The following is a 71,241-nucleotide window of genomic DNA, read 5'->3' as shown; positions in this document are numbered from 1 at the left end:
TCTTCATCAAGCAAGATGTTACCAAAACAGGAAGTGGGAAAACAAAGGCTGGCATGATATTGAAGTCCGCATGAACAGAATCTTAAGATTAAATGTGGGGAGGAATTAGGCAATTAGTTTCCGGGCAAAGTACAAAGTGTTGGTCATTACCTCTAAAGCCCTAAATGGTTTGGGTCCAGGTTACCTGCGGGATCGCCTTCTCCCATACAGTCCGCCCTGCACACTCAGGTCCTCTGGGGTGAACTTACTTCAGTCAGCTAAAACTAGGCTGTCATCAGTTTCCCAGAGGACCTTTCCTTCTGTCGCCCCCAGATTGTGGAACGGCCTGCCGGAGGAGATTCGTAAAATTAACTCTCTGTGTGATTTTAAGGCAGCTTTAAAGACTAGCCTTTTCTGGCAGGCCTATCCAGATCAATGTTAAATCATGAATTTTTAAGACGTATTGATTCCTGTTCTAATGTTGTTCCCCGCCTCGATCCAAAGGGAGAGGCGGGTAAGAAATAAATTTATTATTATTATTATTATTATTATTATTATTATTATTATTATGTGAGCCAGAAGTAAAGGAGGAGGAGACAGACGAGAGTTGGGAGGAGAGGGAGAGAGGAAAGAGCTGAGGGAAATGTAATGGGTGAGTTCGCACCTCAAGCTAAGCCACCCTGAAGATAAGCGACTGTGGTTGGTTGTTCACTCGGTAATCCATGTTACTCTTGACAGACGATCAGGAGCACTCCAGTTTATTATTTATTTCTTGCATTTATATCCCACCTTTTTTCCTCCAGGGAACCCAAGGCAGTGTACATAAACCTCCTCTCCTCTCCATTTTATCCCCACGACAACATAGCTTCAGCTATGGGGCGATATATAAATTTAATAAATAAATAAAAATAAAATAAACTCTTGTGAGGTGGGTTGGGCTGAGAGTTTGTGACTGGCCCAAAGTCACCCAGTGGGTTTCATGGCTGAGCGGGGACTAGAACCCAGATCTCCCGACTCCCAGTCCAACACTTTAGCCACTACGCCACACTGGCTTTGCCAGTATTTGATTTCCCCCTTCAGTCCTCCCACTCACTCCTGGCATGTATCCCAGGTGCCTTTGCAGCAGAAATCCTTGTTTCTTCATTCCCTATGTCAGCACCCATTCTACAGTTGGTTTGCTGGGGTTGCCAGCTCATAAAGGAACCCAACACACACAAACCCATCAGATTGCCAAATCCATATAATATTATGAGTCCTTACGAACATAGTAACACATTCACAATCATAGATATAGATGGGATCTCATGCAAGAGCACAAGGCCACCTGTCCACTATTTAGCTGAGCTGGTCAATTTCATTGTCCACTTCCATGCCTGCCTTGCTAGTGAATGGCTTTTGATTTTTTTAAAAAAGACTGCTTCATGTACTACCAAAATAATTAAACCACCCGAAAAGCTCCTTCTGCCATTGCCGCAGATTTCATGGCAGAGCCGTTAAGAGGAAGGGGAAATTACGCACGTTTAGATTCTGAAAGCATATCTTAGACAGCTTATTATTTGACTGATAATTGCCTGCACCTCCTCATTGCGGTTGATTTGTTGAGTTGTGGCTGCAGTTTTTGCTGAGACAAATGTTTTTGTATTTTATTGTAAATTGGTTTTACTGTAGTAAGTTGAGTTGAAGAGTCTTCGTGGAAAGGCGGGATATAAATGTTTTGAATAAGTAAAATGAACTAAACTAAATAAGTAAAATAAACGAAATAAATAAGCCGAAAGCTGCAGTGACCACCAGGAATGCAAATATGAACATGGAACAAGCTATTCAAAACCATGGGGAAAACATGTTTTGGGGAAAGTGTTATATATATCAAGACTAATTTTCTTAACAAACCTAAATTTACTTTTATTGTTTTAAATTAATAAATGCATCCTAGAACTTAGTCCCAGGTAAGCATGCATAGGAATGCAGTCTCTAATGTAGTAACACTTTGCGGTGCAATCCTGTACATATTTAGTCTGAAGTAAGCCTCATTGAGTACTCATGGAAGTGGGTACAGGATTGCAGCCTTAGTTTTGTTCAAACAAAATAGTTAATACACCCAGTACTAGAGAGAGAGAGAGAGCTGCAGATTCCTGTGCCCTATACTACCTAAGCTCATGCATCTTAGTGTTTGCCATCTAAGATGCTGGTAAAAATAAAAATTGAAAACAGAAACCACAAACTTTGTAGCGACGGAAATAGTGTGTTATTTAGACAGAAATTGTTTCATAGAATTACAGTATTAATAACCAACAGCGTGTATTTTATACCGCCCAATAGCTGAAGCTCTCTGGGCGGTTCACAAAAATTAAAACCACAATAAAACAACCAACAGGTTAAAAGCACAATTACAAAATACAGTATAAAAAGCACAACCAGGATAAAACCACACAGCAAAATTGATATAAGATTAAAATACAGAGTTAAAACAGTAAGATTTAAATTTAAGTTAAAATTAAGTGTTAAAATATTGAGAGAATAAAAAGGTCTTCAGCTGGCAACGAAAGGAGTACAGTGTAGGCGCCAGGCGGACCTCTCTGGGGAGCTCAATATTGTGTTGATATTGTGTTGATATCAAGTTAAAACTTTATAACAACGTTGAAAAATATTGAACTGTGTAATACACACAGCAACTATGATTTTCTAAGGTTGTAAATTATATTACCTAAAAATCTTCATCGTAGGTGTTTTGAATTGGTAAAATATTGTTAAAACATTTGAGTCATTCCAAAGAGAAATTTCATAGGAGTTCTTTCCCCAGTGTTTGCTAAAATTTCCAATTTCTCCAATAGAAAAATAGGGGTTGAGAGGGGGGGTGGGGAGAAGCATGTTTTCTCCCTCAGTTTTCTGAGTTGTTTCCAGGCCTTCACATTTCTAGGAATGCTATGCATGTGACGGTTCTGAGGGGAATTCTCAGTTTGCACAGTTAAGCAATCCTTGGATGGAGGGAGAGCTATGCTTGTGCGTGCATTATTTTTATCCCCATGGTTTTAAAAAGCCAATTTCTTGAGCTGTGTCCTGTGGTTCTGATGCTGGTTTCTTTTAATAAGCCACACCAGTTTCAGTTCATTCTGCAAAACGCTGTCTTACAAGGTGCTGCTGTTTGCTGGCTTCCAGCAGTAAGCTCCTTCTTATTAGCCAAAAATACCTTTTCTGTAAACTCATATAGGTTAATTTCCTGGCATATCAGCTTTGGATCTATGTGTGTGTAAAAACATTAGACCTGTACAGAGAAAATGTCATTTGCACAGGAAGTATTCACAATTCTGAAGCATATGTTACATTAAAGGTGTGCAGAAAGCAGACTTGAGATCTACTGGGAGATCTCTGGGAGATTGCATGAAATTGGCAAAGGTTTCTAATTCTCAGCAGTTGAGCAACAACACATTTGCTCTAAATTAGGCTGCTGAAATGAAGGGAGTTGGAGTGGCACAGTGGGAATTTAGGGGTAGATTTTTGTGACAGCATTTTGGGCTTAGTTCTGGTACTGAAGACAAATTTCTGGGTTGAGCATGGGCTCAAGAGACTTTCTGTACTTTGCATTGTACGTGTATGTCCACCAACTCTTCTCCCAAGTTGCTACAAGATCTTGGGATTCTAGTACTAAAACAAACAAAAAACACACAATGTAGATTCTATATGCTGAAGTCTGCTCACCTTTGCCATAGATGGTCTCTGAATTCTACCTGTCCCAGTGTCGGGCCATTTTTAATACCTTACCTTCTCATTGCAGGACAATCCTCCGTACGACAAGGGTGCATTCAGAATCGAAATCAACTTTCCAGCAGAGTACCCATTCAAACCTCCTAAGATTACATTTAAAACAAAGATCTATCACCCTAACATCGATGAAAAAGGGCAGGTTTGTCTGCCAGTAATTAGTGCTGAAAACTGGAAGCCAGCCACCAAAACTGATCAAGGTAAGACTTTTCAACAGAAAATCACAGGGACCCGGTCCGCATGATCAAAACAAGCCACCGTGGGTTATTTGATGGTTGTTTCCCCCTCAAACAAGCCATCTGTTCTGTTTCGGAAGACAGAATAAGCACGTGCCCAAGTGGGTAATTAGGCAAATGGCTTCTGGCACGGGCTGTGGATTAAAACAAGACATGGTGACTTATTTGAACATGCAAACCAGCCCAGTTTCTCCCAAACTACATTTTATTTTTAGAGGGAATTTAAGTCAGCTTAATTGTCTTTGAAGGTCATAGCCATGTGCACTGGGCTGTTTGGATCTTTAATAAAAGGGAGTCACAAGACTGAAAGGTTGGTTTCTTTGGTGCAATGAGCCTGCCTTTCCCAGTTTCTGCTTATTTCGTTCTCTCTCTCTCTCTCTCTTTCTGACATGCCTTTCCAGTTCCCTGTGCAAAATTTGCCAAGAAAGAGCATTTCTAACAAGCTCTAAGAACTGGACAGCGTATATTAGAACTATCAACCTATACTAGAATTTTAAACAGTCATCTGCATTTTAGCAGATTAAATTTAAATAAATGTGGATGTTGCCAAATCACAAACAGCCCACTATGCAGTACATCGTGAATGTTTCAACATTGAACACGTGACTTCCTGCAGAAAGCGCTATCCTTTGGGATGGCTTTCTGGACTGGTTGCTTACGGTGTGGTGTGGGCATTTCCATTTGTGTAGGCGCATGCAACTGGGTTGGTGGAAGCAGTCTTCCCTGCCCTCTTCTCCCTATGGCAGCCCCTTCAGCCCACTGAAAATGTTACACAGAGGGTAAGGGGACCCTGCTGAATGAGGTGAACTATGGTAGAGAGGCAGGAAAGGGTCCTATCCCTGAAAACCATGTAGAAGTGTGTTTAAATACTAAGGTATTTAAATGAGCTACAGTGGTGTATTCCTTGGAATATGCAGATTGGTTCCTTCATTTGAAATGAATGCACAGGCAGATCGGAATATGCGCCCATCTCCAAATTGTGATGACTGACGTGGAAGTAAGGCCCAGAATGGATGCATTTATTTCATTTTTATCCTACCTTTCTCCAAGGAGTTCATACCTCCTTCTCCCCTCCACCTTAAACTCACAACAACCTTGTAAGGGAGACCAAGCTGTGAGAGCTGTGATTGGCTCAAGATCACGATTGGCATGATCTTCACAGCTGATGGGTTTTTTTGAACCTGAGTCTACCCTGTCCACTTTCATATCCTGTCATGCAACATAATTAGGATTGCAGCTTATAAGTAATAATAATAATTAATAAATAATATTTTATATAGGGCTTTGTTACAACACGCTGTACATGAAATAAAATAGGTCAGCAGTTTATTGTATTTCATAGTTCTTAACTGGATTTGAAAGAATATAACAATAAAACAATTAAAAACCATATAAAGTGTGTAGTGGCCACCATAGGGACCACCATCATGCTCTACCTCAGGAACAACCAGCCAACCCCCTCTATTCAAAGAGGAAGGTTTTCAAACCTTTCTTGAACATCTCCAAACTCTCGGTTAACCGCAGTGGCCAGGGGAGTGAATTCCACAGCTGAAGGACAAGGTCTTGGAATGCACAACACCGGGGTCCGTGAGGTAGAACGGATCAGGAGAGCCTGGCCCATGGATCTGGCGGCCCGGCCCGGAACATACCAGGACAGAAGTGAGGAAAGGTCAACTGGGTGGCACAACCGTAGGGTGTTAAATGCCATGACCAAAATCTTGTTAGACATGATAGCACTCTTCAAATACTTAAAAGGTTGTCACACAGAGGAGGGCCAGGGTCTCTTCTTGATCATCTCAGAGTGCAGGTCACAGAATAACGGGCTCAAGTTACAGGAAGCCAGATTCCGGCTGGACATCAGGAAAAACTTCCTGACTGTTAGAGCAGTACGACAATGGAACCAATGACCTAGGGAGGTTGTGGGCTCTCCCACCCTAGAGGCATTCAAGAGGCAGCTGGACAACCATCTGTCAGGGATTCTTTAGGGTGGATTCCTGCATTGAGCAGGGGGTTGGAGTCGATGGCCTTATAGGCCCCTTCCAACTCTACTATTCTATGATTCTATGATTTTAAATTGGGTCCTGGCCTCCAGTGCTCATGGGCTTTTTGGTTTGGTTTGTGCAATATGGTAGCACCCCTAATTGTAGGGAATAAATGCATACGGGCCAGATTAAATTCTGCTATCGGTATTAAAAGCAAAACCTGAGGACTTTGTAGTCGGCCGAAAGGTCCTTCCCCACCCCATCCCATGTAAACACATGCGCACTGACACCTCTTTTGCTTTCTTTTGGCAGTAATCCAGTCCCTCATAGCACTGGTGAACGATCCTCAGCCTGAACACCCGCTTCGGGCTGACCTAGCCGAAGAATACTCTAAGGACCGTAAAAAATTCTGTAAGAACGCTGAAGAGTTTACAAAGAAATATGGTGAAAAGCGACCAGTGGACTAAAAAAATAAATAATAATAATAAAAAAAATCTGACAGAATTGATGTCAGCAATGTGTGATAGAAGACCTGGAGCAGTGCATTTCAGACACACCACAAAGCAGGACTCTATGGGAAATTGGCAAGTGCCACCTCTTGGTGTTAACTTGTGGCTGTTACTAACTTTCTACAGTTTCTTAATCAAAAGTGGTCTAGGTAACCTGTAAAGAAAGGATTAAAAATTTAAGCTGTTCTAGTTCTGCTTTCTTTGTTTAAAATCACTGCTTCAATATACTTTAAAGGATGCTGTTTCTTTTCTTCTTCTTTTTTTCCTTGTCAGAATTTATCAAAAATATCTTAGGCTTATAATCTGCCCTTAAAAGTTCGAAAGGTTGTGGCTGTCATTTCTTATTTTCCCCTGCCGTCCTTCCCCCCCTCCCAATTTTTCTCTTTTCTCCTGCACCTTCTCCCCCTCCCCCCAAACCCAAAACCACCCACCCACACTGATGTCTTAGCAAAATTATATTGTTGTCCTGGCAAAAGAAGAAAAAAGAAAGAGTTGAATGTTCGGCCGTTTGCCTCCAATTCCCCTCTCTTAAATGTTGCACTGCTCTTTGTGGAACTTGGTCCCAAGTTTCTCTTCAGTTTGTAACATAATAAATCCACCACATGTACTCCATAAAAATAATCAGAACCGAGCCCAGATTTTATGTGTATCTGGCTGATGTTACTACAATAATGTTTATTAAATGGGGAACTCCAAGCTTTGTGTACATGAGTGAATTACAATATGGCTTAATGTCCTCTTCTGGGAAATTTTTTGACACAGGATGTTCTGTAGCAAAGGAATAGTGGGATGTGATTTTTTTTAAAAAAAATTCGCTTTTATTCTTAGTATCTATGCAGACTACCTAGAATAAATAATTACTCGAAATAGCATTGCAAACCAGTTCAGGAGAATTTCAAATTCGGGACCAAGAGGTACCAAAGTGGGGGGAAATAAAGCTCCCCCATCCCACCCACCCCTTTTTGTGGGGAGGATTATAGAAGAAATACTTCCTGAAATCTTTTGAATGCATTTATCCATCACATTACTTCTCTCATGTGGAAAGACAAACTTACCTTCCCCTAATAATGAATTTTCTGATTGTTTTGAAAACATGAGACATTTCCATTAAGCAATAAATGGCCAGTAGTCTGATACATATGCTACTGCCGTTCATAAAATACTGGTATGAAATATGGTATTCTACAATTAGGTGAGTTAATATTGTTTCCTTTATTCCCAGCCCTTCCTGCTCAAGCCCTTCCTCCCGTTTAGAACTGAACACACTTTCAATTTATTTTTTTAATCTTTTTAAGTTTACGATGCTGTAAAAAAGTGATCTAGCCACACGACCAAAGGTGGCTTCCCAGCCACTAAGTTTTAAATGCCCGGTTCAAGCAAGCATTTGGCCCCCAACCCTGTGAAATGTTAGTAGAGAGCAAAGAAGTACATATCGTTCTATTTTGCAAGAGCTTTCATTAGTAAATCCCTCCGCATCCAAGATGGGCGATTATAAGAAACCTGGAAATAGGTTTTGCCTTTGCCATGTTTCAGGGCTATTGTATGTCAAGGGGAGCAAGAGAGTAATATTTTGGGTTTTAACGTTTTGTATATACCCTTTCTTCCTCCTCTTCCCTACTCCGACTTTTGATTTAAAACCGTAAAAGATTGACAGCCGAGTACCTCTGTTCAAAAGTGAAAAGTTTTTTTTTTTCTTTCTAAGTTGGGGGAGGGGTGGGGGGAATATGAAGCATCTCTGTTTTAAGTGTTCTTAGACAAATTCTTTGGTAGGCAATTAAAAGTAAAAAAAAACTACCTTTACTTAATGGACACTTGCATTTCCTAAGTGTGTGTGTCTTCGGGCTTGGTGACCAGCACTGTCTTATTACCAAAATGTCCACAATTTTTTGTGTCTTCATTTGCAGAAAGTTGGTACTGACTTTGTTTCATTCACGCTCACGCAGATTCAAAATAAACAAAAAATGCCAAATTTTATCTGTCAATCTGAAGTGTATGTAAAGCCTGCATCTCATTGCATCGAAATTGAACCCCTGTTTGTTTTTTACCTGTTGGTTGCATCTTGTTTTGCGTGATAGCCTCCTGTTCCGTACGCCGCTCTAAACTCATTTATCTGTCACTCTTGTTACTTTGATAGTGAGAAATATATATATATAGCTCTATATCTATATCTTTTCAATTGTAAACCTCTCAGGTCAAACTGCATATATGTGAACTGGTGCTCTCTGGAAAGGGAACTGAAGATCTTGGGTAATTCAAGGAACTGCCGTTCAGAATTCAGACCTGTCTGTTCTGGGACTTCCCTTACACTTGGGAATGAAGTGTGCATGTAGGGTGGTGATGGGAATGTAGTCTTTCTCGCCTGTAATCTGAAAATCACACGGTGTGTAAACAAAAATACTTGTTTTTGCTTCTAGGAACTGGTTGGCATGTTTTTGAGCTTCTTCTGTGCAATACATCCAGACTGCTGGGGGCGGTTTTGCCAGAGAATGTTATTCATGACCCAGAATTTCCAAAGATACAGCCATTGTCTTCTCAAAGCAAATTCTGTAATTGTGGGAGTGCAGTTTTTAAAAAAGAAGCTTTCCTGGTTATGGAAATTGCTTGTGTTAGGCCACGGCTGTATCAGTTCCCAGGCAAGGTTTTCTATCAGCCATAGGGCAATCGAATTGCATCTGATGAAGAAAATATTGAAAGTTTTGAACCTGAAGGCTTGAAATCCTGCTGTTTCGCCCTATATCGCATATCCCCCTTTCCCTTAAACCCTGACCCTCAAAAGATCCCTACAAACTCTCGCCGGTCATCTAGAGGCGAGATTTTCAGTGGCGCACGAAGCACGTGATGTGTAGGCAAGCCTTTACAAAGGCAGAAATCAAAGGTGATGCAATGTACAAATGAATCTCGACCAATGGTGAGGTGCCCATTTTAATCAGCACTCCCGAGAGGTGGGCCTTTGCCGCTGCAGCAAATGTTTCTTGACACTTGTACCCAAGCCAACGTTCCAGCTGTTCAGAGTTTCCTTCCCTCCTCTTCCTCCTACTCAACAGTTACACTGCATGAAGCCCTGAGGGGCTTCCGTCGCGCCTGTAGAAATGAACGCCTGATTCCTGAAAGCCGTGAGGTGGCCTTGCTCCTGGATGTTGAATCCTCTTAGCGGTTCAGATGTTCACTTCTACACATGGTGTGAGGAGCTAGAGAAGGAAATGGAAGCCTCCAAATCCCAAGGTCCTTTGTGTTTTGCGCACTGGACGGGGGCTGGGAAAGCCCTGGCCAAACAGACCCTCCCCCCTTAGTACAGCATAATTGAGGCGTGCACGAATGCAGAGTAACACGGCGATGCAATGTCAACTCAGGCATTCACACTTCTTCCTCCCCCCCCCCCCCCACCACCTCTTCTTTTGGCTATGTCTGATTCCCAAAACCAAGCTGAATTCTAAACTTGTAGTTTTTGAGATCTCCAAGTCTACACCACCTTTCTTGTATTGGTATAGGCTTTCTTGCAATTCCATTCTGCTACCCTGAATAAAAAATGCTCTCAAAGGCTTTGTGGCATGGCGTACTTCCCTTGCGTGTTCATGTAGGTTTGTTAAACCGGTTCTGCTGAGCAAATACGAAGGTGAAGTAACCCTAAAGACCGAGTCTCTCTTTTTCTCCCCTATGCAACTAAATAATTTTGAAATCCTTCCAAGGAAATATTTTGGTGGGAGCGAAGGAACAATGTTACTTTTTCTCTTTTTTCCACGACCTTAGAAACTGTTTGTTCGGCTGGTTTGGGGAGGAAGGGATATAGCTATGTACTTTGCACGGATGCGTTTCCAGGTTCAGTTTGCCTCCACAAGATGTAGTGAGGGCCACTAATTTGGAAGGCTTTAAAATGGGGTTACACACATTCCTGGAAGAGAAGGCTATCAATGGCTACTAGTCCTGGTGGCTCCATGCTACCCCCAGTATCGGAGACAGTATGCCTATGTTCAGTTGCTGGGGAAGATGGGTGGGAGAGTTCTGTTGCACTTATCTGCCTGTGGGCTTCCTGTCAACAGCTGGTTGGCCACTGTGTGAACAGAGTGCTGGACTAGATGGACCCTTGATCTGATCCAGCAGGGCTCCTCTCATGTTCTTAGAATCCTTGGTATCTCCAACTATAAAAGAGGTTGGTGAAATCTGTTTCATATGTTGCATTATCCTGACCTATCCCTCCGAAAGCATCTACTTCAGTTCTCACACTTTACGGAAGGCTGTTCCTGAGTTACATTCTCATGCATTCAACTCCACTCTTGTGCAAAGGTGTGTCTGGTAACGCTATGGAGCCCTGTAGTATCTTAAAAGGCTAATTTATTATGGCAAATGTTCTCATGGACTAGTGTCCATTTCCATCAAATGCATCTTTAATTGGCAGGTTTATTTATACGCATGGATTGATGAAGGGGGGAAATGTAGAGAGTTGGCCATGTTAGTATAATTTTAGAGTAGTGTCGGCTGGCTTTCTGGTGACTGTATCATGCTTTAAAAAATACTACTGTTGCTCAATTGCACTGTAACATGGCTTTTGTTATTTATTTATCTCCCCCACTTTTCTCCAAGGAGCTCAAAGCAGCGTACGTGATCCTTCCCCTTATCTTCAGAGCAGTACTGTGATGTAAGTTAGGTTCTCAAGGTGGCTTGTTTTGAGAAAAATAAGCCACACTGCATGGTTAACAAGCCACCCTGGCTGCGTTCAGACAGCACAACAACCCACGGTTCAACAAACAACCCACACTCAACCACTGAGTATGGGTTAGCGTATTGTGTGAACAACTCCATAGAGATGGAAGAGGCCTTGGAGGTCCTCTGGTTCAACCCCTTGGTCAATGCAAAGCATGAGTACAGCTGCAGCATCCCTGAAAGATGGCCATCCAGTCTCTGCTTAAATTCCCCCAGCCAAGAAGAACCTGCCAGTCTGTTCCCCTGACAAACAGCCCCCATTATTGGGAAATTTCAACCTGGCTGGGCTTTCATGTCCTTGCCTCTCCATCTGAAGCTGTATAAATGATGCAAACAAAGAACAGATATGCAAAAGTCCATATTTTATACAAGTGGGAGTATTCAGCTTTTATTGGCATGGAACCTGGGTGAACTTAGTGAGGAATTTGAATTAATTTTAATGCCGGGCTTACACGGATCTCTCGACACGTTCCCTAGCAGCACAATGGACCAGACCAGTCCTTTCCCGGCTCCTGGAATCCTCTGCTCTACGGCCTCTTCTCCCCTGCCTTATGAAGAGGGAGAAACCTCTGACTTCAGAGACCCAAGGAGAAGAATGGGAGCTCCGATCCGCAAGAGGACTCTCCGGACCAAGACGCTTCTGGGCTCCGGGCTCCATGACTTTCTTGGCTTCAGTCCGAATCCAGACCTGCCCACATGGTAACTACTAAAGCAACAGTCTCAAGTCGGTCACATCTCAAGATCTTTAAATGCACATAGCTGAATGTTCCTCGTTTTGTAATGGCTCTGCAGCTCGGCGTCCGTCAAGGTCTCGAGTTCGTGCAAGCGTTCCCAGGACTGGGAGAACTCATCCGGCCCCTCACCACAGCCCCCGACTGGTGGAAGGCTGGGGTAACCTGGATGTGTCATCAACTCAATGGTTACAGCCCTGGCTTCTTGCTCTGGGCACAGGAACAAACTTGAAGGAACAGAGGTGGCGTCCTCTTTAGCTAAGTACGGCACAGTAGCGTTATCAATGGCGCTAAGGATATTGCCGACAGACATATTTTTCCCCATGGTGCTCAGCCCTATATATATATCTGGCCACCTGTAAAGGGGAGAAAGAGGGATGTTAAATCACATGAATAACTCTGATGGCAGGTGCAATGGAGAAAGAGGTTCTTTTTTTCTTACTTTTTTTTTTTGCACAATCATGGCATATATCTATTTATAAAGGCATGTCTATAGTGCCTTTTGGGTCTAACAAGGGTCTCCAAGATGGTTCACAAAACAAAATATGTCAACTGATCCAGACCCGAGACCCGCCTTGGACTCCTGACCTGCAACGTGGGACCCACTTTCACAATGATCTCCATGCCCAACATGGTGGCAACAGCTTTGCTGCGATCCATCTGGACTGATCCCACGACCCACTTTTGAGTCGCGACCCACCAGTTGAAGACGACTGATCTAGAGGGCCACAAGTTGCCCATTCCTGCTGTAAAAGAAAAGGATCCCTCTGCACCATCTTACATTTTTATGTTTTTTTCCCATGGGCCTTCACAATTCCCAGCACCCTCCAGCCAATAGTGAAGAAATTCAGTTGTTTCTCTTCACTGAGTAGCAATGTACAAGTTCCTGCATACTACTGCTTATGGCAAATGGCCAGAGCCAAATTAAATTACAGCCCCTGGGGCAGTGGGAATCAAAACCAAACCAATTAACTACTAATTCAACCGGAAACAATGGGCCGTTGGAAAATCCTGCAGGACCCAATGGCCTTTGGCGGAGTGCTTTTGCAGACCATGTTTCTTCTCTGAAAACACACACGCCCCAAGTAGGGTGACGTACATTGATGAAAACAGTGGACAGCGGGGGGGAAAGTAAAGAACTAGGGGAAAGCCAAGAGAATGGATCCAAGATCTAGTTTCCATGACAGGAAGGGATCGTCCACAAGAAGAAGAGCTCTACCAGTGGAAGGGACCTTCCATCGGCAGACGATCCCTTCCTCTCACTGAAAGCAAAAGGTCCCTCCACCAGTGGAAGGGACCTCCGCCCAATTATTATTTATTTAATTTTTTTATTTAATTACATTTATATACTGCCCCACAGCCGAAGCTCTCTGGGCGGTTTACAACAAATATCCAATAGTACATTGATGGTGCTATATAAATAAATAATAATAATACTGCAAGGAGCAACATACACCCAAGTCAATTAAACTCCCTACTATTTTGATTTATTTCACTTTCAGATAGCATTCAGCACTATGAGTTTGATCGACTTGCTACTATTTATTATATATTACATTTCTGTATATGTAATAATTATGGAGCATCCTTGCAACGCACACGCCACAGCTCACTCCATTCAGCAGGATCGTCTGACTCTCTAGCATTTACAGGGGGATGGAGAGACTGCCACGGGAAGGAAGGGATAGGAACATCCACTTAGGTTGTACCAAGAGCAAGAAAAGGTGAAATCTTTAACAAACAACCATTAACACTCAACAAAAAGTTAAGAATATATATATACAGTGAAACCATAATATTTAATATACAATAATATTTCCAATTCCTTTTATTACAGTCAAAAGACCAATAAAACATATAAAAACACATAATAAATATTTAAAATACATGAAATTAAAACAGAGTATGATTACATGAGCCTCCTTAAAGTTCTGTGCTAGAAGCAAAGGAAAATCCTGCCACCATAACTGATCTGGTAAGGATTGCGTGATTAAGAAATTTAGCAACTTGTTGAGTGGTATGCTTATCTTGACCCTGTAAAAGGACCAACATAAGGGTCACAGACGATCGTCCAGGTAATCGTTGCGTGAAAGGATGGATAAGGGCTTTTCTTGCCTCCTGATAGAAGCTGCAGTTGAATAATACATGGGAGATAGATTCCACTTCCTCATTACAGGGGCAGCATCTATCTGATAGTGGGACTTTCCCAAATCTGCCCTCTATTACCCTAGAATAAAATAAAGATTAACACTAATATTGCATTAAAAGTGCAATAATATATTGCACAGACCAGTGTATAGCTAAAACAACATAAAGACCATGACCTAAGCGGTTTGAAAAGGCTTAGGCCTGGCATATTTTCAAAGGGGAGTGACACCCTATACCACATAATTGTGGGAATTGTAAAGTTAGCCCCAATAAACCTTCAGGGAGTACACAGCAGCCCATATCGGCCACTGACGAAGACCTTTTGTCAAAACACGTTTGGCCGTTTTCTATGTTGTTTTAGCTTCACACTGGTCTGTGCAATATGTTATTGCACTTTTTAATGAAATAAATATTACTGTTAGTCTTTATTTTTGTATATTAAATATTTTGGTTTCACTGTATATATATCTTTAACTTTTTGTTGAGTGACATCCACCTAGGAAACTGCCTTATCTCGAGTCAGACCCTTGGTCCAGCTATCCCAGTATTGTCAACACTGACTGGCAGCAATGGTTCCCCATGTTTTCAGGCAGCAGTTTTTCCAGCCCTACCTGGAGCTGCCGGGGATCGAACCGAGGACCTCCTGCTTGCAAAACAGAGGCTCTTCCGCTTCCCCTTCCAGCAGCGCAGCTGATCCGGCTTAAATCTGGATCCAACCTCAAGAAGCAAGTCAACAGCTGGTAAGCCAGAAACTATTTCCAAAGTTACCTTATGCCGTGCTTCCTAAACACGTCCACTGTGTTAAGCGAGTCCTTCTCCACGCCCAGGTAAAAGGCCATTAACGTCGGGTCGATCCAATCGCAACGGGGAAGGTCAGGTTCTATGGGGACCCGTGTATATGTGATCCCATAATCCTCCAGCACTTGTGCAAAGACTTGCCTGATCTCTGGAAGAGGAAAACAGGGAGGAGAAACTCACCAGCAAGTCCAACTCCAGTAGACGACGGTCATCCAAAGGTGCGCTTGTTTTCCGGTTCAAGGAGTGGGTTTTTCTCTCCCGCTCAGGGCCATTTTACACATTACAGCCAAAGTGGGGTTTCATTCGAGACTCAGCAGGTACCCACACACACCCCAAAATGTGTGACAAGGCTACAAGTTACAGGCAAGGGCATGCTCGATGGATGCCATCTGGATTAGTGCAGAAAAAGGGCAACTCAAAGGATCAAGGGTCTGGAGCATCTCCCCTATGAGGGAAGGTTGCAGCAGTTGGGATGGTTTAGCTTGGAAATAAGGAGGCTAAGGGGAGACCTGATGGAGGTGTACAGAATTATGCCTGGTGTGGAGAATGTGGACAGGGAGACATTTTTCTCCCTGTCCTATAATACTAGAACCCAATGGGGTCATCCCATGAAGCTGATGGGTGGGAGATTCAGGTTGGATGAAAGGACTTCGTCGCACAGCGCAGAGTTAAACTATGGAATTTGCTACCACTAGATGTAGTGATGGCCACCCATTTGGATGGCTTTAAGAGGGGGTTGGATAAATTCCTGGAGGAGAGAAGGCTATCAGCGTCTAGTAGTCCTGATGACTAAGCACAACCTCCAGTATCAGAGGCAGTAAGCCTGTGTGCACCAGTTGCTGGGGAACATGGGCAGGAGGGTGCTGTTGCACTCATGTCCTGCTTGTGGATTCCTGATCAATAGCTGGTTGGCCACTGTGTGAACAGAGTGCTGAACTAGATGGACCCCTGGTCTGATTCAGCAGGGCTCTTTTATGTTCTTATATTACAACAAGCATCCTTCTGTCTGTATATAAATATTATTATTATTATTATTATTTATTTATTTATATAGCACCATCAGTGTACATGGTGCCGGGGGTTCAGAACCTCACACCTGGGGGCCAAAACCAGTGCTCTGGGGTTCCCCAGAAGGCCCCACCCCTTCCTCTGACTCCACCCCCTTCCCACAACCACCAGTCCTTTGGTGGTTTGACAACCTTTATGCAGTTTTCCCCCTTGTTCTAAAATGTTGGAATGCCTTTACTGAGGCTTAGTTACCGGCAATCAGAGCTTTAAGATACCATATGGCTGGCATTTCTGGTCCCACCCACTGCTGCAATGCGGCCCCCAAAAGCTTCCCCAAAATGGAATGCTGCCCTCGAGCTAAAAGACACATGCACACACACACACAATCCACTCCATGTGAACTCTTGTAGAAACGGCACCGGGGGGAAAACCCACAAGTTAAATATTGTCATTCTGCAACTCCGTATCCTGGTAACTCCCTCCTCTTCCATCCCTTAAGCCTCGGGTACGAAAGCAAAGCGTTCACGGAAGCGACCCTTTGCTCCTCCCACCCCCGCGAGCGAGACGGACAGCGTTGCAGAAGGATGTTTGGGGCAGGCCAACGGGGAGGAGGCGCCCCCTACCTGGGAGGACGTGGACGTGCTGGTGTCCATCCATGTGATGAGGTAGGTGGCCTGTCAGCTCACAGAACAAGTCAACCTGCGCTTTTAGCTCCTGTTTCACCTAAGAATACAAAGTAATCACAGAAGGAACATCTTGGAGAGTTGGCACTTGTGTGTGTTTCATTGGCTGAGTTGGCTGGGAATTCTGGGAGTTGCAGCACCTCTGGAGGGCAAGACGTTGGGGAAGAGCATCTTAGCATGACTTCCTGACAAATGCTTTGGACTCTTCCTTTCCCACTCAACCAAAAGAGCACCTCAACACAGGATTCCTATCAACCCCAAAGAGCCCACCAGGACCGGCAGAAATGTGAAGCTCTAAATTACCCGGAGACCCATATTTAACCACAGTATCTCTTAGCGGCTGAGGTACCCAAAGCAGCAAACCCGTTGTTGAATGAGCACAGTGCCTGAATGTACATTGAAACCAGAGCATTCCACTTCCCCGGTTCCATTTTTCCCCCCAACCCGCGGCTACTGTCTTCATCAGGCCCTTTTGGAGTGGGGGGAGGGGGTTGCACTTCGGGATTCCCCCAAGATTCCAATCCTTTCCTCTTATTTTTCAGGGATCCCATTTTGACCACTACCATCCAGGTGGCACTCACCGCTTGAGTTCGCTGTTAGAAGGCAGGATTTGGGTTTTAACCAATCATAAGTACAGTTCCGGGGGCACTCAGATAAATTCTGCCCCCCCGCCCCGCATCACTGAAAAACATGTCTCCCGATGGACACGGTTTGTGGAGATGGAGCCAGAGATCCAACTAACAGCAGGTTCGTGGCAACGTTGATCCACTTCTCACAGTATCTCCTCTACGCAAAAAGCGAGTTAGAGTTATCTTTGTTCCTCTCACCTCAGACAGGTTAAGGAGACCTTCTGCTAATGCTGTCCGGATTCCCATCTTTCCATGAAAGAACCCATCTTCGTTGAGTAGTGAGGACTTCTCTTTCAGCGCCAGGCAAACAGGAGAACCCTCAGAAAGGTTAGCATGGAGTCCTATTGGAATGCGATGCCTGGAGAAGGAATATTTTAAAACGTTAACGTCTGAATTTTTCAGCGGAGAGACGGGGGGGGGGGGTGTCACGTTGATTTTCATCATGGATGTTCATTAGTTCCTAATGAAGAACCCCTTAGGAAGGGGATGAGCAACGTGGCACTCCAGATGTTTTGGCCTACAGCTCCGATCAGCTCTAGACAGCATGGCCAGTGGTGAGGGATTATGGGAGTTGTAGGTCAAAACATCTAGAGGGCCACAAGTTGCCCAACCCTGCAATAGGATGTAGCAGCAAGAGGGACATCGCAAACCATGGAAGTGGATGGACCACTATCTACAAATGGTGTGCTCTTCAGAGGTGTCCTTATTCAGGCCCGGTGTCAGCACCCAGGAACCTTGGGCAGGAAGCTGCTTGGCCCATCCCCTTGGCCAGTGCTACCACTTCTGTTGGCCTCCCACCTTCTTGTTTTCCCAACCACAGCCTTTTCTGGGGCAGCAGCTGGGTCTGGGAAGCCACCCACCATTTTTACATTCCCTATAGTGCCCGACATGGCGTAGCTCCAGGGCATTGTGGGAAATCAAAATGGCAGCTGGCTTCCTGGATGCCATCGCTGCCGCCAGGTAAGCCTGCTGCAACTGAGGGACGCCAACCAGGAGGACCCATTCACAGGCTTCTTGCCAGCGGAGTGAGGGCCTCGAATCAGGAGCCAGCCCTGAACTTACTAACTGGATAGTTCAAGGCAGTTATCAACAACAGAACCGCTACGGAACCCATCTGCTCCTGAGCCATAACATTGATTTAAAATCCACCTGTGTTTCCAACTCAGCCTACCCCAACGTGGTGCTCCCATCATCCCCACCTAGCTTGGAGTTGTAGTCCCACTCATCTGGAGGTCAGCAGGTTTGGGGATAGCTCTTCTCGTGTATGTGGTTTAGAATCATAGAATAGCAGAGTTGGAAGGGGCCTACAAGGCCATCGAGTCCAACCCCCTGCTCAATGCAGGAATCCACCCTAAAGCATCCCTGACAGATGGTTGTCCAGCTGCCTTTTGAAGGCCTCTAGTGTGGGAGAGCCCACAACCTCCCTAGTTAACTGATTCCATTGTCAAAGACAATGGAATCAGTTAGACAAAGGAAAACCCTGAGTAAATCAGGGAACCTGGGAGTATTTATAACATTTGTGTTTCTGAAGGAACGCCCACGTAAGGATAACCCTTTTAGTCCACAGAGGCAGCTAGATAGGATTAAAGTGTTGGTTATCAACGTCTATATTTATCACGGCAGTCAGCAAAAAAGACTGACCCACATCCGAGCTCTGCTCTTAAGACGTTTTACATCTTCTAATCAGTGATGTAACTAACGTGCGTGCATAAGCGTTAGCAGAAACTGTAATCACCCAGGTATAATACAAGTTAAAATGCACCTATATTCAGCATTTTTAAACAAAACAAAAATCTCCTTTGTCTTCAATTTCCTGATGCTGGAACTGAAAGAGGTACTGTTCAGAGAATTAGAAAACACTCCAAAATAATGTCCTCTATTTCGGATAGTCAGGTGGTGAGTGCCGTTGCTTAGACAGCCAAAATAGTACCACCCACACGCAAGAGGAAGGCATCAGCAGGCTCAAGGGGGGGGTGGGGGAACCCCTGATCATTTTGGTTGTGCTCCGAAAGTTATATTCGGTCAGCTTTCTGAAACAGGACACCGAGGCGAGCGGAGAGACAACGGTGGCGATCCTCTCACCTCCTCGCCAGTTGGACTGCGTTGGTCACAGCGCTGCCATTGACCAGAAGAGAAACATTGGACACGGCTCCAGCAAGGAAGCAGTCTACGATGCCTTGATTTCTTCTTGGGCAATAGCCAAAGTCATCTCCGGTTATGATCAGCTTCACGGCAGCCTTGGGCATCCTTAGGAGTCAGCCCTAAGAGGAATATTCAAAAGGAAGACCCCAGAAATCAAACCCACATGCAAACCGGAGCGCTCATGTTCCGGGAGTTCCAGGAAATGAATGAACGAGCGAGACCAGGAGTGAATCAAAATCGTGAGTCAGCCGTTACTATGGCTGCTGCCCTGCGTGACACCCTGAATATCTGTTTCCGTGCATTCGGTAATTGCTAGCCTCACCTAGGCTGTTTTGCCCATCCTCTTGGGGTGGAGTTCAAAACAGAGTTGACTTTTGCTATTCAAGAAGGAAGGAAGGAAAGTGTGACAGCGTGTAAAGTTGCTCAACTAGATTAGCCTACAGCATTTTTCCTCTCTCTCTCCGTATCTTCCCACTTGTCAATTAAAAGGTCAATGGGTTTTAAATTTCCTACAATGGGCAAAAAGCTAACCAAGAATGGATTCTGTACCGCCCTAAAAGCAAACACTGATTGTGGAATGAATCTTCTTTTCGTGGGCTGAGAGACTGACTCATCAGACACACACAGGAAACAGCCAAGTTGTTGGAAATTACATAGCAAGGGTGGAGGAACCTATTGGCCATCCAGTGTTGTTGGGACTATGACTCCCATTGGCCAGGCTGGCTGGGGCTGATGGGACTTGCAATCCAATAGCATCTGAAATGCCACAGGTTATCCACCCTTGTTATAAAGACAGCGTTGTGAGATGGTTAGAGCAGCCTACCTCAGTCTGTTCCCTACAGATGTTTTGTTAGCCCGGCAGCATTACCAATCTGCCCGATCACTGAGGACATGCTCCCGATGGTTCCACATGGGCCTATGGCCCAACTGGAGTCCACTTGGAGAAGAGCCTTCAATGTGGTGGCCCCTTTCTACAGAACTCCGTTCTTCTGGAAGTCAGGCAGGCATCAACACTGTGTTGTCTCCGGCATCTCCTGAAAACATCTTTATTTCTTTGACTGACTAGCCACAGTTTTTATCGGTACTCTGTTAAAATAACAATGTTTAACAGGATCTTTTATTTCTTTTGACTTTTTACCATTTTAACTTTTACTGTAATCTGTTTAGATGTGGAGCGGTATATAAATGCTGTAAATAAACAAACGTCTGGGGCCTGTGTGTCTACCCCCACTGACGCTGTTGCTGAAATTTTGGGGTGTGACAGCAGCAAAAAAAGCGACGGACATTTCCCCCGAAAATGAACCCACGTCACTGTACTCAAACTATGGGGAACTCTATACTCCTCTAATGAACCAGGCTCTGATTTCTACTGTATTAAAATTGGTCAGTCTTCAAGGCGTCATAAACTTCTCTTTTTTGCTCTTGCTGTAGAAACAGACTAACATCCTGGAATTTTGGGGTGTGTTTCCAGACGGACCTCTGATTCCTTAACTGCCCTCCCCTGTTTCTTTATCATTCGACTTGGCAAAGCAGCTCCTCCCATTAGATAGAGAGGGGCAGCTAGAGCTATAGGGCAACTCAACAATCAAATATATTTTAAAAAATGGCTATAGAGCAACGCATGCTTTGAATAAATATATAAATATACTGGATGATGTGTGACTCATGAATCAAATACATAAATAAATAGGCTATAGGGCAACTCATAAATGAAATAAATTAACTATAGGGTGACTCATACATTGAATAAATAAATATATTGTATAATACGTGGCTCATAAATGAAATAAAGAAATTGGCTATGGGACATCTCCTAAATCAAATCAATCAATCAACTATAGGGCGACCCATGCATTAAATAAATAGATTGGCTATAGTGTGACTCATATATTGAATATAGATCGACTATAGGGCAACTCATGCATCAAATAAATAAATAAACCAACTATAGGACAACTTATGCATCAAAGTAATAAACCAACTATATGGTGACTCATGCATCAAAGAAATAAATCGTCTATAGCGTGACTCATACATACATTGAATAATAAATAAATCGACTATAGAGCAACTCATGCATCAAATAAATAAATAAATCGACTGCAGGGCGCCTCTTACATCAACTATTCATTCAATCTATCCATTTGCACCTCGCCTTTCTATCAAGAAAAACGGCTCTCTCGAGGCAGCAAACAATCACAAATTAAAATTTTATTTCGTGATATTTCTATCTTGCTAAATAGAACAAGAATCCCTAAAAACCCGATACAAGCACAAATAAGACAAAGGCATCAAAAATAAACCAACCGTGGTTTACTCGGAAGTAAGGCCCACTGTGTTCAGGGAGGGGGCTGGTTCCCAGGGGGACGTGCTTAGGAATTATTATTATTATTATTATTATTATTATTATTATTATTATTATTATTATTTTATTTGTTACCCGCCTCTCCCTCTGGATCGAGGCGGGGTACAACATAAATGCAAACACCATAAGATACAAATACCTAATTAAAACATTTAAAACTAATACATTTATATTAAAAGCAGCGCATTATTAAAAAGGCATCTTTAAAAAGGGACCCGCGGGCAGGATTTCCAGGGGAGCTTCTGATGGGAGAGCCTCCCTGCAGAGGCCGGCCCGGAAAGGGCCGAGCAGAGAGAGATCCGTGGCTTGGGATCCGGATCAGCCACGCATGTTGCGACCCTCTGGCCAGACCCCCATCGCGCCCGGCCCCCCATCGGCCAGGGAAGGCGCCTCTTGCACTCACCATCGCGGAAGAGCGGCGGCATCCATGACCCGCATCCAGCGGCGAGCGACACCCTGGCAAGCCGGGAGGCGGAGCGCGGCATCATGCGTCATGTGTGAACCCGGCGGACCGAGGTAGGGCGCGGGCGCCCTCCGGTGGCGCAAAGAGGAACGCGTTGGGATTGAAGGAGAGTTTATTATGGTCTGTTTTTTACCACTGAATTTCAGTTTCTTTAGGGCTGTCTCTTTCTCATCATCTCCATTGGGGCGTCCCAACACGCCTTATGAAGTGGGTTAGGCTGAAATACATCACCATCATCATCAGCCTTCCTCAACCTGGGGCGCTCCAGATGTGTTGGACTACAACTCCCAGAATGCCCCAGCCATCTCTGGGAGATGCAGTCCAACACATCTGGAGCACCCCAGATTGAGGAAGGCTCATCATCATCATCATCAATTTCTTACCCGCCTCTCCGATTGGATCGAGAAAAGGAACAACAGCAAGCATAAAATACTGATTAAAAACATAGTATTCACTGGTGTGTGTTTTTTAATTATAATTTTTATTATTTAACAACAACACATAATAAATCATATACAAACATAACATTCCTCTTATTTCTTAGCTATACATTCTACTTCTTAACTAACTCACATTAATAAGTGCCCCCCACTCTCGGGATCTTATTCTAGTTTCCAAAATTGCATTGAATCTTTTGGCGGTGTTCCTCTCCCTTTTAACAATACATGTTCTAGGAACAATTTCCATATCTCTTCAAAATCATTGTTTTTTTATTATTCCCCTTCTAAATCTAATATTACATGTTAATTTATCATTTATAGCAATATCACATATTTCTTTATACCAATCTTCTATATCATAATCTCCTTGAACCTTCCAATTTCTGGATATCATTAACCTTGCAGCTGTTAACAGGTTTGTTGTTAATTCTTTTTCCATCTGATTACATTTAAGATTTCCATACATTGATAGTAATGCTACACTTGGTGTTTCTTCTAAATCCATTCCATTTATTTCATTTATTTCTCTATACACCATTTTCCATAATTTTTGTTTGTTTGTTTATTCGTTCAGTCGTTTCTGACTCTTCGTGACTTCATGGACCAGCCCACACCAGAGCTTTCTGTTGGCCGTTGCCACCCCTAGCTCCCCCAAGGTCAAGTCTGTCACCTCCAGAATATCATCCATCCATCTTGCCCTTGGTCGGCCCCTCTTCCTTTTGCCTTCCACTTTCCCTAGCATCAGCCTCTTCTCCAGGGTGTCCTGTCTTCTCATTATGTGGCCAAAGTACTTCAGTTTTGCCTTTAATACCATTCCCTCAAGTGAGCAGTCTGGCTTTATTTCCTGGAGTATGGACTGGTTGGATCTTCTTGCAGTCCAAGGCACTCTCAGAATTTTCCTCCAACACCACAGTTCAAAAGCATCTATCTTCCTTCGCTCAGCTTTCCTTATGGTCCAGCTCTTGCAGCCATAGGTTACTACGGGGAAGACCATTCCTTTAACTATGCGGACCTTTGTTGTCAGTGTGGTGTCTCTGCTCTTAACTATTTTATCAAGATTTGTCATTGCTCTCCTCCCAAGAAGTAAACGTCTTCTGATTTCCTGGCTGCAGTCAGCGTCTGCAGTAATCTTTGCGCCCAGAAATACAAAGTCTGTCACTGCCTCCACGTTTTCTCCCTCTATTTGCCAGTTATCAATCAAGCTGGTTGCCATAATCTTGGTTTTTTTGAGATTTAACTGCAACCCAGCTTTTGCACTTTCTTCACATCTTCACGTTCCTTTCTCCTGACATCCTCTCCAACAAAGTAACGAGTTCTCTTTATTTATTAAGTTTAATTTTATTGGAGTTAAATACCACCTCCAAATTATCTTATAATAATTTTCTTTTATCCTTACAGACATATTTTTCAACACTTTTTGTTTCAGTATCCTCCCCCAGTCCTGTTGCTCTGTTTTCTCATTCAAATCTGCTTCTCCTACCATCCTAACAGAATCTTCTTGAGTTTCCATTTCCAATAATATCTTATATATTTCACTCATTAATCCTTTTATCGACTTTTTTTCTTTTTTTCTTTCTCTTTTTGTAAGATCAAATCCTCAAATTTAGTATTCTTTCTGCAATCTCTATTATCCTTTAGCCATTTTTTGGTCCATTGTTCCATTTGGATACAATTGAACCATGATATATTTCCCCCTTTTAATTTTTCTTTTATTTCTTCCTTAGTTCCCATCTTCTCCATCCAATCTCTTACTTTAAGTACTTTCTCATCTTTTAATTTCTTTACCAATCCGTCTTTTAAATTTTCAAGAAACTCCCTCATTACCAACACCGGTGTTATTGGGGAAACCAATTTCCTTTCATAGTTTGTTGTTTATTCGTTCAGTCGTTTCCGACTCTTCGTGACTTCATGGACCAGCCCACACCAGAGCTTTCTGTCGGCCGTCGCAACCCCCAGCTTCCCCAAGGTCAAGTCTGTCACCTCCAGAATATCATCCATCCATCTTGCCCTTGGTCGGCCCCTCTTCCTTTTGCCTTCCACTTTCCCTAGCATCAGCCTCTTCTCCAGGGTATCCTGTCTTCTCATTATGTGGCCAAAGCACTTCAGTTTTGTATTCACTGTTAAAAAACATCCTAAAAGCATACTAAAAGTATCCTAAAATTCTACTGGATAGGCCTGCCGGAAGAGATCAGTCTTGATTTGCTCTTTCTTAAGAACAAAAGAAAGTAAAAAGAGCCACCCTGGATCCATCTAGTCCAGCATTCTGTTCACACCGGGCCTGTTCAGACACGCTAAGCCATGGTTAGGCCACTAAGCCTTTTGCAGCTTAAGTCACGGCTCACATGACGTGCTAAGCCATAATGTTTAGCTCAAAATGCTTAACCATCGTGGCTTAGCATGTCGTCTGAACAGGGTTATAATGGCCAACCAAGATGCTCACGGGAAGTCCACAATCAAGACATGGGCGCAACAGCACCCTTCCACCCATGTTCCCCAGCAACTGGTATACATAGGCAGACTGCCTCTGATACTGGAGGTACCATATGGCCATAAGGACTAGTAGCCATTAATGGCCTTCTCCTCCAGAAAGTTGTCCGATCCCGTTTTAATGCCATCCAAACTGGTGGCCATCACTACATCTTATGGAAGTGGATTCCGTAGTTCAATTACGTGCTGTGTGAAGAAGTCCTTCCTTTTATCCTGAATCTCCCACCAATCAGGTACCCAGAACCCTGGATGTCATTATACCTAACCTTTAGTCTCTTTTTGTTCCTTGCTTGCTTCATCCAACCAGCATTTTCCATTGATTGGATGCAACAGCACCCTCCCACCCATGTCCCCCAGCAACTGGTGTATATAGGCATACTGCCTCTGTTACTATTGGTAGCATAGAGCCTTCAGGCCTTCTCCTCCATAAATTTGTCCAATCCCCCTTTAAAGCCATCAAATTGGTGGCCCTATCCTCTGATCTCACACAGTGATCCCACGCAGCAACTGATCTCGCACGGTGTTATTATGAGGACAAGCACTGTACCCATCCCTTTCTGAAACATCAGCCTATATGCCCTAAGAATGGCATGGGCCCATTGCATTTAATGAGGCTCACCTCCTCATAGGTATGTTTACGTCGGCAGCCAAGAACACACGTGATCCGGAGCACGCGTGCTGCCTTCCCTTGCTCCTCATCTGGACACCCAGCTGTGTAATTCTCACTTTTTCCTCAAGATGGAAGCATCGTACATCAGGCGAGATGGAGTTTGCAGGTTCCATCCATCCTCCAAAGGACTAAGGATCTCTGGGAGGTTTAACAGTAGCAGCAAAAAAAATGACTCTACTTCCACCCAAAATTATACTGCAGAAATTTTTAAAAAGCATTGGGGTGAGGGGATGGGTGGGGTGGGGACTGTGTGTGGGCTGTTGTTGTTTCCCTGTGGAAGAATTCGATTCAGTTCTGGGACTTAGAACAAATTCCTGAGCTCGGAAATCTTTAATTCTAGGTATATGTCTTTTGCACCAGGCTCCAGCAGATGGATCTTGGGTTTCAGTATAAGACAAAGTAGATCCCCCAAACCTGTCATTTACTCAGCCAGTAGATGAATCTGAAAAACAGCCTAATTTGGGCCTGCTAAACCTGTGCAACAAGAACCCCCTCTTGATTCTGAGTCCTGGGTGGACGTGGATGTGATTGGACGTGGATGTGAAGGCTATCGTGGCCGCTAGTCCTGATGGCTCTGTGCTACCTCCAGTATCTGAGGCAGAAGCCTATATATACCAGTTGCTGGGGAACATGGGTGGGAGGGTGCTGTTGCCCTCGTGTCCTCCTTGGGGGTTTCCCATGGGCAGTTGTATGGCTTATGCAAAATGCAGCGGCCAGATTGATAACTGGAACCAGAAGGTTCGAGTACATAAGATCGACTCTGGCCCACTTGCATTGTCTGTCTGTATGTTTCCAAGCCCAAGTCAAGGTGCTGGTTTTAACCTATAAAGCCTTACACGGCTTGGGACCACAATACCTGACGGAACGCCTCTCCCAACGTGAGCCTACCTGTACACTACACTACACTCAACATCTAAGGTCCTCCTCCAGGTCCCTACCCTGAGGGAAGCTCAAAGAATGGCAACAAGGGAGAGGGGCCTTTTCAGTGGTGGCCCCTCAATTCTAGAATGATCTCCCCAACGAGGCTCGCCTGGCGCCAACATTGTTATCTTTTCGGTGCCAGGTCAAGATTTTTCTCTTCTCGCAGGCATTTAACAGCATAGGCTGAGTTTTTTAACTAACCCCAGAATAGTTGTTTTAAACAGATATTGTCTATATTTGTTTGTATTTTATGCTTTTTGTGGTTTTAAATTTTGTGTATTTGTTTTTAATGTTCACTGTTTTTAACTTTTGTAAACCACCCAGAGAGCTTCGGCTATGGGGTGGTATATAAATGATAATGATGATGATGATGATGACGATGATGATGATTGAAGCTATGATGTTGTAAATCCCCAAATCCAGTTTTTCCAATTCCTCTGAATGTGCTCCTTCCCTCTAATTCTATCCCATCCTTTTCTGAACCTCCTAGTTATCCTCCTTCACCTGAGCAAAACGGAAAGAGCACATCCATAAACGAGCAGAGGGGTGGTGGTTCTACCTTCCCACCGCCATAGTCACCAGCTTCCTCATCAGTGCTACCATTTGCTTGCCTGAGAAGCAGAGAGCCACGGAGCTGGTCAGCCATGGCGCCTCCGGTTCCTCCTTCTCACCACCAACATTACCTGGGCCAGAGCGAGAGGTGGGTGGACAAGCAAAGGGGAAGAAGAGAAGCAGGTCAGTGGGGTCCCTGATAGAGTGTGGGCCCTCTCAGCAGGTGCCTGACCAATCCCTGCTTACTAAGCTCTGCTAACTCACTCCTTTTTCCTGCCCCACCTGTCCAGCAGAAGAACCAGCCATTCTTCTCTCAGGGTGGAATGTTGTCTACAAGGTGTTGAAATGCAATAAACAAGGTTTCTTTTGTAAAAGAGAGAGAGAGAGAATGAGAATCTATCGGGTGTTTGGTTTGTTTTTTTTAAAAAGGGGGGGAATACAAACCATTCACCACATAGCATGCAGCCAAGTGGCATTCTTCCAATGGTTTTGTTTTTACAAGTAGCAGAGGTGTATTGGCACGAGCAAGAAATTCAGGTTCCTCTACTCACCGAGTGCTCTGAAAGCTGCAGAAACTGCCTTCCCCCCATCTCTCTTTGTGTGTGTATGTGTGAACATGTATGCATCAGAACAATGCCACTACAAAAAGGTCACTATTTGTGAAGGAATGGAGCAATACTAAATTCAGTAGCGGCTCACTGAAGAGCTGGGCTTGTTGAATCAGGATGATCAGGGGTCTGGAAACAAAGCCCTATGAAGAGAGACTGGAAGAACTGGGCATGTTTAGCCTGGAGAAGGAAGATTGAGGGGAGACATGATAGCACTCTTCAAATACTTAAAAGCTTGTCACACAGAGGAGGGCCAGGATCTCTTCTCGATCCTCCCAGAGTGCAGGACACGGAATAACGGGCTCAAGTTACAGGAAGCCAGATTCCGGCTGGACATCAGGAAAAACTTCCTGACTGTTAGAGCAGTACGACAATGGAATCAGTTACCTAGGGAGGTTGTGGGCTCTCCCACACTAGAGGCCTTCAAGAGGCAGCTGGACAACCATCTGCCAGGGATGCTTTAGGGTGGATTGCTGCATTGAGCAGGGGGTTGGACTCGATGGCCTTGTAGGCCCCTTCCAACTCTGCTATTCTATGATTCTATGTACATCTAAGGTGGCCACTTCTGAAACGAGAGAGAATGCATCACCCCAAAAGTGGGCTGCGAGTTTATATCAATTTTGCCTAGGCTAATTTGTATGTATAGATGCAATTTTTTAGAAAGAGTTCTGATCATTTAAATGGAATGCGTTTATTGGTGAGCATTGATACTTTTTTTTTTTAAAGCAACCGTCAAGTCGGTGTAAAATTGTTTAAAATGGTGAAACAATGAAGACAACAACATTAAAAATGGCCAAACGTTAAAACATAAGAAGATCCATGTTGGATCAGACCAGCCTTTCTCAACCTGGGGCGCTCCAGATGTGTTGGACTACAACTCCCAGAATGCCCCAGCCAGCTCTGCTGGCTGGGGCATTCTGGGAGATGCAGTCCAACACATCTGGAGTGCCCCAGGTTGAGAACCACTGGATCAGACGAAGGGTTCATCTAGTCCAGTATTCTGTTCACAGCGTGGTCAAACAGCTGCCAATAGGAATCTCATATGAGTGAAACAGCACCCTTCAAATGCAACTGGTATACACAGACGTTCTGTCTCTGATACTGGAGGTAACCCATAGGAGTAGAAGCCATTGATAGCCTTCTCCTCATGGAATTTGTCCAACCCCCCTTTAAAGGCTGTTGGGCAGTATAAATATGTAATAAATAAATCTATTCAAATAGGTGGCCGTCACCACATCTTGTGATAGCAGATCCCATAGTTAAACCATACACTGTGTGAAGAAGTCCTTCCTTTTCTCTGTCGTGAATCTCCCACCCATCAGCTTCATGGGATGATCCCACGGGGTTGTAGTATTATTAGAGAGGAATTGCCACGTTCTACACACCAGGGCTCTCGAGTAGAAGTCTTCCTTGTCACTTGCTACCATTTTTTAAATTAGCAATGTCTGGGGTTGAACATGCAGGCATATGCTCTCCCACGAATTTATGCCTCCCCCGCGGCTGTGGTAAGCGAATGTGATTTTAATACGACTTGACACTAACATGTTTAAGGCCTGGACTGTCTTTAGGAGAGCTGCAAGGTTCCAGGCCCAGAGTTCATCCACTCCTATTTGCAATTCTCTAATCACTACAACTAAGGCTGGTTCAGAATTCATATATTTGTTAAACAAATTTGGATTGCTTTTCAGAAACTTGCAATGTATAGAGCCTCCGGCCATGCATTCTGCAGGAATGCAGCATTGTGATTTAAGAGAAACACCTTTGCGTTAGCATTCTCAGTTCCAACCAGTGGTGTAGTGGTAAATGTCTTAAGAAATAGTTTTCTAAGCTGCCTGGAGAGACTTTTTGGTTAAAGGGCAAGATAAAAATGCTTAAATGGTGGCTACCAGGAGGAGGGCCTTCTCTGCTGTGGCACCCCGGCTGTTGAATGAGCTCCCTAAAGAGGTTTGCCTGGCACCTACACTATATTCTTTTAGACGCCAGGTGAAGACCTGTTTATTCTCCCAGTATTTTAACAATCTATAAATTAATTTTAACTTTGCTGTTTTAAATTTGTGTTTTAAATTTGTATTTTTGCATTGCTGCTGTTTTTATCAGGGTTGTGCTTTTATATTGTATTTTATATTATGGTTTTATACTGTTGTTTTATACTTTGAATGATCTTAATTTTGTGAACCGCCCAGACAGCTTCTTCAGCTATTGGGCAGTATAGAAATGCAATAAATAAATAAAGTCAATAAAAATAAATAAAAGTTTAAGTGCAGGCACTCAGCGTGACTGTCTCCATAGCCACGCCCCCAAGGAGAGTCCAAAATTGCAAGCCACGGTGTTCCTCCATGGCCCAAAAAACAGTTCTTGGAGTTTTCTTCTGATAGGAGCAAGTCTTTTGTAAAGCTAATGGGTCTGCATTGTCTCTTCAGGAGAGAGTCACCCCAAAATATTTTGCATTACAACAAGGAATAATATATTTCTGCTGGGGAAATTCATTTTTCCCTACCCCCAGCTAAGTGTGGGGATTACAGCTAAATTCAGAGGGAACAGGAAATTCTGAGGGGTGGTGGTGGATGACTTTGGGGTCCCTGTTCATAAAAAAAAATGGTGTTGCATCCATGCAAACCCGGTCTCCACAACGCCACTAGTTCCAAGCAGACTAGCTGAAGCCATTCTTTGTGTCAATATGGTACAAACGGAATGTCCTATGCAAATTAATGGAATCACATGGTCAAACAGAGTTGTCTACCCAACAATGGCGAAGGGAGATTCTTTGTGAGTTCTGTGTTGTTCTTTGGCTTCTGCTTGAACCTTTGGGGCCAGATTTCTTTCTCTTGTCAGCAAAACTCTCGGTTCTAGAAAGCCCACTGATTGGGATCCTGGAGGAGACATTCTGACAGGTTCCCGTCTCTCGTAATCTGGGATTTTCACCTTTTGATGAACACAAAATTGTGAGTTGTTGTTTTTAAAGGCTGAACATCTAATCTGGGAGTATCTTCCATACTAATTTAGATCTGGCAGGATTTGCTTGTCAGGCAGTATTCTAGCTATGTTTTTTTGTTTTTTTGTTTTACTGAGGGTCATATATTCTTAGACTTCTGATTGTCTTGACTTTCACCATTTCTAGCCCTCATGAAACTGTGATCTTAAAAGAAAAACATTAAAAGAGCCTTAAGATGCTCTTTGCCTCATATCTTTTGTTTGCTTTCTTTTTTTGCTCCAACTCTTAAGTTTTCTAAGAAATGTTCTGAAAGGCTTTCCTTTCTGCTTTTACTCTCTCTTTCTTTTTCCTCCTCTCTTCCTTTCTTTCCTTCCTTCGAATGACAATATATACTTACATTTCACACCAACCACCGTTTCCCCTAGATCTTTTCTCCAGGAATGTATCCAAACCCTTTTGGAAGGAAACATTGCCCAGTGACAATAGGTCTGGTACTGTTGAGTTTCCACCACCACCACCCGTTTTGAACAGCCCCCACCTTGTAAAACAAAAAAGCCCAACCCCCAAAAAACTATTTTCTGTGTGTGCAGAAAGAGGAGAAAGAAGGCGTGAAGAGGAGGAGGCAGGCGCTGTCCTTTCAGCACCATGGTGAGCCGCAGATACTCCGGCTATCTGGCTGATGATGAGAGTCTCAGGGGACCTCAGGTAAGAAGCAAGGGGCACAGAGCATTGCTACCCTTGGCCAGATGGAATTTGGTCAGATCACCAGAATGAAAAGGGGGGGAAATGACTTGCCTCTATAAAATCTAATTAGATGCCATGGGCCAATAATAATAATAATAATAATAATAATAATAATAATAATAATAATAATAATAATAATAATAATAATAATAATAATTTATTTATTTGTTACCCGCTTCTCCCTCTGGATCAAGGTGGGGTACAACATAAATGCAAATGCCATAAAATACATATAATTAAAACATTTAAAACTAATACATTATTAAAAGCAGCACATTATTAAAAAGGCATCTTCAAATTCAACTGGGTAGGCCTGCCAGAAGAGATCAGTCTTTATAGCTTTCTTAAAATCTGGAAGACTGTTAAATTGACAAATCTCTCCCGGCAGGTCATTCCATAATCTGGGAGTGGCAGCAGAGGAAAAGGTCCTCTGGGTAATAGTTGTCGGCCTTGTTTTTGTTGGCTGGAGTAAATTCTTCCCAGAGGACCTGAGCGTGTGGGGCGGATTGTACGGGAGAAGGCAATCCCGCAGGTAGCCTGGACCCAAACCACGTAGGGCTTTAAAGGTGATAACCCACACTTTATACTTTGCCTGGAAACTAATTGGCAGCCAGTGAAGAAAATTTTAAACTGGTTTTAAAACTGGAAACCCACAATCCTCTCTGCAGAGAGAACTCAGGCTTCTAACTGTTAGGGAAAATTTTGACAATAAAATTGCCAGTATTGTAATGCCTTTGTATAAATTAGGCATGGGGAACCTTGGACCAGTGGACCAAATACACACATCCAGTCTCTAAATCCAGACCTTCAAATTCTCCCCAGGCCTTTCCCCTTTTCCCTCCAGTCCACACCCCCTCTCCCAGGTCTCCTGGTCATATTATTTACTTCCTGCTCTGTCCCATGACTACAAAGCTGATGGAGGGAACCCTACAGAAGGGAGTGAAGAATGCCTGGATGCAAATGACTTCCCCACCCCTCCTCCTGAGTAAGGAACAAAGGTAAGAGTCACATTGGTGACTCCACCCACTTTGGACTCTGGTCCTGCCCACTGCTGGAATGATGACCCTGATGGATTTTGACAGAGGTAATGTGGACCTCTAGAAGGAAAATATTTCCCCACCTGTCACATAAATCAAGTGTGCAACCATGGTTGGAATACTTTGTTCAACTGTGGTTGCCCCATCTCAAAAAGGAGAAGATGTTATAGATGTGGGAAAGGTGCAGAAAAAGCCAACTAAAATGATTAAGATACTGGAAACTAGTTCTAAAAAGAAAATTTAAAGGATTTGGAGCTTTTTGTTGTAAACTTCTCCAATCTGGTGTCCCTCAGATGTTTTGGACTACCATTCCCAGCTTTCCTGACTATTGGCCATGCTGGACGGGGTTGATAGGAATTGAAGTTTGCCTCAGGAGCACTTACGGTAGGGCATTTAGTGTTGCTGCATCCACCATTTAGAAAACCCCACATTAGAAAGAGCCGCACAGTTTTCACATTCAGAAGTGTTCTTAAAACTCATCTCTTCGCACCAGCTTTCCCTGACGTGAGACCCAGCCAGCTATGGTTTGTAGCACACAGCAGTGTGTGCGGTTTTATTGACTGATTAATGTGTATTGAGTTGATTTATGGTTGTCATTATTATTATATTTATTTCTATTCCACCTTTTGCCCAATACTGGGCCTTTATGGTGTTGTAGTTGTTTTTCACTGCTTTGATACCTTTGCAGTATACATATTAGTGTATATATGTGTGTGTGTGTGTGTATGTGAATAGTCAAACATTTACTTACTTACATATTTACATATTGCATTTTTGTCCTGCCTTTTTTCCTCCAAGGAATCTAAGGCAGCATACATAATCCTCCTCCTCTTATCCTCACCACAACAGCCCTGTGAGGTAGGTTGGGCTGAGAGTCTGTGACTGGCCCAAAGTCACCCAGTGAGCTTCCATGGCCAAATGGGGATTCGAACTCAGATCTCCCGACTCCCGGTCCAATGCTGTAACCACTACATCACACTAGTTCTCAAATAATAAGCAAGTCCAAAATGGCGTGGAGGAAGAGATTCCTCTCTCTCCCTCTCACCCTGAGGGGTTATTTTTAGATTGATAACTAGTCCCTTATGTCAAAAGTTTGTTTAAGATGTTCCGACAATTATATGCAAATGAACAAATTTGAGTCTCATCTACCAATTCTTTTGGTACTGATGCACCCATGTTGTGCTTGGTCGTAGATGAGGAACCTAAACACCTGCCAAAGAAGAGGCACGTGTGACTGGCACAACCTGTGTAGACCGCCTTCCCGCTGTCAATTCAAGAATCCAGACATGGGAGCCTCTACTTCCGCTTCTGGCGCTTTCACCTGTGCGAAACCGGGCAAGCGGAAGCGCCACAAAAGCAGCAACGCCGGAGAAAGCAGTCACCTGGCCGCTGAATTTTCAGAGTTTGTGGATTTCTTAGCGGATGAGGAAGTCCTGGACAGCCTCCAAAGCATCATGGAGGATGCAGTCCGAAAGCTCCGAAATGTGACGACGCAGGACGGGGAGCAACTCTTTGACATCCAAGAAGATTCTTGCTCGAGCCTGGACAGCGAATCCTGGTCGTTTTCCTACAGCTCGACGTGCTCCCAGTCGAAGTATCACACCAGCACCATGTCCAGCTCTGAGGACGACTGGGAAAGACGGGTCAAGAGCCGAAGGCAGTTGAAACCGGAGGGCAGAGTGTGCCTCTTGGATAAGTATAAGGCCAGACTTCCCAAGCTAGAGAAGACGACCAGGGCGGGTGTCTCTGGAGGATTCCACACAGAGGTATTTCTAGGCCTCTCTCGAAGGATGAGACCTTCCAGCTGCCCTGAGATTTATTTGCTCTGGCCCAGCTACTATAATCCATGCGTGGCGATGCCTTTCTGCACAAATGCCTGAAATTGCAGTATCTGCTAGCCATAAAGCCTGCTGTAGTGGGACCACTTCTAGTAATTCCATGCACAGGGGCCCTTCACCTAGCAATCTATGCGCAACTAGCCATTGTTTCTCTACAGACCCAGGGACATGTGGTTCCCTTGATCAAATCCTTTGGTTCTCTTTGTCAAGCATTGCCCATTATGGCTTTGATATCACTTGGTGGTGTTGCTGTGAAACCATTTGAGCCTTTCCAGAGAACTGGTGAACAGCACACCAGATGCCCAATTCTTGCTCATTTGCTCACTCCAGTCCAGATGAGTTCCCATACAGAAGCCTATGGCCTTGTTCGCACGTAACAACAACCCATGGCTTAATTAAGCCATAGGTTGTTGAATTGAGGGTTATTACATCTCAATCTGGACTATGGTTTAACTCTGAACCTGTGGCTTGCTGTTGGGTTAGCAACTGTGGGTTGTTCAAGCCATGGGCTGTTATTACATCAGAACGCAGAATCGTGGGTTGGGTGTAGGTTGTTTCACCAGGCTACAGAGGCAGTTCTTTGGTGTTGGAAAGGCTCATGGGGTATGGGATGGGAGCCAGTGAGAGAGTGGAACAGGACAACCCACAATGTATACTATCATCTGATAGCCATATCATGGGTAAGCCATGGGTTGTCACGTATGAGCAGAGTCTTTGTCTTTTGCAATTTCCTAGCATTCCCCTAGTTGTGTGTGATCCTGGAACTCAAGTCTCAACATTTTGTTTCTGTGGAAATGTGATTTTTCCCAAGCTAGTGAGGCATTGCAGTTTGGAGCATTGCCTATAATATGACCACATGTCATGGGAACCTATTGGATAGTGCCTGTGACATCACATATGAAAAACACAAATGCCCTCCACTGTTTATGTGAGACTATTATCACAGATCCATTCTCATAAATCATGGTTCTTCTTGTTTTACCATTCTTCTGCCTTTTGTAAGGTGATAATCTGAGGGCATGAATAAAGGAAAGGGCAAAGAGTCTGGAATGTGCTCAGACTATCAAAAGATACAGGTGTCATTTCTGCATAACATGAAGAAATTGCCATGGGATTGAGATGGGTCGATCTAATTTCTTGGTCATCTGGCTTGTGGGTCTAGAGCAGCCTTCCCAATCCAGTGCTCTCCAGATATTTCAGACTACAACTCCAATCAGTACCACCAGCATGACCAATGGTCATGGATGATGGATGTTGCACTCCAAAACATCTGAAGGGCAGCAGGTTGGGTGAGGCTGGTCTAGGGTTAAGATTCCTACTTAGGGTGCAAAGGGTCCTGGTTTGAACCCTAAATAAGCCCTACCCAGGTGGGGAAAGCTGGCTCTATCATTGTAAGCTCAGTAGTAGAGCACATTCTTTTCATGCGGAAGGTCTCCAAATGAATCCTTGGTACCTCCAAGGATGGACTCTCGGCAGGTCTGAGAAACCCTGGAGTGCTGCTGCCCATCAGTATAGCCCAGGGTGGGCAACTTGCAAGGGGACCCCAGACTGACCACCGGCTGCCCTCCAGAGCTCACCACCCCTCCAGAATCCATTTTTTATAGCCACGATGGTGCTACAGAACACTAAATGGGTAAAATCTAGCTAGTTTTGAGCTGAATTTGACCCTTTCAGTCCTTCCTCCTACAATATCCTAATACAGTGGTTCCCAAACTTTTTCAGGTCACCGCCCCCTTGGTTCCACAAACTCATGCCCAGTGCCCCCTACCCTACACTATAAAAATCATTATTCAGAATAGAGGTTTTCAATGACCCACTAAGGAAGATAATAACAATAAAATTCAAAAAAGTAACAACTGAATATTTATTCAAAATCCAATTACATTTTTGTAGTTTATTCAATTAAACATAATTGATGAACTTGATCCAGTGATATCATCTTTCCAAAGTCTGATAGTCATTTAGCAAGAATATTAGATATCACATTTAGTAACTAGGGTAGAGGACCTCACTATTCTGTAAATTCTTAATGTGATGGATGGGCTTGATGAAGTGATACCAGTTTCCCAATGTCTGGTTTAAAGTCACTTAACATGAGTCTTAAATCACCACATTTAGTAATCTGGAATCGATTTCTTTGCTTGGAGAGAAGTAGGCAGATCACACTAAAACCACATTCCACCAAATACGATGTTGGAAATGCAACCAGGAGCTTCTGAACCACTCTCCATAGTGCAGGATAGCAATTTACCATTAAAAGGACTTTTCTTAAATGGTATTAATACATGTGTGGATTCTTCCCCTATATGGCTTGGGACCAAACTACCTTCTCCTATAAAAATGTCCCTAGGTTTGAAGACCTTCTGGAGAGGCGCTTCTCAGAAAAGACCACCTCGAGTGCCCCCCTGCCACCCCTTTGCCTCTTAGCGCCCCCTGCCACCCCCTTGCTTCTTAATGCCCCCCTATGCAATCCCACCCACCCCAATGGGGGGGTATCACCCACTTTCGGAACCACTGCCCTAATACATCAGCTTTGTTATTTGTTATGATACTATTATAATGTATGTTATTTTTCTTTCTTTCACGTTCTCCTTTCTAGACATTTTCAGAACGATCAGGAGACAATTACTTTTTCCAACAAGAACACTTCCATGTTTGGGCCAAATTGGCAGAGTCCTTTGAACAGCTACAGCCGCCCAAAAAAGATTACTTTGCCAAATTTAAGAAACCATTACCGGAACAGTCATTTTCTGTAGAATCCCTCCACAAGGAAATTACCAACGTTTTGAAACGCCCAACACTGAGCAGTATTCCCCTGTATTATCCAGGGAACCAGCCTTTCCAAGCTCTGGATTTCTTGGAAGAAAACAAAATCCTTGCAGCTCTTCAGGATATTATAAACCAAGCTGTTTGCCAAGTTCTGGAGGCAACGATGACAGGTGGGATCCCTTTCCTGAACCTTTATGATGAGGACGGCCGTACTTTGATGCCATGGGATTCTTCCATGGCTGAGAGCGAAGAAGAAGAAGAAGAAGAAGAAAAAGAAAAAGAAGAAGAAGAAAGTAAAGGAGAAGAAGGGATGAGAGCTGGCTCAGAAGGCTCTGGGAGTGGGGAAGAAACTTCAGAGGATGACTCCAAATCAGAAGGAAGCAAGACAGCTGATGGGAAGAAGAAGAAAAAGAAGAAGAAGCAAAAGGGAAAAAAGAAAAAAAAGGAGAAGGCAGAATCTCCCATGGGGGAAGAGAAGGTCAAAATGAAATACACACCACCACCGCTTCCCAAAAGCAAGAGGAAGTCGCTTGGGCCTGAGGAACCTCAACGCAAGCCAAAATATGTGGCACCTCCACTTCCTAAAACAAAGGCTAGGCCTCCCGCCGAGGAGGTACCAACCAAACCCAAATATGTTCCACCCCCACTTCCGAAACCGAAACCAAAGAAACAAGACTCGCTCCAGACGGAATCGGAGTCATCCAAACTGGTATGTGCAGTGCTTAAATTCGAATGGGAGAGAAGCCTGGGGCCTACCTAGTTGTCATAGCGATCGGCTTAGAGGTGGGAGGCAACCCATTAGACTAGCCACACACCTCAGGTGACAGCTTAGAGACCCTCCCTGAAAGAGGGGTCTTGTAAAAACCTGCCAAGGACAACGGGATAAAGCTTTCGTTGATAAAGCTGGCTTATCAGCTATCCATTTAGTTGATAAGCCAGCTATTGTAATTCTAGAGGCCTTTCCTCTGAGCCCACTCCGACTTCTGACACCATGTAATATCTGGTTCTTCAAGGGTTCCGGGAAATAGGTTCAAAATAATCAAGGCTCCCATATAGCAAACAAACGGTTTATTTCTTCAATCCAAATGCAAGTCCAAACACATACCAGCATACTTTCCATTCTTTTTGTTGTTTATTCGTTCAGTCGTTTCCGACTCTTCGTGACTTCATGGATCAGCCCACGCCAGAGCTTTCTGTCGGATGTCGCCACCTGTAGCTCCCCCAAGGTCAAGTCTGTCACCTCCAGAATATCATCCATCCATCTTGCCCTTGGTCGGCCCCTCTTCCTTTTGCCTTCCACTTTCCCTAGCATCAGCCTCTTCTCCAGGGTGTCCTGTCTTCTCATTATGTGGCCAAAGTACTTCAGTTTTGCCTTTAATACCATTCCCTCAAGTGAGCAGTCTGGCTTTATTTCCTGGGGTATGGACTGGTTGGATCTTCTTACAGTCCAAGGCACTCTCAGAATTTTCCTCCAACACCACAGTTCAAAAGCATCTATCTTCCTTCACTCAGCTTTCCTTATGGTCCAGCTCTCGCAGCCATAGGTTACTACGGGGAATACCATTGCTTTAACTATGTGGACCTTTGTTGTCAGTGTGGTGTCTCTGCTCTTAACTATTTTATCAAGATTTGTCATTGCTCTCCTCCCAAGAAGTAAATGTCTTCTGATTTCCTGGCTGCAGTCAGCGTCTGCTGTAATCTTTGCGCCCAGAAATACAAAGTCTGTCACTGCCTCCACTTTTCTCCCTCTATTTGCCAGTTATCAATCAAGCTGGTTGCCATAATCTTGGTTTTTTTTAGGTTTAACTGCAACCCAGCTTTTGCACTTTCTAACCCCCAAATCTTGATTAGTTAAATACTCTTCAGCTGTGCTAGTAAACAGTTTATCATAAGGAGACATTACACCACACCTACTCTGCACACACACACACACACAATGTTAGCCTGCTGCCTTCAAGTTCAGCAGAGAACGTTGTCCCATCATTAGTGTTGAAGACAGATTCATCTTCCAGTCTGGTCAGTTTTGTACATGGAATGGAAGTGGGAGCCATCTTGTCCTCTGCCCCGGGCAGAAAAATGTCTGGGGCTCTATGCCTGTGATAGTTACAATGTGAAAGAGGATGAGGACCAATAGCAACTAGTGACAATGGTGGTTAGAACATAGACCCACTGAGAGAGGGGCCTCATTGGAGGTGTCTTGCCAAAAGGCTCTCCGAAACCGGGAACTGACACTGGTGTTAAGCATCTCTTTCAACACTGATGTCCTCTCTTTCTGCTGTACATAGGCTATCCGTGCAAGGCATGTTATTACTCCCAAAGACATCAAGCGGGCACGAATTCATGGCCGGCCTCTCCCGAAGCAAACCATCATCGACTTTTTGATCGAAAATGCAGCCAAACTTATCCTGTACAAGTACAACTACGAAACCCTTCTCTCCGAGAAGCTGGGCTTCATATCGGTTCCGGTGACAAAGGTGCTCTTGGAAATCATGTTCGGCTACAAGAGAATCAAAGGCAGTGGGATACGGCTGTCCTCTCAGATTGACTGGGCAAAAGTCTCCGAAGAGGTCTATGCGGTGCGTCCGCGTAAGCCCAAGACTCCGAAGCAGAAAGCTGGGGACAAAAAGAAAGCTGGTGAGAAGAAGAAGAAAGTCGGGGACAAGCAGAAGAAATCAGGAGAGAAAAAGAGTGTTTTTTTCAAACCTGAAATGCCCCACGGCAAAGTGGTGGTAACAAGGACACCCATTGTTCAAGGTGTTGAGCCCAGAAAAAAAGAAAGTGCAAAGTCCATGAAAGGACGAGAGGATCCCCAAGTTCCAGAGATTTTCGAGATAGTTCCGCCACAGTTTCCCAGAGAGTCTGAAATGGATGACATGTTTCCGGATGAGGAGGGTGAGGGCCCTACGGAGTCCGTAAGTGATGCCCTCAATAGCGCTGAGAGATATGTTACTTCCGACGGCAGCTCAAGGAAAGTCTCTGGAATCACCCTCGATTCTGAAGATCAGTCGCCTGCTCTGTCCCCCAAGGCATCATTATTGTCTCCAAAAGTGAGCCAAGTCCAAGACAGCGACAGAGGCTCTAGGACTGTTTTGCCCGAAGTAGAATCAATGGATTCTGAAGACCTCTCGAAGAAAGGGACAGCGTCGCGCAAGTCAAGCGTCTCTGGGGAAGGTAGCAAGACTGTTCTGCCTAAAATCTAACTAAACAAAAATCTCAAACTGAGATAATCTAAACTAAATTCTCAAACTAAACTAATCTACAGTAAAATCTCAAACTAATAACAATAAAACGTTTAGATTTGTATGTCATCGTGGTTCCATGATTTGTATAGAAGTCCACCTACTGATTCCAAAATGTTGTTGGGTTGGTTCCAAGATCACAAACAAGGCATCCATTAGCTGGTGTCACAGTGTAATATTGTTATATTATCACTCTCGCTGCCATCGTCACTGTTGTTATTATTTTATTGTCTATCCTAGTGTCCGTTGTGTGGTATGCAGCTGTGCCCCTCTGACATTTCAGATTGGAGCAGAGATTAAGGATCTACACTTACCAGCTATTTTATTCTTGGGTTGAAATCCTATAAACTCTAGAAATTCTATAAACACTTCATAGTAACAGACACACAATGTACAAGCTGATCTATATATTATATACATTGTTTCTGGGATCCCATCACATTCTAGGTAGAGCAAGGACTGGGATGCAGTCATTAGTCCCTCAGGAGTAACGTATGCTGATGGTGGGAAGTCAAAGTCAGCAGTGGCTCTAGCAGGAATGAAAAGTTCTCTCTCTCTCTGCCACCCCTTTTTCTCTCTGCCACCCCTTTTTCTCTCTCCGTGACACTCCTTTTCTCTCTCTTTCTGCCACCCCCTCTCGCTTTCCACTCCTTCTCTCCCTCTTTCTCTGACACCCGTTCTCTCTTTCTGCCACTCCCTCTCTTTCTGCTACTCCCTTCTTTCTTTCCACCATTCTCTCTCTCTGCCACCCCTTTTCTCTCTGTGTCTCCACCACCCACTCTCTCTTTCTGCTGCCTCCTTCCCTTCTCTTTCTCCCTTTTCCTCCTTACCCAGCAAGCTGCCAAGTGAGTGTCGTCTGTTACTCCCGCTAGAGGTCTCTAAACCGACCTCTCAAAGAGGGCTTTTGAAATTAGGCCAAAAGATGCAGGTTGCCCACCCCTGCTCTAGAATGACCAAGAGTAGGTGGGCCTAAGTAGATATAGGCTAGCTTGGTTCTCAATAGATTGCCCTCCATTCTATGGGGCAAAGTTTTGCTGCATGGAACATGATTGCAATAGTAGGGGGACCGTATCTCCGGCAGCTGTTCAATAGAGAACCATCCTTTGTAAAAGAGGACACCCGGCCACTGCTGAGAACTGAATTCTTGATCTCTGACCTGCTCTCTAATGCTGGGGAAGGGGGGGAGGATGTAGTGATTCAATAGTAAAGATAAGAGGCCCCATTGTCCTTCTTATTGCTCCATACCTACCTACCAGGACTGCACTCCAGCCGTTATAATAAGCTCAGCTTAGTTCCATGAAATTGTTCATTGTTTCAAGTTCGCAAAAAAAAGAAAAGGAAACATCTTGAAGTTCTCCTTTGAATGAACCATGTGTCTCCATTCCTCCTGCCTTCCATCAGCGGGATCTGGGGGTGGGGGTGGGGGGCAGCTTCCAATCTCGATGTACGCGTCTTCCAGTGGTCCCACTACAGAAACAGCAGCCCCTTGTGAGAACACACCACTGGACTCTGAGCATCAAACTAAAAGGGTAATAGACAAAGTAAAGCCGGGGGTCCTTGACACTAGCTATTCCAACAATTGTGGGTGGTGGGGTGTTTTTTGGGGGGTGTTGTGTGTGTTGTTATTTAGTTCAACTAGAAAGTATTGTAGGGAGCACGGTGCAAACTGTAGCGCTAAATCTTGGGGGGTGGGTGACCTCCCAGAAAGACAAACGGATGCTAGCTAAAGCTCCATATGATTGATTTTCTACGGCTAAGCTGACAGCTTGAGACATCTGTTTTGACCTGTTTCAGGAAAACAGCACGATCCATTGTCATCCCTAACAGGAAGGAACAGTCCTTTCTCGTGAAATACAAATGCATTGTGTGAAGTGTCAGAGACTGTACCAGATCGTTCCTTCTTCTCTGCCTCCTTTTTTTTTCTTTTCGTTTGCTCCCTTTTTGGGTTTTTGCTTGGTCATTGGAAGACCGTTCCAGTTAAAAAAGAAGGCAGCACATATTGGGAGGTATGTTAGAAAAGACAGCTTTATGCTTCCTGACAGCCACTACCATTGATTAGAATGGTGTGTGTTTTTTCTCCTTTGGAAAAGTGTTCCTGTAGAAGAAGAGGCACGCTGTATATGCTCAGAAGTTGAATGATGGGAGATTCAGGACAGGGAGGGGGGAAGGGATGTATATTTTCACACAGAACATAGTTAAACTATATCTTTTCCTCTGGGTGCCCTTGGTGAGGCATGTGAGTATTAAGGGAAGAGCCTTTTCAGTGGTGACACCCTGGTTGTGGAATGCTCTCCCCAGAAAGTTTTGCCTAGTGCCTACATGGTGGTCTTTTGGATACCTTTTTATCATCCCCAGGTTTGTAGTCATTCCGTTAATTTAAAACTGTGTTAATGCTTTTTGAGATGAATCTTTAATCTGTTGCTTTATTAATTCTACAGTTGGCTCCTCAATGTTTTAATAACTTTAAAATATTTCTAATGTTTTCTTATTGTATTATTTTGATACTTTCATTGTTATAATATACTTATTTATTGGTTATTTTGCTTTTGCCTGGTTTTGAGATTGTAACCCGCCCCGAGCGCATTTTTGCCAGTTGGACAAATAAGAAATATAAATAAATAAGTTCAATGTAAATATATATTATATATTTACATTATATTTATTTATATTTATTATTTGCCGAACTGGCAAAAATGCTCACAAGGCAGTTTACAATCATAAAACCAAGACAACTGCAAAATAACCCATATATAAATAAATATAAATGTAATAATTTATTTATTACATTTATAAATGTAATAATAAATAAATGCCTACAATGTACACCGATGGTGCTATATAAATAATAATAATAATAATAATAATAATAATAATAATAATAATAATAATAATAATAATAATAAGGTTGTTTTTAAATTACGTAGATTTTGACAGCCCCCCACCCCACCCCAGATGGGAAGGCGGGGCTCGAACCCGTGGCTCCTCCACCGAAAACATCGCTCCCCCGGGACGGCCTGTTTGGCTCACGGCCCTTCCCTTTCCTCCCCTTTCTCCTTCTTTAGTCCCGCCCCGCCAAATCCTTCCTTATCACTCGGTCTTTTCCTATTTCCCTCGGGCCCCGCCCCTTTCTCAGAAGGGAGGGCAGGAGGGCGCGTGCCGCCACGCCGCCGCATCCCATTGGCTGCCTGGCCGTGCACCGGGAGCCAATGAGCTTCACCGTCGTCGCCTTCACGGCCTGGGCGAGCTCGTGGGCGGCGCTGGCAGCCGCTGATTGGCCCGTGCCAGCGCCGGTGGCGGAAGCGCTTTCTGAGGCGATTGTTTCTGAGGCGAAGGGGCGCGCGATGCGGCGGCGGGGGGCTGTCGGCGGCGGTTTCCCGCTCTCGGCTCTGCCTCGCCGGTTCCCTTCGCTGCGGCTGCTGCTGCCCCTCCTCCTCCTGTGCGGTTGGTGCCCGGCGAGGCAAGCCGAGGCGGGCGCTGTCACTTGCGGCTCGGTGCTGAAGCTGCTCAACACCCGGCACAACGTGCGGCTCCACTCGCACGAGGTCAAGTACGGATCCGGTGAGGAGACGGGGAGACCGCGGGGCCGGGGACGAGAGTGTGGGGGAAGGGGCCTGGGACTGGGCTGAGGGAAAAGAAGGCGCCGCGCGGCCGGAGGGGAAGCGACGTCGCTGTCGGCCGGAGGGGGAAGTCAAGGGTTTGTAGTCCTGGTGCTAAATGCTACCTCCAGTATCAGAGGCAGTATGCTGGGGAACACCATAGAATCATAGAATAGCAGAGTTGGAAGGGGCCTACAAGGCCATCGAGTCCAACCCCCTGCTCAATGCAGGAATCCACCGGTTGCTGGGGGACGTGGGCGGGAGGGGGCCGTTGCACCCGTGTCCTGCTGTGGGTTTTTCCCCCAGGACGCTGAACTGGATGGGGGCCTTGGTCTGATCCAGCCTTCCTCTTTTTATGTCTGGATCAGGCCCAAGGTTGTTCCCAAGAGTGGCAAAATTAGATGCCTCTGAGGGAAGCTCCCTGGGAGGCAGCCAAGAAAGCAGAGCCCATTATTATTATTATTATTATTATTATTTATTTATATAGCACCATCAATGTACATGGTGCTGTACAGATTACACAGTAAATAGCAAGACCCTGCCGCATAGGCTTACAATCTAATAAAGTTGTAGTAAACAATAAGGAGGGAAAGAGAATGCAAACAGGCACAGGGAAGTGTAAACAGGCACCGGGTAGGGTGAAGCTAACAGTATAGAGTCAGAACAAACTCAATATTTAAAAGCTATAGGGAAAAGAAAAGTTTTTAGCTGAGTTTTAAAAGCTGTGATTGAGTTGGTAGTTCTCAAGTGTTCTGGAAGAGCGTTCCAGGCATAAGGGGCAGCAGAAGAAAAAGGACGAAGCCGCCTTTCATGCAGAGGGTCCCCAGTTGGACCCCTGGCATCTCCAACTAGGGCCGGATCTACACTACTGCTTTAAAGCGCTTTATATTATTTATTTATTTTATTTATTTATTACATTTCTATACCGCCCAATAGCCGGAGCTCTCTGGGCGGTTCACAAAAATTAAAACCATTCAAAATATAAAACAACAGTATAAAACCATAATATAAAATACAATGTAAAAGCTCAACCAGATAAAAACAGCAGCAATGCAAAATTACAAATTTAAAACCATGTTATTTAAAATTTATAGATTGTTAAAATGTTGGGAGAATAAAAAGGTCTTCACCTGGCATCTAAAAGCATATAATGTAGGTGCCAAGCGAACCTCCTTAGGGAGCTCATTCCACAGCCGGGGTGCCACATCAGAGAAGGCCCTCCTCCTGGTAGCCACCTGCTACCAGTTATAATAACAGTTATAAAGTGCTTTAACTGCTTTAAAGCTCTATAAAACTGTTATAAAGCGCTTTAAAGCAATAGTGTAGATCCAGCCTAGGGCTGGCAAAGTATTATTTGTATCCTGCTGTATTGCCTGAGGGCACTCAAGTGGGATTAAATGTTTTAAAATATACAGGATCGTCATGAAAAGGGAATTCGAAACAGCAGTAGGAAAAATCCAAAATACCGTATTTCTTCGATTGCAAGACGCACGCTAATTTCAGTACCACCAACAGAAAGAAAAAAACCCTAAGACACACCCGCAATACTAAGACGCACCCCGTTTTTAGAGACGTTTATATGGAGGGGAAAGTATGTCTTAGAATCGAAGAAATACGGTAGTAGTTAAGAGCCAAGTACAGCATAGTTACCCAGAACAAAAACTTGCAAACCAAGGGCACAATACAGCAAAAACAGTTTCCAAGAAGTGTCGAAATACTAAAAGAGAAGGGACCCAACAGCCCTCCAAGGAAAGAATTCCTCTTGGCAAAGCAAAGAGTTCTCTGAAAAGAAAGTACAAGCAAGTAAAATAGCCTCCCTTGGTCCAGTTTCAAGGTATGCTTTGCTTCCTATTCCTGTATGTGTGCCTGCAGTGGCAACGTGTCAATCCTTTTCTTAATAGGAAGCGGTCAGCAGTCAGTGACGGGAGTTGACATTTCAGATGATGCTAACAGTTACTGGCGAATCAGAGGCAAAACTGATGGGTCCTGCCAGCGAGGAGTGCCAGTAAAGTGTGGGCAAGCAGTACGCCTTACCCATGTTAATACAGGGAAAAATCTGCACACCCACCACTTCCCATCACCACTCTCCAATAACCAGGTAAAACCAGTGTTTGTTCTTCACACTTCGTATTTTAGTTCTTTCAGCTGTCTTTCTCAAATGTAGACAAATGTAAATTTAGTTGATTGTGTTAAATTTGATGTTTATGAAGAGAAGACATGAAATATCTATATGTTTACATCCAGATTAAACTTGTGCTTTTTAATATGTCATTTCCAGTTTTTAATCATACAGAAGTACAGTGCAATTCTTTGCATATGTACTTGGGAATCTCACTAGGTTTACTCCTTAGCTTAGTGAATGTGTTGAGGGTTGCATCCTAAATTACATTGTACATCCTTCTAATGTTGAAAAGTATTTGAAAAATCCTTTTTGAGTACTTGAAAACCTGATGTTACTGTGATGTAGGTTGCATTCATAGAGACATGCAAATAGTCTCATAGAGCATGGCATTCATAGAGACATGCATCCCTAACTGCAGTGGAAGAGGTTCACAAACTACAGAGCAGAATAAAGTTGCCTTTGTTCTGTTCTGTAATTTATGACCCTCTTCCACTGCAGTTGTTGTTGACTTTAATTATTGCCCTGGAATATGTAATGTGTAGTGCAGGAAGTAAATGTGAGTGACCAATATGTGTGGTAATTCTAGTTCTGTGGTAAGAATCTTCCATAGCAGTAGCATATGTGGTATGTTTAATGGTAGTATAATTTAGTATTTATATGCTGCTTTAGAGTGTTCTATGTGCTTCATAAATATTACACAGTAATATATGAATATTGGTAATACTGATCCTCATTATTATTATCTCCATGTTACAGATACTTATTTATTATATTTATATACCGCCCCATAGCCAAAGCTCTCTGGATGGTTTATTGGACTGAGGGATAGTAGCTTGTCTAAGGCTACCTAGTAGGTCCAAGGCAGTGCTTGTCTGTTGCTGTAACTTTTGATTTCTGGCATTTAGATTCTAAAAGAAAGAAAAGTTGCTTTTAGCAAAGCTTATGATGATCTCAAAGCGAGGACATGTCTTTTATCATATCTCACTTGACATTGCCATTCTCCTGGCATGATGTTTCTCTAAATGTATATCTTTAAAGTAGTTTCTTCTTCTCCCGCTCCGGAACTAACAGGAAGTAAGCGCATTTGGTGATGATGGAGAAGGAGACGACTTAGATGTGTGGACAGTGCAGTGTAGTGGGAAACACTGGGACCGGGATGATGCAGTACGCTTCAAGCACATAGGAACAGATGCATTCCTTTCAGTAACTGGCGAACAGTATGGTCACCCAATCAAGGGCCAACAGGAAGTCCATGGCATGCATTCTCCTAATCACCATAACTACTGGAAAGCAATGGAAGGTGTTTTCATTAAGCCCAGCGTGGACTCTACAAAGCATGATGAGCTCTGACTGTGTGAGGGAATTCTTATGGAGAATCTCTCCACCAAGGCATAGGAGCCCTTCTGTAAATATCCTGAGTCGCCAACATCTTAAAGGCACTGGAATACTCGTGGAGGGCAATGTTTTTATGAGGAACTGCGCTCCTGGTGAATTCAGAGTGACAAGAAGTTAAATTGGTTGTTTGGCTCCCATCCGTTTTCAGAAGCCATTTCCTTTTCTTATCTAATTCGTTTCATCTTGTTTCCCTTAACTAAGAAAAAATGGTGAATTGTTGTGTAAACAATCTAATCCAAAGTGCAATAAAACTAAAATATTGTAGTTCTTTGTAATTCTTTAAGAAAACTCATGAAAAATGTTTGTCTTGAAACCTTGTTTTTATCGAGAGGGTTCTTTAGTGAAGAAAAATTGGGGGCTTTGTAGAGAAAACATCAACAGTATCTGCAGTTCAGACTTGATTCCTTTTAGTGCCTGCTGTGTATAAATATTTGATGTTAGAGTTGTTTGTATCCCATGGGAAAGATGTAGGTTAAGTATTTTGGACTAAAGAGAATTTATTTTGAAGTAGTTACATTTCAGTGGTGGGGAAGATTTGCTACATTCTAAGAGCTACTCTGGAAAAATAAGTATGATCTTATAAAGTTCATTAAATACACTTCTTTGTACAGTTTGTGGGAGTTTTATTTAGCACCAACTACTTTTTTTTGGTACACTTACATTAAAAATATTGTACAAGGTAAAGGAACTATATGCATATTCTGTTATCACATACACAGGATGGGGCCCGGTGGATTCACCATTTCCAAAGTCCCAAATGGAGCTTATTACACGAGCTGATTTAATTTTTCTAAATACCATGATAATCTAGAATGACCACGAAACAAACCAGGTTTGATTCTTAATGTGTTTGTGGGGGGGGGGGGTGTCCCACCAGGGGTAGGTTGTCCTCCACCTGACTGTTGTCCCTTTCTTTTATATGTAAGCTGAGTTATTTGGCTGCACCACTGTGTTGATGGGCACAAAGCAAGTCCATCTGCACTGTCCCACTGAGTAGACTGGCTGTGCTGCTATGTTGTGCTTTTGACTTCCATGGGGCAATAGAAACTGTGAATGGACAGCACATGTAAGCCTGGATGGATGCCTTTGGATGGAGTAGTAAGCAACAAGGTCCTGAAAGCTCTGCTGAGGATCAGCATTTCACTTCTAGAAAGCTTGATACGATTGTGACAGACTCTGCATAGGCTGCTGGACATACATACTTCATCGGACATTGCTGAGGAAAATGGAAGCAGCTTAAAGTGACCTTCTATGAGGCTAGGAATACTCATGGCATGGCACACTAGCTTTCTTGTCCAATGAGGAAAAGCAGTCAGGCATGAGAAGACTTCCATTCTGACGTCAGAAGGCAGGGCTTAAACTTCTCTGATTCCAGGAAGTGAAGTGTTATCCCCATCCCGGATTTTTCTTGTCTTCTAACAGAGAGCAGGACTAGTGTAACCTTGATCATACCAGCAATCGCTCTAAAGGTTTCTGAAAGGACCCTCAGTTCATCTTTCATTACCATAGTCATGGAAAGAGACTGATAAATTCTTGCCTCTAGAATAGATACTTCTAGCTATAAAGCACCTTCAGACTGCCAGACAGACAAAACATACAGCTCAGGAGGGCTTCCAGCCCCAAAGGTATGCTAAACTAGCAAGACTGACAGAGGGCTTCTGGATGGAAAGATCTTGCTAAGCTGGTAGGCCCACTGACCAGCCAGGAAAGGACCACTGGTCTGGCAAAAATGGGAAGGGATCACCAGGCATCAAGCAGCAACAGAAGGGTAAGTCCTAACAGGCTGCTAGGATCTTCAATCAGTTGACAGCCATATTGCATTCCTTTGGGTACAATTTAAGCCAAATCATACTGAAATGTGAAGTTTCCCCTCATCCTTTATATGAATTCCCAATAATTCAATTTATCCTTCAGTTTTTTCCTTAAAATAAGATGCTACTGTTCTAATGTATGTAAGCCTCTGTATGTAGTTTGGTTCTTGCAACTGAACTGCATGATGGGATTGGAATGATGTATGTGCCTGAATGTGCTGTAATGTTAAAACTGTTATATCAGCAAGGAAGTGCTTACTTGGGATTTCTAACTGTCAATACCACTTGATATATCAGAACACAAATAAGCTAGTTTGATAAGGAAGACTGACCATCCAGGTCAATCTGATATTGCCAGAGGAATTATGGGCCATCTGTTGATAAGGTATAATGAATAAGTTTTCTTTGATCTGTCTTTGTTTTTCTTTAGAACTTTGCTAACTGCTAATTCGTTAAGATGCTACTATGTATAAATATACCTGCTTTTCACATTGCCAGTTGGGAAGTTCTTTGTAGGACTTTCTCCATACAGCTGTATTATACTCAATAAAACTGAGTATAAAACAGAGTTGCCTTACAACCAAAGTGGATTTTTATCTTTCACAATTTGGGGGCTCATCCAGCATGAACACACCTTGAGAGGAGAAGAGGTTCAGGGATTGGTTTTGTCTCTAAACCCTACCTACCTGTGAACACCCAAGGTAAGATGCCTTTTGAAATCTTTAACTTTGCCATTCCGCCTCTCTTTTCCACTCTAGGTAAGCCTCATTTCCTTCTTACTACAACTCTGTTAGATTGACCTAATTTCTTTTAGATTAAGATAAGGGAATTTTGTGATGTTTTCTGGGTAATGCTGAGTCCTTGTATGAGAAAGAAGTTGCCCTGAAATTGGGCTGAGTACCAGGATCAATTCTGGGTCCAGCAGCCGCACCAAACACACTGTGAGGGGCAACCCAATGACCAGTGGTGCTTCGAAAGGAAGGGCTGGTCTCTACAAATAATCCTGGGTACTTCTTGGTGGAGTGAGTCTACCCATTTTACTACTTCCTCCAAATGTGAGCTGTTTATCGGACCCCCCAACATGACCCATTCTGATTGAGTCACCCTTTGTGCCTTCTCCAACACAGAGAAAGTGCCAGTGGTGTGTGTGTGTGTGTGTGTGTGTGTGTGTGAGAGAGAGAGAGAGAGAGAGAAGTTTGGAGCCATTCTGATTGAGCCACTCTTTGCACCTTCTCCAACACAGAGACTGTAGGATCGGCTACACAAAACTACACCCATTCAATCCGATCAGGCATCTTGGCATCTCAATTAAAAGTTATATTGTTGAGGTACCTTAAGCTACAGGAGGGTGGATTTCAGTTGAATATTAGGAGAAATGTCTTGACGGTAAGGGGGTTAACCATGGAACGTATTACCTAGAACAGAGGTAGGGAATATGAATGGGGAAAGAGGAAAAGCATGTCTATAGGTGGTGAGCCAAGGTAAGGGGGGAGAATGAGTTGGCTGGCAGAGGGGTTTAAAGGAATTGTTTAGTGTTTAGACCTCTCCCCTGCCTTCTACTCAGTGATCCAACAGAGCATGTGCAAAGCACTTGGAGCTGTGTATGCAGACGGCAACTGAATCCATAACTTGGTACAGAAAAGGCCATTTCAAGATGGCCACCAACTTAATGAATGGGATAATCAACAGATTTTGTTTAATGGATATAAAGGAACATTTATTATTATTATTATTATTATTATTATTATTATTATTATTAACATTTATATACCGCCCCATAGCCGAAGCTCTCTGGGTGCTTTACACATAGGTGTATATATGGGAGAAGACACACCCTGAATGCGCTATAGAAACCCAGTCAAAAATGTATTGCCTCTTTTTTTCATTTTAAAAGTCCCATACAAAATAGACACGACGATAGACATTGAGCAGAGGGTCCTGCATTGAGCAGGGGGTTGGACTCGATGGCCTTGGAGGCCCCTTCTAACTCTGTTATTCTATTATTCTATGATCTGTATTAAGGTTATTGGTCTATAACATAGACTATATGATCAGTTTTAACCAGACCCTTCTTTGCCAATTAAAACTGGCTTGGATTACTTTCAAGATATGAGATACTTTTTGTGCAATAAAGACATTTTGAACAGCTTAGCCACGATTTAAGTTACACAAATCTTGATAGTATCCTATCTAGCTAGCTGTAGTCTTGTTTTTCTTAATTTGCTCATTCACTTCATGTGATCAGAATATTTGATCTTTTCTTATCCTTTAATGATACTTTAAGTAAAGTATCCAGAAAGAACCAAATATCATTCAGTCCAAGTCCTTCTGTCTTGTATAACAATAATCCTCCCCAAACCCCTACTTAATCCCTTCAGATGTTTTTACTAAATTCCCCTCTTTAGATTTAAAAGGGTGAGAGAGGAGTAACATTTCTCTTTTTTGTTTCTTAGCAATTTGAGAGATCTGAGGTTTTCTTGATTTACTACTGTTTCCAAAACATCTTTGCCAATAATGCAATGGACATAATTTCATTGATTAATGTACATTTAAAAACAATCATAAAGAGTTGTGTTTGGGGCGTGTGGGTGTTTCTTTAAACTCTTTTTCTTCCCATATTGGAACTCAGAAAAAAGTAATGCTACACATAATCTGCCCTCCCCTACATTTTGTGTTTTACTTTGGACATTCACATCTTAATTTTGGTTGGTGCACACCAACTATGCCTCTTCTCAGGGGCAGGGAGAATGACCCTGCCACAGTTATCCATGCTCTGGTCACCTCCAAGTTAGATTACAGTAATACATTATATGTGGTGCTGCCTTTGAAAGTTATTCTAAAACTTCTACTGACCCAAAAATATAGTGGTGAGATTATCAAGAGGGGCTTTCTACACTGAACAAGTTCTATCTGTGTTACATGTTTTATCCTAGCTAGTCTGAGCACAATATAAAGCACTGGTGTTGACCTAATATTTATTTATTTAAAACATTTCTTCACCAGCGTTCAGGGCAGAAGGCCTCCCAAGGCGGCTTACAGCAATAAAATACATAAAAATAGTTAAAATATTAAAAGCAATAAAAACAAACACAATAAAAGCCAACAATAAAACCTACAACAACAATAGTAATATGAGAAGGCCACAGTAAATTATGTTTTCAAGGCCTTCTTAAAAGCCTGAAACTAACGGAGCATGGTGGACCTCCAACGATAGCTTGTTCCAAAGGTGTGGGGCCCTCGTGTGATCACCCACCTAATTGCTCTCATTTGGTTGCCCCTCTTTCTGATTTTAAAGTGTGGGCAATAATAAAATCCTAAACACCTTGGGCATCTGAAAGGATGCCTTCTCCCATACAAACTTACCTGACTGAGATCAACATTAGAAAACATTCTGCAGGTGTCCTCACAACTTCAGAAGTAAGGCAATGATGGATCAGGACTTTCCAGTGATGGCAGTCTCTCCAGTGATGCTTGCTTGGCACCAACCCTGTTTTCCTTGGATTTGAATGAAGAATATTTTCTCCAGGACCTTGAAAGAAATAAGGAATAGCCTACTTTTGGCTCTGGCCCTGCCCACTGCCAGCATGAGCCTCCTGACACATTACCTCTGAGCAGTGGTGGCATAGTGGTATTGTTACAATGAGTGCCACACCCCCAAGGAGAGACCAAAAGATCAGGCAGCTGTGTAGATCCATATCAACAAACATTCTAGCCGTTGGCATCTCCACCAGGAGCAGGTCTTTGGTAAAGCAAAAAGGTCTTAATTGTCCATTCAATGCCAAGCCACCTCTAAATACTTTACACTACAACAGGAATAGCTCATAACTACGTATTGCTGCTAGGAAAATTTATCCGCCTGCAGCTAATGTGAAAACTGCAGGAAAGCTTTGAGAGAACAGGGAATTCTGAGCAGGGTGGCAGATGATATAAGCATCCCTGCAAGCCCTGAGTCTGCTACACCACTGCTGAAAGAATGCCACCTTTGATCTAACAGCTACTTAAGGTGGATTCCTGCATTGACAGGGGGTTGGACTCGATGGCCTTATAGGCCCCTTCCAACTCTACTATTCTAATTCAATACAATCTCATTTCGTTCTTAATTACAATGACAGTTTGCAACACAGAGACCTACAGCTGGGAACCAACAGAGAGAAGAAAACGAGATCAGGAAAAAGAAGTTTCCAAAACGTGAGGATGAGTGGGGCTGCAAAAAAAGTGTTGTAGTATGGAGTACTTATATTCCATTCAACCAGCCATGGCCATTTCTAAGAGAATCTATTCCATTTCCCCACCCCTACCCCCTGCAGGATTGGTTTGCTATTAATATATAGCAACAGTGCAGAACCTCAGCCATGGGATCCAGATCCAACCCACCTGGCCATGTCCCCTTTCCCCCCAGCACCGATCAGTCATTCGTTTCCCAACAGCTGTGCAGTTTTTCCTCCATTCTAAACAGTTGAAATTTGCCAGCAGTAAAAGCATTGAGCTAAAATGTGTTGGCATTTTGGCTCCGCCCACCACAGAAATGGGCCCTGAAAACTTCTCTGAAATGGAATTCGGGCCCTGGTTTGAGAGAGGTTTAACCCTCCTGGTATATAGGATTGTTCCCAGGCTGCTCTCTGTTGCACCTCCTCTGGAAATTACCCACACTTTCCCTGGAGCCGTTTCCCCCCTCTTCTGAACATCATGATTGGTGATGGAATGATCCCCCACTCGTACATTTCCGCTTCCAGCTGTCAATGCCAAAGGAGTCTTTAAAAATCTCAATGCTCCTTGGCCTGCAGCAACGACCCTGACTTGGCACATCTTCTCTGGCCATGTTACCTCAGCGGAAATGGCTCCTCTCCTTCAGCAATGAAATCAACAGCTGCAGCCGCAGATGGGAGCACATTCAACAGCTGGACGGCAGAGCTCTTTACAACAGCCGCTGCGTCTTGCTTGGTGTCTGGTTTACTGGGCTGGCGTGTTTGCTGAGGGTTTTTTTTGGTCAGGTTCCTTGCTGGCAGCTGCAGAATTAGCTAGCAAACTCTATCAGGTGTAAAGGCTTCCACGGTTCCATCTGAAGCTCTTATAAAATGCCTGACTAGGTCTTACCATTTGTCCTTTCGAAGACCATGAAATAGGAAAGCTAAATGGGTTTTTTTCTTCATTATTTTTATTTATTGTATCACTTTTTAAAGTTGAAGGGGGTATGTGTGGCCATCTGGATGTTGTTGGACTGCAATTCCCATCACTCCCAGCCAGCCTAGACAATGAGGGATGATAGGATTTGTGTTCCAACGACATCCAGAGGGCCAGGGTTCCTCATCCCTGTTTTAAGCTAATCCCCAAAGACCTCACAATATAAACAACTCTACGCAGAGAGAATTCCACAGCCGTTAAATGCTCCTTTAAGCTGTCTTATTTCCAGAAAAAAACCTTTCTGACAAGGACTTTCCCTCTCTGCTGGGCAACATTGGAAACCATGTTGGGAATTTCCCAGTGGTACGGTATGGGTTTTGGGAAACTTGCAACATTAAAACGATCCTGAGCGTAATGGCAGAGAAAGAATATAACCGGGTTGCTTTCCGTCAGCACTAGCGTTGGCTACATCATCCCCATAGCGTTGTTTCAGACTTACAGGATTACACAGAAGCCAAATAGCAACTAGATTTTATAGCCTTACAATCTATATTGCAATTGGAGAGGTAATCCAATTATGTCTGCAACACTTCTCTTGCATTGCAGCTCAAATATTTTTATAAACAGATGGAGGGTGGGGGTGGCAACAACTACTTCCTGCTTTTCTTGTGTCGTCCCCCCACAATTTTGTTTTTTAACTTCCCACCTAATTAAGTAATATGCCAATATTACTATCTTTTTGGTGACAAGTCAAGACTTCCCTCTTTTAAAATGTATCTGTTTTTATCTTTTTAAATTTTGTATGTCGTTTTTAATGTTTTAATATTTTGTAAACCTCGCAGAGAGCTTCAGCTATGGGATGATATAGAAATAATAATAATAATAGGGATAGAATATTGCACCATTATTGCTGAAACAACTTGCAGGAGTATCACACGTGGGTTGAAATGTGGTTGGGATATGCTTTTGGAAGCTGCCTTCTACTGAGTCAGACCTGTGATCCCATCTAACACAGTATTATGTATTTCCTAAGACTGCTGTCTTGAGATTCTTTTACTGGAAATGCTAAAGATCAAACCCGGGGCCATGCAGAAGGCAAGTCTTCAGAGGAGACACCCTTCACCACCACCACCACCCAATTCGGAATTCCAATGTAGAAAATTTACATTTGGTTTCAGACAGTTTATCTTCTGCTTTCTATACCACATTAGTAACTTTCACACATACATGGAGGGTCAAAGACAACTTCAATATAATGTGAAAACAGCACCCCCCAAATAATACATTCTGGACTAATATGATTGCTTAGCCTCCTGGAAAAAAAACCTTAAAAGGCACCAGTAATTTTCCTCTAGAAGCAACTTTTTTGTTTCTGAAATGGGTGTGTAATGCGAATGCAAATTCCTTTGGCCAAAACACGCTTCTGAGTGACAAATCCCTTCTATTTCACATGAACATGGAGTCATGTTGATGTCACATCAACACCTGGAAAACCGTTCTCTGATGACTACCGACCAAGCTTTGGGCTGAAGTTCCACACGTTTCCTCCTGCAGCCACTAGTTGGTGCTGCTCTATTTCCTTTATGCCTCAGCAGTGTAGCTACTTTGTGAACCATGAAAAGCTCACTTTATGTGCATTATGTGCAGCGACATTCATGAAAATGTTGCAGATCTGGTAACACCCGTCAGCAATTCAGCAGACGATCGCCTGCAAATTTATACTAAGGCAGGGTGGGACGGGCCTCACCGCAGCATCTACACATCCTTCGCCTCAGCACCTCTGCCAAACTGGGATACAGACTCCTGGAATACATCTGGCCGCCTTTCTCTCTCGTCACCTTGCAGCTGCCAAAAGTTGTAGCCAAACGCAGCTGTTAAAAAGCGAAGTTCAAAATGTTGGGAGCCGGCTTTCCAAATCACGCACCGGGCCTCTCCGATTTCCGCCTTTTCCTAGAACTAGGCCCAACCAAAACAAGAAGCCTGCAGCCAAAAGCCCAGACTAGTCTGGTTTGCTGAAAAGTCATTTCACTTGAATCTTTTGCCAGAGCTTATACATTAGATGCACGAGGCGGTAATCTAGCGTACATTTATTTGGAAGGAAACCCCTGTGTAATTCAATGGGGCTTCTGAATAAATGCACACAGGAACAGGCTATAGCAGGTTAGGGATTTTTTAGTCACGATGTTATTTATATACCCCCTTTTTCGGCAATTGCTGTCCTCATAAGGGGTTTGCCACAAACGCAGAGACAACAGCATAACAATTTGGCTCCTTACAAAATAATAATAACGACAAATCATCAGCAAACAATTTCAAGGATCAATACAATGCTCATTACATGAGCTTTCCCCAACCTATTATTATTATTATTATTATTTATTTATTTATTTATTTATTTATATAGCACCATCAATGTACATGGTGCTGTACAGATTGCACAGTAAATAGCAAGACCCTGCCGCATAGGCTTACAATCTAATAAAGTTGTAGTAAACAATAAGGAGGGAAAGAGAATGCAAACAGGCACAGGGAAGTGTAAACAGGCACCGGGTAGGGTGAAGCTGACAGTATAGGGTCAGAACAAACTTAATATTTAAAAGCTATAGGGAAAAGAAAAGTTTTTAGCTGAGTTTTAAAAGCTGTGATTGAGTTTGTAGTTCTCAAGTGTTCTGGAAGAGCTTTCCAGGCGTAAGGGGCAGCAGAAGAAAAAGGACGAAGCCGAGTAAGGGAAGTAGAGGCCCTTGGGCAGGCGAGAAGCATGGCATCAGAGGAGCGGAGAGCACGAGCGGGGCAATAGTGTGAGATGAGAGAGGAGAGATAGGCAGGAGCTAGACCATGAAAAGCTTTGAAGGTCTAGTGCCCTTCAGAAATTCTGAGCTACAACTTCAACTGGATCAACACAGTTGCCTGCATTTTGGGGTCACAGCTATTGATACTATCACGATGAGTGCCTGCACTTCAAAATGTATCACCACTGATGCCAGAACAGGAAACAGCAACAAAAATGGCATTGAAGGCAAATTTGCAGGATGTGAAGGCGGTCCTGCTCAGAGCACCATATTTTGTAGATCAGAGGTGCACAGATGTCAGGCTTCACACGTAATAACAGCAAATGGTGGGTTAATTAACCTACAATTTGCTGAGGCATATGCCAGATGCATTCCACAGCCTTTTTGAATATTCAGCTCCCAATTGGGCCAACTGGGGGCTACTATGTGACATCTGAAGCCTGATTAGGGGTGATTATTCAAAATGGTGGCAGAACTCACCTGGCACATGCATCAGCAGATTGTGAGTTAATTAACCCCAGATTTGAAGTTGTGAGAAAACCAAGTCTATGTGAACAGACTGCTGGACTAGGTAGGCATTTGGACTAATCCAGCTTCTTATGTTCTTTGTTTCATTGGATGATGCTGAGTTCTAGTATGGGGGAGGAAGAAAAACATTCTGTCCTCCCTCCTTTCAGAGCCAGGTAAAAACATTTTAATTTAATTTAATTTGTATCTGTTATCTAGGCCCTTGAATACGAGGCCTCCATTTACTGACAGAGGATCAGTCCTGCTGCCGCTGAGCTGTTAGTTGTGTTAGATAACATTGCTTTCAACCAATTGTGCTTCACTTCTAATGTTGAAAACTGCTTTGTAAATTAGATAATGAAAAGCAGGATGCAAAGCAGGATAAATAAATAAAGTCTATTTGGGGAGAGACGCTGCACAGAGATGAACGGTGCTTTCCTCCTTTGTAGCAGTGGGGTGATTTCCTGGCAAAGTGATCTGGAGGAATTTTATGTGTGTATTTCTGTATGTATAGTAATGATAAAGGCTATATTTATCCCTACTGGAGCTAAATATCATGGAAATTAAACAAGCTCTCAGTCCACTGCAAAATATTCCCCACATCCACCCACTGAATAGCCAGTTCCACATTGTGGAAAAAGGAGAACACACATTGCCAAAAAAAGAGGGCATGCTGCTTAACCACAAAATGGTTAATGGAATGCATTAAGGTCAATGCATTCCATTAACCATTTTGTAGTTAAGCAGCATGGTTTAGCGTGTTGTCTGAACCAGGCCATAGGCTTACTGCCTTTGATACTGGAGGTTGCATTTAGCCATCAGGACTCCTCCAAGAGAGCGCCTTCTCCTCCAGGAATTTATCCACACACACTCATTTAAACCCATCCAATTTGGTGTCCATCACTACACCTTGTAGCAGCAAATTCCATAGTTTAACTATGCGTCATGTGAAGAAGTAATGGGCATCTTCAAGACCTTGTTGCTCTCTCTTATGTGTTCTTATGCTGCTGCATCTCTAAACTGGTCTTGGACTGGACAGGCCTTTAAATAGAAGACACTTTCAAATAGAGGACTGTTGTCTGGCAGCCCTTCAAACCAAGGACTGTCCTCTGTAAAGCTGGGCGCCCTTCAGCCCAAGCCAGCAGTACAGAGTCCTTTCCCCCTTAGAGCCACAACCAAATAGCCCAGGGGTCCCTAAATTTTTGGAACCAGTGGACACATTCAAGAATTTGAGAAACTGCTGTGAGCACAACCACAAAATGGTGCCCCTGGAGGATGTGGCTAGTCACATCATGGCTGCCCTGAGCCCCTGGCTAATCAAGAAGTGTGTGTGTGGGGGGGAAACAGATTACCTTACTGTTCATGTTGAAGTGGAGCTACAGCCAATGCCTGTCAGAGCAAACAATGCCATTTTCTTTTATCTGAAAAGATGAATCAGCATGCCTGACCACCATTTAGTTAAACTTTGCTATCTAGAACAGAAGAACAGGAATGGTTCATCTTCTTATTTTGAAAAACTGCCCCATTTTTTTCTCTTGCATCGGCTTCCTTTTATCTAGATGAGTTTCAGGGTTAAAATTAGAGATGGGCTATTCCCTCACGGTGCTCATAAAGATGGTGGAACCATTCAACAAACAGGATTTAGCAGGTGGTACAATCTTTACAAGGGTGAGCAATCTTTCTCTAATTATCTTAATGCCTTGACTCACTTGGAGCTAAGGTAGGCATTTATGGAATTATGCTTCCAGATGATGCTTTCTGAATATTTGAATGGGAGGTAAATAAATGTTCCCATTTTTCAATGCCTTTATATATTTGGGGATCCACAAATTGAGGATATAATTATACCTGTTTATGGAGCACTACATATATGAATTGTACACCAAACCCAAGAAAAGATTTCTTGAACCTTTTCTGGGAGGAATGTCTGGTAGAACTTTGGTTGAGCAAACATGTAAACTACTATGGATCCTTACGTAACTAATCAAGCAGCCTTGTTCGCAGTGGCTGCTAAAAAGTTCCTAAAAGCTGTTGCTGTAGATTGTGAGCATGGTGAATCCATTTGAGTGGCTTGTTCAAACTTTATCTTTCTGTGACTGTCTTTTGTTGTTTGGGTGGTAAGAACCTATGATTATATGTAATAAATTCAACTGACTGAAAAGGGGGAAAATGGGATTAGGGAACAACTTGTTTCATGCATCCACAGTTTCTGATTGCTTGGATTTTGATCTGCCCATTCTATTTTAATATGGTTTGTGTTAGATTTGTAGGATGGCATTTGTTAGCCGTTTTTAAGCTTTTATATAGAAATGCATATAGAAATACAGGATATATACTTTTGTGAAAGCCACTTTGGGAATCATTTTGGGAAGCAGAATATAAACAATTGAAACATTAAACATCCAAATCAACAGAAGGGAAGTAGGACAGAATGGTCTATTTCTGTCCCATTCCTTCCAAATACCCTTTGAACAATCCCCTTTCTTCCCCAATAGAAGGTTGCTTTTGTGCTGTGTGCATAGAGGCAGTTCCCTCGATTTACCTCTTGCGTTAGATCTGGGTTCTGGTTCTGTTTGGTCCCATCACCAACCCTGGACCTGCCAGAATCAGAACCCAGATCTAGCACAGCCCTCCTTGCCCAGAAAAAAGGCATTTATACTGAATACTTTTACCCAAGTGCATGAGGCAGGCCTAGCTTTGAGTGCATTTGGAGATCCCCCATGTCTCTTCTCTCTGTTTCCCCTGTGCAACAAAGCCTACAGCCCTGGGGCTTTTAATTATGCCTGGGGTACCACTGGAACACCACTAGGGGGCATGAAAATCCTTTAGGGGAGATTGATGCTGGACCACAGGCTTTGCATGAAGAGGACCCCCTAAATCCAATCTCCCAGTTCAAAGCATCAGAAAGTCCCCTACTACAGAGCTAGCCAGATGATCCCTGAGATCCCTACAATTTCTACAGTTCCATCAGGAAGATTCCTAGAGACATAGGAACAAAGTAAACTGCCTTACAATGTGTTTGACCATTGGTGCATCAAGCCCAGTGCTGTCGATATGGACTGACAGCAGCTCTCCAGTGTTTCAGGCAGGGTTCTTCCCTTACCTTTCCTGGAGAACCAGGGATGGAACCTGGGACCTTCTGCATACAAAGCAAGTGCTCTATCACACTGACCTATGTGCCCCTTTTTTCTTACAATATAGAAGAAGTTGCGCTACATCCCCTGCCGATGGTGAGCCCTACCTGTGAGAATTGACAAATAGGGTGGAGAATTTCAAAAAGTCATTGTGCCCACCTCTAGGAAGCAGCAACACAAAGACAGAAACCAAAAAAAAATGGTGAACATATCAAGCCGAAGGGGATAAAAGTTTCCAGGGAGAAAACGCCTTGCTCTGTGTTCCCAACTCTGCTTCCTTGCCAATAATATCTCAGTGCAAATTGGCTGTGCAAGGGGCCCAAAGCCCCCGCCTTCAAGACACTTGATTAGCACTTCCTTTGTCATGGCCTGCCAGGCTATATCCTGTCTTCCTTCTCCCATGCTGAGCTAAATCCATGGGAGCGCAGCGCTAGGGGATCAATGGCAGGATGTAAGCCCTGGAAGTTAGCGAAGAGGGCTTCCTGCTGAGAGACAGCCAATAAAAAAATGGCTGCCTGCGAGCCTACGCAAGTGAGAAGAGCACACAAGACCTCTGTTAGGCCAGCAGCTTTGTGTCAATAGCTATGTACTACATCCAGTTCTGGGCACCACACTTCAAGAAGGATGCAGATAAGCTGGAGACAAGTCAGAGAAGTCTGGAAAGAGGATGATCAGGGGTCTGGAAACAAAGCCCTATGAGGAGAGACTGAAAGAACTGGGCATGTTTAGCCTGGAGAAGAGAAGCCTGAGGGGAGACATGATTGCACTCTTCAAGGACTTGAAAGGATGTCACACAAAGGAGGGCCAGGATCTCTTCTCGACCATCCCAGAATGCAGAACGTGGATTAACGGTCTCAAGCTATAGGAAGCCAGATTCCAGCTGGACATCAGGAAAAATGTCCTGACTGTTAGAGAAGTATGACAATGAAACCAATGACCAAGGGAGGTAGTGGGCTCACCCACACTGGAGGCCTTCAAGAGGCAGCTGGACAGCCACCTGTCAGGGTTGCTTTAAGGTGGATTCCTGCACTAGGTTGATCTCAATGGCTCTGTAGGGCCCTTCCAACTCTACTATTCTATGATTCAATGTTTATTTGTGCAAATCTGAGAAACAATGATCAAAGAGAGTGTCCTGGATGAAACATGGTTCATCTTGTCACGCTGATGAGGATAACATTTGTGTGTGTGCACTTCAGAGTCAAGAGTAGGCATGGTTGGGCACCTGCTGAGGGTCCAACTCCCAGAAGGGGCCCACTGGCAAGAGCCCTCGGACCTGATCCTCCTCTACTACAACAGGCTTGTTCCCCTAACACATGCTCTGATCTAGACAATGGTGATGGTAAGAACTGGACCAATGGATGCCGCTGCCCTTGTTCCCTGGCCCTCTTTGCCTGCCAAGCAAGCAAGTGGTAGCCATGATAAGAAAGATAAGAAAGCAACAGCAGCTGGTGACAATGGCAGTGAGAAGGGACACTCACTGAGGGAGGGGGGCCATTGAGGATGGCTTCCCCAAGGGCCCTCAAAAACCTGGCAATAATGGCACTGACCATCACCATATACCAATAAATGCTGAGGTTGGGCACAAGCAGCCAGCCTAAGCCTTGAGCCCTAAACCAGCACCATAAGGTTTCTGTTCCAGGTGGGTTAAATCCGGCTGGGAGGGGGAAGCATTCCAAGAGTTAGTGTGGATCATCAGAAAAGGCACCACAATCACTCTTACTTTTTACCAGAAAAGAGGGATGAGCGGGGAGGAAAAAACAGTTTTGCATAAAAAAATAATTAAGGTAGTTTATATGTACAGATGCAAATTTAGAAATAATTATGAAAATTTAAAGAGGAATGCAATACATCTCACCATCGTGGGGAAGACAGGGATTGGGGGACCTGTGCGCCTGCTGCCTAGGTACTAACTTTGATGGGCAACTTCAGGGCCCCTTCTTAGGGGTTCTTTTTTAAAAAAATGACTGTCCTCTGACAGCCCATCAAACAGAAGACGGTCCTCTGTAAACTATGGCACACGCCTCCCCCCCCACACCCCCCCCCCCTAGAGTTCAGGGAAACTCTGCAACATTTTGTTGTTGCAGGTACCAGTTGGAAATGGATGCTAAGATGCAAATGTCATTATGTAACTGATAATGGCACATAAGGGGTTCCTATATAAGTGGAAAGATGGAGTTCGGTTTCCTTGTCTTTGTGCCGTGATCAGCTGTTCAGTCTTCCTTGCTTGCTGTTAGAATGGTTTGTTTCGGAGGGCACATGAACACAGACATTTAGTTCTAGAAGCTGTCCTTACAGGGTTATTATCGACATTTCTGTGTTTCCCCAAGTGGAGGCAGATGCAGGAATGACTTTCAGATGTGGCGTGTCGAAGATGAAATGGTACTCAGAGAATCGCTTGTTAAAAGCCATCCACAGCCAAGACTGCTGGCCAAGCTAAATGGTTCAAAAGCGGCATGCTACTGAATACCAGTTGCAACAGTCAGGGAAAGTTCTTGCCTTTACGGCCTTCTTCTGGAAGTGTCAAGCTAGCCAGAATTGGATACAGAGTGATGGACTAGATGGTCCTTTGATGCAATTCCCATTCTTATGTTGGCACGCCATGCTACCAGATTGCATGACTGGGACCCGTCAAAATCAAAACTAATCACGAGATGCCAGCACTCCACACAGTAAAGGTCAATGTTCCAATCCAAAGGTATGGTCTTTTGCCCCTCCAGTTTGATTTTTTTTTTTTTTTGCATTCAGAATTTAAATGGAGAAAGTTAAGATCATGGCTTGTTTCCAATTCTTGCAAAATAGTCATTGCAATATTCCCGCAATATTCCCACCTAGCTGATAAGTTTTCAGACTGTGTTCATGAAAAGTTTCTGCATTGGAGTTGACTGCAAGCACTTAAAAACAGTGTCAATTACTGAGAGAACAAATGCTAACAAGCAACCCAGGGTGAGTGGAACGCAGCACACGACTGAAGTTTCCCCATTGATGTCGGCAATAATTACAGTTACTCACCTGTAATTATACAACACTATGTAATTTCTCTCCATCTGAGCCCGGCAGGGTAGGCATTGCAGGTGTGTACACATTCCCTACCAATAACACTTCAAGGGATTTGACTAGCTGAACTTGGAGACCAATTTTCAAATGCATGAAGCCAAAGCAACCAAAAGAGGAATCATCTCCTATGCTTGTTTCCTTAGATCTATTGAATTCAGTGGGATCTACAGAAGTATGAATTAAATTGCACTGCAGCCTACATTAGAGGACTGCCCCTCTATGTGACAGGTTGTCGGAAGACACGCAGTCTTCTATTTGAAAGGTTGTTAGAGGACATCCATCTATTTAAGACAGTCCTCTATTTGTCCAGTCCAAGTCTGGTTTAAAGATAAAAGAACCAAAAACAGGGACAGTAGGCACACAAATCAACTTCTCAGTCTTCTTCACTATGGTGAGATGCATATCTATTAAAATTATAGTAATTATTTCTAAGTGTGGCTCTATATGTATAAATTAGCATATGTAAATGCTATGCAAATCAGTGTCCAGGTGATGCATTTCCTTCTGTTTTTGGTTATGTGCAACTGGCCAAGCTAGTCCATGTCTGCTCCTCAGAACATGCCGATAGTGATTTTAAAAAGGAGATTAGACAAATTCATGGCTGAGAAATTGATCAATGGCTCTTAGCCATCGTAGCTAATTCAAATCTCTATGTTCAATGATAGCATTGTATAGAAAGCAGCCTTCCCCAACCTGAGGTCCTCCAGAGGTGTTGGACTACAACTCCCAGTACTCCCAGCCACCAATCCAGAGAGTTGTAGACCAACACCTCTGGAGGGCCCCAGATCGAGGAAGGTTGGGTTGAACTCCACTTGGGATCAAAACTTTACCCAGCTATGAACCTCATTAAGTACCCTTGACCCAACCGCTTCTCTTCCCATGTAACCTACCTCACAGGGTTCTTGTGGTGACAACGGGGCTGGGGAACAAGATAGACTGCTTGGAGCAAGAGTGAGGTAGAAATATCACATGTGGTCCAGCAGCCATGGGGAGACCGGAATTATTTGCCTTGCTTCCATTGAGAAAATGGGGCAATTTCGTACCTTTCAACATTGCATAGGGGGAAACAAGGACATAGTTGCATAGATTAGCCCTATGACACCCCCATTTCGTTGCCTCATTCATATGGAGAATTAGGCAGGCAGATTGAAGCGACAGGGGCTTCTCGGTGGCAGCACCACAATTCTGGAACTCTTTTCCAGTGGAGATTTACCAGGCCCGCTCCTTTTCTGTCTTTTCCCAAAAGGTTTTTAAAGCCGTCTCCATTGAGATTTGTGTTGCTAATTATGGTTATTCTGGATATTTGTCAAACAAGTAATTTTAGTGTTGGTATTTTTATACTGTATTTCTGTGGGATTTGGGGGCGAGGAAGATTGTAAGCCAGTTTGAGAACATTCTTGGAATCTACGTAGAAGTGGGGTATTAATAATAAACAAAACACATCCAAGCTACTTGGAACATTCCTGTTCTCACACCAAATATCATTGTCTGAGGCTGGAATCCACTTACCTGTAACCAAGTCCCATTGATCCCAGTGGTATTTTATATCGGAGTAGATGCATATGAATGCATTGTAAGCCACCTCCACATGGCTGTGGATTGCTGACCAGTCTTCTCTGCTTTTCATTTCATTTATCCGCCTGGCGCCTACACTGTACTGCTTTCGTCGCCAGCTGAAGACCTTTTTATTCACTCAGTATTTTAACACTTAATTTTAACTTAAATTTTACTGTTTTAACTCTGTATTTTAATCTTATAATCAACTTTGCTGTGTGGTTTTATTCTGGTTGCGCTTTTTATACTGTATTTCGAAATTGTGTTTTTAACCTGTTGGATGTTTTTTGTGGTTTTAATTTTTGTGAACTGCCCAGAGAGCTTCGGCTATTGGGCGGTATAAAAATGTAATAAATAAATAAATAAATTTAGAAATAGCACCGGCTTCAGACACAAGCTATCTGTCTCTAATTGATCCTGGATCTGTGTTCTTTAGTTTTATCTGACTGCTCAATGTTGTTTTTCGATGTATGTTGTCTTTGTGTATTTTGTCTGTTATGTTTGTGTACTTTGTTATGTTTTTTATGGTTTTAAATTTTGTATATCACTTTTGATGTTTTAATCTTTTCTGACCCATCCAGAGAACTTCAGCTATGGGGCAGTATAGAAAGGATGACAACGACGATGACAACAACAACAACAACAACAACAACAGTGTGGGCCTGTTCAGACGACACTTCAGGCTCTATGGTTAGTGAAACTAGTTCTCTGGGGTTAGCACAACACTTTAAGCTATGGTTAGAGCTGCTAATCCTGCTGCAGACGATCCAACTGTGGTTAGTGAGCAGGGTTTAGCAAAATGCATTGCACAAGACACCTTAAACCTTACTGCTTAAGCAAAAAGTCTCAACCAGCAGGGTTTAAGGTGTCTTCTGAACAGGCTGTGTGATAAAGAGAATATATATACTAACATCCTGTATCCACTCCAGGTACAGGAAGGAAAGACTTATTCACACAGTGCATAGTTAAACTATGGAATTCACTGCTACAAGTTGTAGCGATGGCCACCACTTTGGATAGTTTTAAAAGGAGATTAGGCAAATTCCTCGACGAGAAGGCCATTAATGGTTACTATTTCTGATGGCTCTATGCTACCTCCAGGGTCATAAGCAGTTTTCCGACGTACAACAGTTGCTGGGGAACATGGGCAGGAGGATGCTGTTGCACTCACATCCCACTCGTGGGCTTCCCACAAGCAGCTGGTTGGCCGCTGTGTGAACAGAATACTGGATTAGATGGAGCCTTGGCCTGATCCAGTATGGCTCTTTCTATCTACTATTCTATGTACATATGCAGGTATTTTAGATGCATGCATACTCAAGTCAAGATGCCTCTGATCCACCTCCATAAAGATTTAACTATATTTAAAAAACAACATCCCCAATATCTCCACTCAATGGCAAAACAGGGACAAACCAGGAACAGTTTAAAAAAACAACCCACATCAACCAACAGGGATAATCACTAGAAAATAAGAGCTGTCCCTGCTCACCAGGAAGACTCTAAGGTTATGCTAAGTCATTTAGTGTACTGTGAACGGGGTGGAAAGGGATTTGAGTGGATGCCTCCGGACAGAGGTGCTCCCAATCAAAAGACAGTGTACTGCTGTTCTATCTTTTCTTCCATACCAGATTGTTTTGCAGGGGTTGAGGGGAAGACAAACAAAGCAGTCGGAAAACATAGACAGGTTACAAAGTTTTATGAATGAGGCAGCGTGATTGCAAGATAAATGCCTTGGCTTGGATCAAGGATCTGCCTTTTGCCAGAGGAAGTTTCTTCTGCTTGATTTTGGGAGATCCTTACCTCCCCTCCCCCTCCCAGTTCATCATATTCAGGAGGATCTCCTAGCTCTCTGTGTAGCATTTTTCCATGGTAGGAGCAACCATTGTGGGCAGGGAAGTCTACTTCCATAGGCAAAGTTGTTCCAGCATAACTGGTCTGAAAGCACCTCATAGTAGCCCACCGCTGACCAGGAGTCAGACCAATGCTCCATCGAACCCAGTAGACAGCACTGTCTAACTACCTGTGGCCATCACATAACTCTTGATGTGGTTACTGGAGGTGCCAGGAATTAAACCAGGGTTATTGAACTTCTTTCAGACTGAGGGGCAAATTCCATTCTAAGAAGGTCTCTGGGGGTGAAGTGGGGGGACATTCCATCAATGGGTAGAGCAAAAGGGGCAAAACACCAAATATACCAACATATTTTTATCTTAAAGCTCTTACAGATGTAACTAAGTCATAGTAGGGTCATTTCAACCTTGCAGAATTGAGGAGGGGGTGGTACAAAACCATCAATAATTTGTGGTTGGGGAAAGGGATAGGGCATATGAGTAACCCGTTCAGACCCAGACCTGCTTAACTTCAGCATTGGTGCTGCATCGTATACCTTCTCAACAAAGCCTCATGTCCTGGAAATGGATAACGCTCAACCCCCATCACCCCTGTGTTTGTGTATACTGTTCCTCAGCAATTTGGGAAATTCTAGAAATCTCTCTCCACTTCTGGCCATCAATGGCTGAGGACAGTAAGAAGCAACGTCTACTCCCAAGTGCTGTCTGGGTGAAGATAAACATGTCCTTTCCATGACGTTTTGCTCATTTCCAAATTTGAAACGGTCTTCTAGAGCAGGGGGTGGGCAGAAGGTAGGTAGATCTCCAGTAGTTTGGGACTTCAATGCCCAGAAGTCCTGACTTGCATGGCCCAATGGACATGAATGCAGGGAGTTGAAATCCAAAGGATCTGGAGACAACTCCCATCAATGGCCATGGTAGCTGTGGATGATGAGTGTTGTAGTACAAGGCACCAGATTGGGCAATAGGCCCAAGAAAAAGCCATCTTGGATGTGTCAAACCCACCCATTCGGGGCATCTCATATACTTCCTATTAATTCAATGTATATCCCACATATATACAAAATGCCATATACTCAGTTTTCAGAATAAAGACAGGACACACTGGTATCCCCCCCCCCGCCCACTTAATCCCCTTCGGCAGTAGATATTTTAGTAAATCTCTGAAAATCTTGACTACTGAACCACCCAGGGGTTTTCGGCACTTCCTGCAGAGGACCGTGCACATTCTCAGCCATGTCGCACTGCGAACGGATCCGTGACTTTTCAGCTTTGGCAAGACGTTGTCCGACTCTTCTTCCCAGGAACGTAGACGTGAATTAACTCTGTCAGATGTAATGGATACTTCCCACACACAAATGCACAAATGCCCATTTTGCATCCCCTCTTCCCACACCAGTAGCACATTGCTGCTCTGGAGCACATGAAACTCAGAACCGGTTGCCCGAGTCTTTTTGACCTCTATTTACGAATGGCGCTTCGCGACGTGCATCTTTTAAAAAAAAACACCAAAAAAAACAGCAAAGCTTTTCTTTTACAGCCATAGGGGCTGGGATGGGGGTGTCAGGAGGCCTTTTAATTGTGGGGGGTTTAATCCTCCTCCTCTTTCCAGAGTGTGAGAGGAGATCAGCAATCCACCAAAGTGGAAGTAAAAGCGCCTTCCCCCTCCTTTTCTTACATTTGTCCTTTCCTGTTTCATTCAGCCATTGACAAATGGCTAAAGAGCAGCAGCCCAGCCACCCCATGGCTGCCCCCCCTTTTCACCTCCCCCTTCCCCCTGATTGACTCGAGACCTCCTGAGACACCGAGAGGAAGAGGGCCTTGGGGTCACGACCTCCGGCTTCTTCAAAGGCCCTGCGGCTGCCAGCAGCTGTCGCGGCTCCCACTGCCCCATAACCACAGAAGGTTAGCAAAGAGAAATAAAAACAGTGGGGCCCAGGGCAGGCCTCTCTCCCACCCCCAACTCAACCTCATTTCTATCAGAGCTGACACTTGGGAGATTCCAGGTCTCCGGCAAGAGGGGGGGGGGATGGCAACTTGAGACAGAGAAAGAAAAAAAAGGGAGGAATCAAGGCAGAGAAAGGCTCTTCCTGGAAACCAGGCCCACCCACATGTTCCTCCGGCAGCCATTTTGCAAATGGCCGTCCCCCACCGCAGTGCCTCCTGAGCATGTCTCCTGCCGACGGTGCCACATGCGAATGTTGTTAAGGCGAGATGCACAAGGGAAGCCCAGCGTGGAATCGCAGCCGGCGTAAGGGTCGGTATCCGCAGCGTAGGCCAGTTTCAAGAGAGCCAATTTCATTACCTCGACATTCTAGACCCAGTAAAGAAGTTACCGCCTTCACAGCATTTTCACCCAACACGCTGTGAAGAAAATTCACCTGGCTCTCTTGTGTCCAATATCAGGTAAAGCGGGACAAAACAGTTAACAGCCGCTGCATCAAATCTATATTTTAGCCCAAATTTTCATTTTACATTTGTATTCCAGGTGCAAGAAATGAAAAAGAGCAATTCAGGGTGCAATCCTATGCATGTTTAGGCAGGAAGTACTACGACCTCCAGCATGCCCCAGCCAGCGTGCATATAATTGTGCCCTTAACAATACAAGCTTGGGGGATTTAAAACAGTGATTTAAACCTTACATGTGTGTGTAAAAACAGCCGTGGCAGATGGCGTCAGCTCAGAACGAAACTGGGAAGGGATTTGATTTATCTCCACTCAATGTTCATATCTAGAGCACTTTAACACAGCTACTTTTCTCCTACTCACTTGTGACTCTTCCCACTATCCTTTTTTCAATACATGTTTGAGCATGGATTCTAATCCAGCCCCACGATCATCACTTAACCAATATCAGTGTGTGAAATTGTATGGTCATGTGCAGGCGTACGGAGATCCCAGCTTTGAGAAAGTGCTGAGGAAGATCTCTATAGGAAAGATCACACAGAGCCCTCTCTAGCTCAGACTTCTGTGGTTTCTGATTAAAAAGAAAAGGGGTTGTGGCTGAGAGGAGGAAGAGACACAGGTTCAGAAGAGCAATGTGAGAACGTCCCCAGACCTCAAGAGAAATAATAACCTTCTTCACTCTTCTCTTTTAGAGGGGAAACCTATGGAGAGGGGAAAATACCTCCAAACAGCGTACTGATGATTAAGCTTGCTCAGTGATCATGTAATATTGGCTGGCCGTTGCAGAGGGGAAATCCCAGAGAATGGGGGTGGCAGGATGGGATGGAGTATCCTGGGAAAAGGCATGGCTGGCATCTTGAACACGAGGACCACACAATGCAATTGGGGGACCCACTCACAGCTCCTAGTTCATCTTGCTGAAGGCTTCCTGTAGTTGTCCCTCCTCCCACGCAATCCACTTCCACCTCTATTAATAATTACTAACTCCAGTGGGGGAATAGAGCAACAGCATCAGTCCTATTTTCTATTCCCCCTTCCTCCTGTATTATTACAAAGCAGATTTACATTAAAGGGACATACACAACCTTTCAAACCCTTGAAGTTAAAGGTGGGCACTTTTAAAGCCCAACTGAGGGGCTGTCAATATGCCGGTAAAGCCCTGCAGTGGCTGCAAATCTATGCTGTGTCAATTATATGATGCAGCCGCAGATTCGCAGCAACCGCAGGGCTTTCCCACAAAGCTGTGCATTGAAAAAATCAGGGACTTACCCTGATGTTTCCATTGGGAGTAAGGTCAGTATGGCTCTTCCGACATCTGACCTCATTTCCGGGGCCAATCCAGGGATTGCTCCTGGTGGAAGGTGGCCAGTGATTGGTCACCTTCCACCAGGAAGAGGGGGGTGCTCTAGTACCCAGATGACCACCAGAAACCTTGTGTTCCCTTCTTGATTTTGGGATTACCTGATGCTACCCTGGGTGAGTAAAACCATGAAGGTTTGGAGGGAGGTGGAGCTAACACAGCACCGTGAAGA

At 43.8% G+C, this 71,241-nt stretch overlaps 4 protein-coding genes across 4 annotated transcripts in view; 3 read left to right on the top strand and 1 right to left on the bottom strand.

The window, feature by feature from the left end:
* The window catches only part of UBE2L3 (ubiquitin conjugating enzyme E2 L3), a 25,358-nt gene extending 17,967 nt beyond the window's left edge, over nucleotides 1–7,391 (top strand). Inside the window, exons 4-5 of the mRNA XM_063144331.1 lie at nucleotides 3,752–3,938; nucleotides 6,269–7,391. Coding sequence (XP_063000401.1) covers nucleotides 3,752–3,938; nucleotides 6,269–6,423 — 342 coding nt within the window. The 3' untranslated portion in view covers nucleotides 6,424–7,391. The remainder of the gene's footprint in view (nucleotides 1–3,751; nucleotides 3,939–6,268) is intronic.
* A 4,254-nt stretch (nucleotides 7,392–11,645) lies between these two features.
* YDJC (YdjC chitooligosaccharide deacetylase homolog) lies at nucleotides 11,646–19,459 on the bottom strand. The gene is made up of 5 exons (XM_063143807.1): nucleotides 19,243–19,459; nucleotides 17,359–17,518; nucleotides 16,472–16,571; nucleotides 14,811–14,988; nucleotides 11,646–12,250 (listed from the first exon to the last, which is right to left on the bottom strand). The coding sequence occupies exons 1-5, from the start codon at nucleotides 19,404–19,406 to the stop codon at nucleotides 11,893–11,895; spliced, it is 960 nt and encodes a 319-aa protein (XP_062999877.1). The 5' UTR covers nucleotides 19,407–19,459; the 3' UTR covers nucleotides 11,646–11,892.
* Nucleotides 19,460–31,371: 11,912 nt separating this feature from the next.
* On the top strand, nucleotides 31,372–40,376 carry CCDC116 (coiled-coil domain containing 116). The gene is made up of 4 exons (XM_063144330.1): nucleotides 31,372–31,445; nucleotides 33,715–34,287; nucleotides 36,959–37,837; nucleotides 39,414–40,376. The coding sequence occupies exons 1-4, from the start codon at nucleotides 31,386–31,388 to the stop codon at nucleotides 40,326–40,328; spliced, it is 2,427 nt and encodes an 808-aa protein (XP_063000400.1). The 5' UTR covers nucleotides 31,372–31,385; the 3' UTR covers nucleotides 40,329–40,376.
* Nucleotides 40,377–41,809: 1,433 nt separating this feature from the next.
* SDF2L1 (stromal cell derived factor 2 like 1) lies at nucleotides 41,810–48,088 on the top strand. Its single transcript, XM_063144329.1, has 4 exons — nucleotides 41,810–41,908; nucleotides 43,430–43,925; nucleotides 45,865–46,061; nucleotides 47,157–48,088. The coding sequence occupies exons 1-4, from the start codon at nucleotides 41,810–41,812 to the stop codon at nucleotides 47,433–47,435; spliced, it is 1,071 nt and encodes a 356-aa protein (XP_063000399.1). The 3' UTR covers nucleotides 47,436–48,088.
* The last annotated feature ends 23,153 nt before the right edge of the window (nucleotides 48,089–71,241 follow it).

This window comes from Elgaria multicarinata, chromosome 18 (assembly GCF_023053635.1).
Source record: "Elgaria multicarinata webbii isolate HBS135686 ecotype San Diego chromosome 18, rElgMul1.1.pri, whole genome shotgun sequence".
NCBI classification, from domain to species: domain Eukaryota; kingdom Metazoa; phylum Chordata; class Lepidosauria; order Squamata; family Anguidae; genus Elgaria; species Elgaria multicarinata.
Note: the sequence above shows the minus strand (reverse complement) of the source record. Positions and strands in the feature narration are given on the sequence as shown.

Coding starts and splice junctions, on each gene's coding strand:
- CCDC116 (XM_063144330.1), top strand. CDS start 31,386: ATGGTGAGCCGCAGATACTCCGGCTATCTGGCTGATGATGAGAGTCTC. Junction 34,288..36,958: donor CTGGAGGATTCCACACAGAG/GTATTTCTAGGC, acceptor TCTCCTTTCTAG/ACATTTTCAGAACGATCAGG. Junction 37,838..39,413: donor AATCGGAGTCATCCAAACTG/GTATGTGCAGTG, acceptor TGCTGTACATAG/GCTATCCGTGCAAGGCATGT.
- YDJC (XM_063143807.1), bottom strand. CDS start 19,406: ATGCCCAAGGCTGCCGTGAAGCTGATCATAACCGGAGATGACTTTGGC. Junction 14,989..16,471: donor GCACGTCCACGTCCTCCCAG/GTAGGGGGCGCC, acceptor TTCCTCTTCCAG/AGATCAGGCAAGTCTTTGCA. Junction 12,251..14,810: donor TTTAGGAAGCACGGCATAAG/GTAACTTTGGAA, acceptor TCCCCTTTACAG/GTGGCCAGATATATATATAG.
- SDF2L1 (XM_063144329.1), top strand. CDS start 41,810: ATGTACGCGTCTTCCAGTGGTCCCACTACAGAAACAGCAGCCCCTTGT. Junction 43,926..45,864: donor CGAGGTCAAGTACGGATCCG/GTGAGGAGACGG, acceptor TTTTCTTAATAG/GAAGCGGTCAGCAGTCAGTG. Junction 46,062..47,156: donor CACCACTCTCCAATAACCAG/GTAAAACCAGTG, acceptor CGGAACTAACAG/GAAGTAAGCGCATTTGGTGA.